Source organism: Miscanthus floridulus, chromosome 1 (genome assembly GCF_019320115.1).
Source record: "Miscanthus floridulus cultivar M001 chromosome 1, ASM1932011v1, whole genome shotgun sequence".
NCBI lineage: Eukaryota > Viridiplantae > Streptophyta > Magnoliopsida > Poales > Poaceae > Miscanthus > Miscanthus floridulus.
The window spans coordinates 168,183,255-168,254,203 of NC_089580.1; the positions used below are offsets into that span (position 1 = coordinate 168,183,255).

Genomic DNA, 70,949 nt, shown 5'->3' on the forward strand with positions numbered 1-70,949 from the left:
AAATCTGATGGTAGACTACTTAGGGTAGTACTGTGATATGGTAATTTTCTAAGATTTTTCTAAGCAATAAAAATAGATGTTGCTATTCAAACCTATTAGTAATTAGGGTTTAATCAAGTGTTGCTTTATGTGTGATTAAGAAATTAGTGAAGCTTTGGTGTATCTTTGAAGCATTTAATAAGATGTGTTGACTTAGCATATTAGTAGTAGAAGAGAATGCAATAGATGACATGTGCTTGTAGTATATGTTCTTGGATGATGTTGACTACCTTGCATTCAAGCATATCCATTGTATTCATCTCATCCGATGCACTGATTTCATAAGCACTCACGCACATTGCATCATATAGGATCGCAAACCAAGAACCCAGTCGTCATACCTGAGGAGCCCGAGGAGCAGCTCGAGGTGCAGCCGTAGGAAGTGCCCGAAGCCGACGAGGAGGACGTTGAGGAACTTTCGGAGTGCCCCGATCACCGCCCGAGCTCCTTCGAGAGAGGCAAGCCCCGGAGCATTTTCTCCCTGATTTGCAATTATTAATTAAATGCTTTACTTTAAATGATGCATTACGTTCAGGAGTTGTTTGCAACCGTTGCTGCATTATACCTTGCCTACCTTTGTTATACTATATCCTTGTTACCCTGGTATCCGCAGTCGAGTCAATGCTTAGCTGGCTTAGACCGGTAGAAGTCGGGTGATTTCCTGTCACCTGTGAGCTATAGGTGGTTACCTGGATCTACTTGGATGACTATGTAGTCATGGTATAACTAAGTGTTAAATGAAGTTGAGACCGGACGGAGACTTACAGAGTTTTGGACTGTAGTGCTTTCCGTCTGTGTCGATTAAGGACCGACCGTTGTTGAGTGACTTCATCGTAGTAATATTGATGGAACACTAGGACAGTTATAATGAATATGACAATATGGAAGTTGTTAATGATCATTGGTTATCATTATTGGCTTAATCACATGTTTGCTCTAGTGTAGGTGCAAATCTAGTCGATAGGTTATAATTAATTAATTTGGCAATAATGCTTTTAGAAAGGTTCTTGAAATACTAAAAATGCTTCTTTTTGCAAATAAGTCAGCTACCCTACTATAAAGCCCTTCATAATCCTTGGTGTCACTTATTTTCGGTTATGTCGGGTAAGTCTAGCTGAGTACCTTCTCGTACTCAGGGTTTTATTCCCACTTGTTGCAGACGGACAGATATATTACGGCTACTGTATCAACTACCTTTATCCTGCGATGGGTGATGCTTAGGACCATGGGCATGATCATTCCTTACGTCTCGTCTGATGTTTTTGTTGGAGATGATCATTAGCTGGCACTGTATTTGAACTCCGTGTGAGCGTGTGTGGTTTTGAACAAATGGCTTCCGCTACTTTTATTCGAACTCGTTTGTAATAACTATGTTTTAACTATGATGTATCTGTGATGCAAACTTTTATGTAATATGTGATGGTGACCGCTAAACTTATTATGATCTTGGCTGGGATATGAGTTGGTTTGAAATCCTTCGTGATTTCATGGACTACCGGGTTATACGGGCTTAAGTTTGCTAAATCAACTGCTTTGGCGGATGATTTTCTTACTTAATTTCGTATAATTGGTCGGTTCTGTTACAACTAGCAAGAACAAGTATAGCAAATACTGAATTACTAGATGTAGATCAAAGTTTCAAACTCAATCTCAATTAAGGTGGGGTTCCGAAGACAAGAAGACGGGCACCTGATCTAGCACGTGCGCTTACAAGCAAGTAGCGAGAGCTAAACTTGATCTAAACAAAACCCGACTATTCTTGGTGGTGGCTAAGGAGTATATGAAGGTGGAAGGACGACCAGGGGGTGTTGGGTTCGTTCTCCAACCCTAGGATGCGTCCCTAATGGACCTAACTTGATACACGGCCCATTGGACCAAACTAAGGTGACGCAGCACCTTTGGACAGACAAGCTCTCAGTAGTAATTCAGTCATTGCGGCCGCCTCAAAACAGATATGGACTTGATTCTAGATCCATATGAAAATAGACTTCATAAGGATTCCATGAAGTACTTGAACGCCCCAATCCGAGTCCGTATGCGACCATGGTGACCATCTCAAGTTGGAGCTGTCCTAGAGTCCGAATTCAGCCTCCGCGAATCCTTGTCCCTTTCGGTCCTCTCCCTGGTTCCTAACCAAAACAAGAGTGCACGCGTCTCCATGGTCTAAATATGATGGACAGGAACTGAAGAGTGAACTTACTTGATGATTAATGTGATGAACACGGGCGTGAGTAATAGGACCAGAAACTGGTACTCGTGTCGGCGTGGATGTACCGTTGGTGTTGATGTCCTGATCATAAAAGTTCCATCCTACACTTGCTTGATTTGAAATCAAAGGAAGAACTTCAATTCACCCATCATGGACATCTCAATTCTCTTGGTCATGATCCTACTAAATTCCTCATAAAAAGAGTGATTAGTACTACCAAATATTATGTCATCGACATATATTTGGCACATAAATATATTGTTGCTAACTTTGTGAGTGAAAAGGATAGGATTGGCTTTGCCTATTTCAAAGCCTTGTTTAAGCAAGAATTCCTTAAGACATTCATACCATGCTCTTCATGCTTGCTTAAGCCCATAGAGTGCCTTTTGGAGTTTGTAGACATGGTTGGGAAACTTGTGATCTTCAAAGCCCGGTGGTTGCTCAACATAGACAAGTTCTTGAATAGGATCATTGAGAAATGCACTCTTCACATCCATTTGATATAGCTTGAAGTTGTGATGAGCGGCATAGGCTAGAAGCATTCAAATTGCTTCAAGTCTTGCCACCAGTGCATATGTTTCTTCAAAGTCCAAGCCCTCTACTTAAGTGAAACCTTGAGCAACCAACCTTGCCTTGTTCCTTGTCACCACTCCATTCTCATCTTGCTTGTTGGGGAAGACTGAACTCCTTTTGAGCTCTTCTAACAAATATATTCACCTTCTCTTGAACTTGGCACTTGTCATGCAAGAAAAATACCCAAGTGAAATGAGAATAGTCATCAACAATAATAAGACCATATTTGTTACCCCCGATACTTAGATAGGCGACCGGTCCAAAGAGATCCATATGTATTAGCTCCAATGGTTGCTAGGTGGTCATGATGCTCTTTGGTGGGTGAGGTGCTCCAACTTGCTTTCTGGCTTGACAAGCGCTATAAATCCTATCTTTCTCAAAGTAAACATTTGTTAGTCCAAGAATGTGTTTATCTTTTAGAAGTTTGGCCAAGTCCCTCATCCCAACATGGGCTAGTCGGCGATGCCAAAGCCAATCCATGCTAGATTTTGCTACTAAACAAGTCTCAAGCTTAGCTTTACTTTTGTTGAAATCAACTAAGTAAAGTTTTTTCTTTAATTGACCCATAAAGACAACAAAGGAATCCTCCCTTCTAAAGACTTCTACACCCTTATCCAAAAAGACAATTATAGCCTATCTCACACAATTGAGAAACGGACAACAAATTGTAACTCAACGAATTAACATGTAATACATTTGTAATTGAATGCTCAAGGGTTATAGCAACTTTACCAAGACCAATCACATCCCCCTTTGAATTGTCTCTAAAGACTATTTTCATTTGAGTGCATCATCAGGGAATATGATGAGAGTATACTCCTTTCTCCGGTCATATGATTTGTACATCCACTATCAAGCACCCAACTTGATCCACCAGAGGAGTATGCGTACAAAACAAGTTTAGTTGCTAGATTTAGATCCCCAATTTGACTTGGGGCCTTGCATGTTAGTCACAAGAAACTTAGGAACCCAAATAGAAGTATTCCTATATATGTTGGTCTCCTTTCCAACATATTTGGCAACCACTTTTCCACTATTGTTGTTCTTCAAAACAAAGCATGATGTTAAGCTTTGTTGAGGTGCATAAGTCTTTGGTTGATAGGCATACTTGTTCTTGGTGGCCCACACTGATTCCTTAGGCTTCTAGAAAACATGTTTCTCCTGGTACATCTTCTTCTTGGGCTTAGTTTGATCAGGAGCAGAATTGGTAGCCTTCCCATTTTTGCGGGGCGCGGCACTGCTGCTCAGGGACGCTGCATTGTCGCGGTCTGTGTAGGCTGATCTGTACCAATTTTTCCCTTCCTCTCAAACTACACACACTCATAGCCATTCACTATCCTTCTTTCATTTGTCTTGGCTCCTTTTGTGTGTCCAAGCCCATGTTTGATTGAGGGTTGCCTTCCTTTCTTGAATTATGGCCCTTTTGATTCATCATTCTTCTTGTGATTGGATTGGGTCTCACCCATCCACCCTTTTCCAATGATTTCATTTAGCCTAGCAATCTCCTTTCTTATAGCCTCCATATTTGTAAGGTTAGTGGAATAGGCATTTAAATCAAGATTAAAACATTTTTTTTCACAACCTTGACTAGTAGAGGGAGTAGAGGTTTCCTTTGCATTAGTGCAATGTGAGTTGCTATCCCAAAGAATCCTATATTGCATCTCTAGTTTTTTGTGCTTTTCATCTAAGTCACAATACTTTTTCTTGAGAGCTTTATTTGTTTTTTTGTGATAGCATGGTCCTCTTGCTCTTTGACCAAGGCCTTGCATAAGGATTTCACCTCACTTCTCTCTAATGCAAGAGCTTCTTTGCTAGCACTATAGAGATCCTCTTGTTGGATAAGAGTCTCTTCTCTAGATTCTAGCTTGGCTTGGACACTTTCTACATCCTCCATTAACTTAGTGATGAATAATTTGGTTTTTCTATCCAAAATTTTATTTATCATATTTATTTCTTCATCACTAGAGCTATCACTAATATCACTACTAGAGATATCACTAGGAGGTGGAGATTTGGCCTTTGATTTGGATTTTACCTTCTCACACTTTGCCATAAGACAAATGTGAGAGGAGTAGTAGTCATCATCGGACATGTCGTTGAAGAGCCTTGGTGTAGGGGATGACTTGTGAATAGCAATAGTTGCAACCTTCTCATCCTCTTCACTTGTGCTCTCTTTAGTTGAGTCCCATTTATGCCCAATGTGAGCCTCTCCCATGTACTTCTTGCTCTTTCTACGATCGGCCTTCTCCTCTTTCTTATCCTTCTTGTATTTGTTGTCCTTAATCTCATATGAACACTTGGCAATGAAGTGATTGGTGCTTTCACAATTGTAGCATGTCCTCTTTTTCTTGTTTGGGAAGCTTCTCTTCACTACCTTGTAGCCTTGCTTCTTTAGCCCCTTGTGAAACCTCCTCATAAAGAGAGCAACATCATCAATCTTCTCTTATTAATCATCAACATTTTCACTTTTACTTGAAGATGATGTGGTTTTTACTCTTTCTTGGACTTGCTTGCTTGCATTGGGCTTGCTAGTTGAAGCTTGTTGGTTGATCTTGGATTTGCTTGTAGAGTCTTGCTTGCTTGATTTGTTGGCCTTGAGAGCTACATCTTGATCTTGATGCCCTCTAACTTTGCTTGCAATTCTCCAAGTTTCTTTCTCTCATTTGCTTCTTCTCTTTACATGTCAAAGATCAAGATCCTCCTAAGTACATCATTTGGTGCGAAGTACTCAAACTTCTTTTTGTCTCTAATTAGAGTAACTACGGTCTCATTTCTAGGTGAATAAGCCTCCAATATAATCTTGACAACTTTATGATCATCTAGCTCATCACAACCATAGCCTCTAATCTTGCCCACCATTGTCATCAACCTATCAACAATCTCTTGTAGCTCCTCTCCATCCAAGATTATAAACCGGTTGAGCTTTGACATCAACAGGTCAATTCTTGTCTTTCTCACTTTGTCAACCCCTTCATGTGCTAGATACAAAGTGTCCCATATTTGCTTAGCAACATCAACTCCAATCACTCTATTTGACTCATCACCATCCAAGGCACTAAGCAACACACTTGTGGCTTGACCATTGAGGTGAATGATTCTCATCTCTTCTAGTGTTGGGTTCTTGGGATCAAATGATGGCTCAAATCCATTGCAAACAATCTCTTAAATGCCAAGGTGAAGACCTATAAGATATGCTCTCATCAAGTGCTTCCACTTGGTAAAGTTAGTCCCTTTAAAATGAGATAACTTGCCTACGGGCACATTGATGAAAGACCTCCGATCATGGTTAGTCATAGGAATAGAAGAATAGTTAAAGAATACGGCGGCATATTTGTTATTGTCGGCCTTACCCTTTCTTTTCTTCTCCTTCTTGTTCTCCTTCGACACTTGGTATGACTCATCATCATCTTCATCTTCGGAACTACTTGATATGCTTGATGATGCACTTGTTGCCTTCTCTTCTTCTTCCTTCTTCTTCATAGGTTCTCTTATTTTTCTTCTTGCTTCTCTCGTGAGCCTTCTTTCTTCTTTCCTTTGCTTCTTCTCCTCTAACCGTCGCTCCTCCTTCTTCTCTCTTGATTCTCTTTTTAGCTTTCTTTCTTTTTTTCCTTCTTCTTCTCTCATTCTCATTGAGAGCTCCTTCGACATCGGTAGACTCAAGATGTGGTAGCGTGGTGTTGCTTGTTGTCGACGCGCTCAGCTCGCTGTTGTCCATGTCGACATCCACCCGCTTCACGCTACTAGTTTCTCCTCTAGGCTCCATACCTCACGCGGTGAAGCGTATATGAGGTAACCTGCTCTGATACCACTTGTATACGAACTTCTAAAGTTTTTTTAGTTATGAAATTGTATTTTTTCTAAAAGTACTTTGTATGTTTCCACTAAATTGGTAGTTTCCGATGCATGTTTTTCTGGCTTACAAAGTGCCAACTGCATGGTTATTAAACATTTCCTTTTACAGCAGGAGGGATAAATTATTTGGATTGCAATATAAGTTCTCCGCAACAAACTTTACAAAAGAGCATCCTAATCCTCGGTTTTTAGTAAGATGAGAAAAAACACATCTCTAACAACTCATAATCCATCCTCCTAATGTTTTAGAACTTGGAAAAAGTCACCCTGTTCAACATAAAGTAAGGTGCTTCCGAGTCACACGTATCTTCTATCCCGCGCGTGTTTGTCGGTCAATCTAAAGGTGGAAGGGCGTGGAAAGAATAAAGAGTAGTAAAGGGTTCCTGATGCAAATGTACAAGAGAGAAAGAAAAGAATATATAAAAGTGGTTAGGATAATTTTAAAATAGTATAGGATTCCTGATGTAAAATTGTCTTCTATATTTTAGGAGTGGATTATTAGAAACTCTTGGAGGTGGCCTTCTTTATTCCTTCCAATACTTTTTTAGGAGTTGTAAAACTTCGTGTTTTCAGGAAGAAAATATTAGGTACTCTTGGAGATGCTCTAACCACTGTTTTTGTGGTAGCGCTTAGGGCCTGTTTGGATCCACACCTCTAAACTTCAGAGCTAAAGCTCCAAACATGTGGTCTAAAATTAGCTCTAAACTTTAGCCTACCTCACATTAGAGTTTTATACCTCAAAGATGAGCTAAAGTGCTCTAAAGTTTTTAGAACTCTAAAGTTTAGAGGATATGATCCAAACATGCCCTTAGTTTTTTTTGAAACAGGTAGCGCTTAGTTGTTGTCGTAACTTAGTCTAACTTGTCAGTCAGTTTCCCTACTTTAATTTTGTCTATGAGGTTAGACATTTTGTTATCCGGTAATGCTGGGTATAAGGCGTCCGTCCGCCCGGACGGTGCCGATGCTAGGCCACGACATAGCCTAGTGATCGTTCATTCACTCGCCCTTGCCCCTAACTGTTCTAGAAAAAAGAAAAAGAAAAACTCAACTCACTGCAACACCACGACAGCTCTCCGCAACCGCACTCCGCCACGTCACCTTGGCGACCACGCTTCCTTCTTTACCACGCCTCCCTCTCTATCGCGCGTCCGCTCCGTCGACAGGTATATCCTCCGCGCAAGAGCACGACAACCTGTATTCCTCCCTCTCCATTGCGCCTCTAGCTCGCTGCAGCCTTTCCTACGGGACCTGCCGTGGCTTTCTCCACCGGAGTAGCGAGCTCCGCGCCACCAGCGAGCTCTATACCAGTGAACTCCACGCGCCGACGAGCCTCTATTCCCAAGCAACAAGAAGATATTACGCTGAAAACGTATGTTTAAAGTGTTTAAGATGTTTCAGAGATATTTTTTAAGTGTTTCTTATAGATGTTGAAAAAGTAGATCGGGATGTTGCATATGCTGCAAGTGTTTCAGGGACATATTGCAAGCGTTTGTTCAGAGTGTTTCATCTGTTTCAGACGTATGTTGCAAGCGTTTTTATCTGGATGTTACATATGTTTCACACATATGTTGCAAGAGTATGTTCCAAATATTTCAGTTGTTTTATTCTTATGTTGCAGTAAGTGTTTTCATGTTGCTAGTGTATGTTTTAAATATTTTATCTGCTTCAGACATATGTTGCATTTAAGTGTTTCATGTTGCAAGTGTTTCGTAATGTAGAGGTATGTGTTATGTTTAGAGAGTCATGGAGGCACGGTCGGACGCTAGGGCAAGGGGTGCGGCGAGCTGGGGCCGGCAGATGGGACGCACGACGCGCCTACGGGTCCTGTGGACGGGTCGTGCTTGTCCTCGTCCAAACTTCTGGGTCCCACCCACGCGGAGAGAGAGGAGGGGGGTAAGGGGTAAGGAGTGGCGGCCGCAGCCTGGGTGTGCGTGTGGGGCGGGACGAAGCGGACGGGGTAGCATACGCATGCGGGGCGTAGCGAGACGCGCCGGGGATGGGTGTGCGTGAGGCAGCGATACATCACAGCGGTAGGCGCAAGCGGGCGGGCTAATGCAGTAGCATGCACGAGGTGTCCGAACACGCTCATATGCTCTGGACGTCCCGGCACCGATAAGCCTAAAGCTAACTTTAGCAGCCTTATGTAAGTAAGTGTGGCAAATGCCAGATGGCCTAATTAAGAGCAGCTCCAGTGTGAAAAAATCAAACCGTCAAATTCATTCATAGATAGAACCGAGCACACTGCAAGCACCGAACGTTGCTGTAAAAAAAGCAAGTGGACCATCTGTTGAGTTCGGAACCATGCCAAACAATACAGTCCTGAATTCTTTTTAATGCTTATCTTCTTTTTATCGGCTTACACTGGAGCTAACGAACTTTGGAATCTACCGAATTTAAACTTGAAGTCTCGATTCGCACCAGTACTACTCTAACAAAATGAACCATAAACGTAAGCGACAAAAGCAGGTGATTTTATTTATTTTGCTAGAAAAACAGCTGAAATTGTTCGTCACAGGGCGAAGCTGACTTGACGATTGTTGTGAAAAAAAAGTTGCAATTATATCTAGCTCCTCACAAGAAGAGAGAAGCTGACAACGAGTGGAATCAGAACATGAGATTTCTTATTTGACGGTACACTCTTTAAACATGCAAAAACTACTCTTATTACACGATCCACAAGTTACAATTTACAAGTCTGTTTTATCCACAAGTACTTGTTGCCGAGTTCAGATTAAGCGACAGACCCTTCTGTCATTCTGTGGTTACATGGCAACTGATAAAATACAAACCAATCATGGATGCCGTGAACCAAAAGGAGTGAAGATCATGCAGCCTGAGGCCGAGACCAACAAACTCACTGTCAGATTGAGGTTATTAACAAGGGAGCCCATTGCAAAAGTACAGCTACGTTGTAAATCACAAACCCTCAGTTAGGGGGGGGGGGGGGGGGGGGGATCTGCAATAGGATGGACCATCACATAATTGTCCAGGATGCGACGACCGTGCAATAGTTTCGCTTCGATAGCCATCTAAAAAATAGGCTTCAATAACGATTCAGGCCCAAATCAGAATCCAGATTTGCACATCTTAGCTGCTACTCATTTGCAACGATTTCGCAAGACACAATGCAAAACATAGGACGGATCAGCAATACCGGTAAGAAAATAACAACACGTTTCAACTCTCAACAAACTAGGCATTTCTTGTAGCGCGAATCAAAGATACCTTGCTACAAGACCGGTTAATCTCCAAGCACATCCATTCCATCTACAACCTACACATCACAGGTAATACGACGCTTAACATCAGGTCATCCTCGACACTCTATGCCTTCTTGGTGGACTTGGCAGCCTTCTTGGGCGACTTGGGCTCCTTGCTCCCGCCGCCGGACGCCTTCTCCGCCGTCTTCTTGGGCAGCAGAACCGAGTGGATGTTGGGCAGCACGCCGCCGTGGGCGATGGTCACGCCGGCCAGCAGCTTCCCGAGCTCCTCGTCGTTGCGGATCGCAAGCAGCACGTGGCGGGGGATGATGCGCGTCTTCTTGTTGTCCCTAGCAGCGTTCCCGGCGAGCTCCAGAACCTGGTCACAAAAGGTAGCACAGCGAATCAGCACCTCAAAAACAATACGCCGTTGCCAGATCAGGTAGAAGCGAAACACACGGTTTAATTGCAGAACGCAAGGGATTTCGTTTACCTCAGCAGCGAGGTACTCGAGGACGGCGGCGAGGTAGACGGGGGCGCCAGTGCCGACGCGCTGCGCGTAGCGGCCCTTCTTGAGGTAGCGCCCAATGCGGCCGACGGGGAACTGGAGCCCGGCCTTCACGGACCTCGTCACCGACTTCTTCCTCGGCCCGCCGGCCTTGCGCCCGCCCGCTCCCGTCTTCACCTTCCCTCCCGCTCCGGCGCCGGTGGAGTCCATGGCCGCAGCTGCGCTTCGAGTGGCTTCGCGGGACAGAGGAGAAATGGCTCAGGAGATTGGAGGAATGCGAGATTGCGAGGTGATCGAAAAATGGCAGGCGACGCCAGGTATTTAAACAGCGCGGCGGCGGCGGTGGTGGGCCAGTCGATCCGCGTGCGAGGGCAACGGACGGTCGGATCTAGAGGGTCGCGGATGGCTGCGATGGTGCCAGCGGGGCACGATCCGTGGGAGGGCTAGCTCGGCCAATAAGGTGCGAGCAGATTCCGGGGAATGCCGAAATATTGCGCCTCCAGTCTCCCGCCCACGAGAAGAGGATTTTCGGCGGCACGCGCCACGGAGCAGGTGAATTGTTTTGGCGGTGGAAAGTGGGCAGCGGCCAACACTGCAGAAGAGGAGCCCGATAAATCTGAATTGAGGATCGCCAGATTTTTTGTTTTGCGAATATTAGAAGGAATTAATTTACTCCTAAATTCGAAGCACTAGAAGAGCTCTCAGACTCTTTTTTTAAAAAAAATAGCAAAAGTATGAAGAGAGTAAGGCAGAACAGAGAGATTTAACACAAGTTTTGAAGCAAGAAAATATTCATGAAAATTCAAACAAAATCAAGCAAGATTTGTAGAGAAATCTTTATAGGCTTTGTTATTTTTACTGACTACTTTTCTTTAGTGTTTATGAGTTTGTAGAGAAATCTTTATAGACTATTCACCCTCTCTAACCATCTAAATCCTTCCAAAAAGTGAGTTCTAAGCGGAGGGCTGAAAAGATAATGCATCTTTAAGGACTATCAGAGTTAGTCAACTTAAGTTGGTCGAACCACTCCGATCGTGGGAGCCTAAACTATAGTAGTCCTCCTCTAGTGACAACTGGACTTAAGTTGGTCGAACCACTCTTGACCTTTGGCGTTCACTCAAGGCCGCCTCAATGGAGACGAAGGTCTAAGTGGAGGATTTGAGCTTCGAGGAACAAATCATCGCGTCCTTGATTTGGTTTGCCACACATTGGCATTTCCATCATCTTTTTGTGCTTCCACTTGTGTCCACTTGATTGTACCTGCTTGTGCAGGGGCTTTGTGAACATGTCAAGGAACACCTAAATAAGTACCACACCAAGTTTGGTTCATGATATAAGAAGTGTGGGGGAGTTGTAACATTTGTGCAAGTTTTATGCGAAACAACCATGCGTGTTTAGTAGATATTTAATATATTGAAAACTAAGGGTGTGTTTGGTTGGGATCCTGAGCGAGGTAGCTATGGCCAGGCATCCATCTCAACCTCAGGCGTGAAAAATTCAACGTTTGGGAGTTGGGAGTGATGCCTGGACCAAGCAGCTCCAGCCAGTCCTCAACCAAACAAGCCCTACGCATCGGAGGCTGCAATGGAAAAACCAATACTTGAATGTTCTTTCTCCTATCCAAGCATTTGTTTTTTCAGACGTATGTTGCAAGTGTTGCATTTGAATGTTTCAAAAGTAGATCAAATGTTGCATCTTCCTCCTCGCCTTCTACTGCCCCGTCTCGGTGTCTCCTCCCAGTCCTCAACCAAGCAGCTCCACCGTCTCCTCCCTCTCTTCTCCATGCGGGTGACATACGAGGTGGCGCGGGCCTCATGTGGGCGTGCAAAATGGCTGCAAGCCCCATGTGGCATGTGAAACGGAATGGAAAAATAATTGCAGATGCGTGCTTCTGGACGCCCCGTCCGTCCAGACATCAGGGCGCTCGCAAGCCCAATTTTTTCCTTCACCTCCTCCGTCTGCTGAGTCCTCTTAGGAGTTAGGACGTTGAGCGTAGATGTACCGTACCCGTCCTTTATTTTCTTTTGGCTCCTCCGTCCTCACGTTTGAGTTCGTATACGGGGTTTCTTTTGAATTTTTCATAAATGTCAGAAATAAATAATAAATGTAATATTACGAACCTTTGAATCATTGATCCTACTATATATTAAACAAAACATTTCACTGCTAAATTGTTAATGTAGTTATGATTAGAAACCAAATTGTTTGTTAAAGCCTAGACCGTACGGGTAGTCCAACTAATCAAATCAAACAATTAGTATGAAAAATTGAAAAATAAAGGTATGGTATATTTATGAGTAAAAATATATGATTAGGAAAAAAATGTATAAAGGTCGTTTTTTAATTTGATAGTGTTTTAATAGGACATTATCAATATTATTAACAACATTAATTTATATAATAAATGTCATGATTATCATTACCATTGTTATTTTTTATCAACGTTTGATAGTTTTTTTCTCCTTTTGCAATGTACTGGCGTATTTGCTAGTATATTAATAAGCTCTCATAATATCATAAATTAAATAGGACATAAAAAACTACATAGGTCCATAATTTTCTAAAAAAATTACCAAAAAATTAAGATCAAATGAAAAAAGGGGTGTACCCAGTGCAGAGAGCTCCCGCTCTGTGCGGGGTCTGGGGAAGAGTGTCAGTGGCAAGCCTTACCCTTGCCTATGCAATGTAAGGAGACCGCGACTCAAACCCGGGACCTTCCGGTCACAGGCGGTAAGACTCTACCGCTTACACCAGGCCCGCCCTTCCAAAGATAAAGAAAACATACTAGAAAATGTTCATGAATCCAAATTGGAAAATGATCATGAATCCAAATTGGAAAATGAGATCTTATAATTTTTAATCATTATATAGACACATACATTCAAATATATGCACGAAACTCCAATTTTATTTATCTTAAGCTCAAGAAATCCTTCATTATGTTTTTCGCGCACTGGACATGAGTACATGAACATCTCATCCAATATACTATATATGCTATTTCAGAACTACTCCCTCCATTCAAATTATAAGTCCTACTTTTTTGATACATTTATTTTGCTATACATCTAGATATAATATATGTCTAAATACATAGAAAAATAGATGAACTAAAAAAGTCAAAGTGACTTATAATTTGGAACAGATGGAATACCTCATTGGACTTGTTGGGAAAATTGATCATTACTTATGCGGCAGAAGCGATGGGAACTAAGCCTAGTGTAGCTAGTTGAGTTGGAACCTAATCCAAGTTTAAAATCTCAATTTGACGTGAATGATCGCATTTTCTTGGATATATTTTAAGATTCAGTACTATTCTTTTAATGATAGACAACATACCCTTCAACAACGAGGCGCTCAGTTCGTTGGAAGTCCTTGTTGCGGCACAATCAGAAGTCCTCGTAGAGTTGTACCTAAGGAAGCGAGGCAATAGGCAACCAAATGCGAAGTGAGGAGTTAGGCTTTGCCACCTCTCGCATGCCGCACATAGACTTGGAGCATCTCCAATAGTTCCTAAAAAGTCAGTTGGTAAATCAATAAGTTTTTTCAAGTGGCTAAAAAATTAGGAGAATAATTGCTGGGTTTCTCTAACAGTTTTCAAAACCCAGCTCCTAATATATAGAAGTCAATTTTGTATCAGGAGTCATAGACTTTTTTCAAATCACACCAACCATTTTTATACTTACTTTTTCTTTTATACATTTGCATTGTAAACCTTGTCCTTCTCCTTATTCCTTCCCACATCCTTCAATCATTGGCGGACACATATGCGCGCGCATATTTGCGCATGATTGGGTCAATTTTCCAAGTGCGGAAAGATTAGGAGTTGAGGTAGGGAGTTGTCGGAGAGCATTTTATTTTCAATCTTACCAAAAAAAAATCAAGTTTGAGAGTGTTTTTTTTGAAAATTTTTGGAAATGCTCTTAGCAATACCAGTATAACAATGAGTCGCCACCTCCACCCCAGGAGGCTGGTCAAAAGTTTATATAAAGTTTATCTAAAATAACATATGAAGTATTGCAGACTGTTTACCGTAAGACCCAATACTTCACTGGATGCGCATGTATTTATCTCAATCCACATGTGTTGAAGTGAGTTGAGGTGAAATTGAATTAAATTCTATTATATTCCACTCTAATACATGTGGATTAAAATAAATATACATGCATCAAACACGGCCTAAAGATTCATAGAACCAAATCAACCAATGACGCACCGAAAAGATTTCAGCACGCACAGAATCCCCGAACAAATAAAATGAAAAGAATCGATGCCGGCCTGTGCCGCGCTATAGGTTTGAATTTAGGCCTCTAATTGGTTGTCGTGTTGATGTGCAACTCAACAGAAGACAGACAGGGCTGGATCAACAAACTGCCGCTGCCTTCCTTTCTTGGACTGTATGTATCTGGAGTACAAGTATTCAAGTAAATTAGCATTTGTTTCATTTGGGGACGCCGATAAAGGCATATTCGAACATTTATTTTCAACATTTTGTTTGGCATGGCAACGTTGCACTGCCGGCGTAAGATGCCGTAACTGCCGGAACATTGGGTTAAGCACTTTCTCTTTGATCATTGGGTTAAGCGATTGATTTTCCTTTAGGCCACGTTCGTTCGAAGGGGGAATGACCGCGGGGAAATATTAGCCGGATTCATTATGTAATTTGAATAAGCTTCGGTCAACAGAAATGGTTCCTAGCCCGAATTCAGTTGAACCGAAGAGTCCTTAAGCTTATCATTCGATTAACGGAATACTAAATATTTCAGCCTCTCTAGTCTCAAACGGGAGATAGGTACACATCGCCACAGTTATGCACTTGGTGGCATCCACATCATGGAGTATACTTGCAGTACAGACTGCAGAGGCAACCATCAGGATAAACACAGTTGGTGACGTAGTAATAATGTAGTATATATCCATTATGCTATAAATAAAAATAATAACCTCTCGAAGCGCGTGGGTAATTTTTATTTTTCCAAGTGAAATTGAGTTCTAACGCTGTAACTAAAGGCCTGATGACACCAACAGCAACCGGAGATGCCATGTCTGATGTCTGGTACTCCTACCGTCTACGAACTGAACCATGGCAGCATCCTCCGGCCGGTTACAGAGTGCCGAGGCAGCGCCAGTGATCCTCCGTGAAGGCCACGTCGCGGTGGCGGAGCACGGCCTCGGCTGACACAAGCTGAACGACGGCCGGGGACAGCGGCGCCACGCACAGGCCTCGCCGGCGCAGATCCGTCGCGCCGCCCTCTTCCTCGCCCGTATCCTGCCAACCACAGAACAGAAGCCAAGCTTTCAGTCTCAGCGCACGTCTCTCGTGTGAAGCACGTTGAAAATTTAGACAAAAGAACCAGTCGCTTTATGTGCTAGTATATGATCCCGTAATCGGGTACCTGCTGTGACGCTGAAGAAATAAATTCAGGGTATGAGGCGGTCAGAATCTGCAGGAAAAAAAGAAGGATGGTGAAAAGGGGACGGAGAGAAACCGTGAGTAGCGTGGTCCTCGTGTCCAAGTGTCGCATGAGTGCATGACCATTCAGTATTAAGCTGATGCAACATCTGCCCACCTGGATCTGCTCGTGGAGATGCTTGATGCAGGTGGCTGCCTCGTGGAGCACTGATGCCGTATCCGTCTGCACACGCGGGTAGATTTTATTCAGGTGTCAGAGACAAAAACGCTCTCTTCAGATTGGCGCATGCTAGGCATGCAGATCACAGATAGGAATACACACACAGCATGGGCAGCACAGGTCGACGAACTGCTGGAGCTTTACCTTGCCATACGGGGAGACTAGCTGCTGAAGTGCCGTGATCTTGTCCCCCAGCTTCTGGCTGCTCTTACATGGTGCCTGCACAAAGTATATAATAACAACCAAAAAAGAAAAAAAATAACATTCAGAATGCAGAACGTTCAGGTGATGTTGATGTCCGGGATCAGGCAGGCATCGAACCCTGCATGCTGTGCATAGAAACGGGTTTACATGCGAACAAAACAACCTTTGGTTACCTTCATAGACTGATCTCTTGTTGGTTTCGGATTGCAGCGCTGGCCGTGCTGTGGACCTTGTGCTGTCGCTGGCGTCGTTGTCTTGAGCCTCTTTGATCCCCTGAGACGGCTGCCGTCACCGGTCACCGTCTCCCCCGCTGCTGCCGTCCATTTCATCGAGTAGTGCTGATAGAAACAGGCATGTCCAAGACGCAAGCTTAATACTAGAACCATTAGCATGATACTAGTAGAAGCTTTCGACTTGAACAATGTGAAGAGAATTACAGCAGCAGCGGCAGTTGGCTGGGTGAAGCTGAGCTGCGAAAACGCAGGCCGGGCCTCGCTGCTGTAGATCGGATTCGCGCCTATTCCTAGTATAGTTCATTCATGCACGATCAGTGAGATTAAATAAACAAACGGAAAAAAGTACGAATTTGTTTTTCCATACAGACGACGTCGTTGAACACATCAACACGCACCCAAAAAAAAAAGGTAAAGTACCTAGGCAGTTCTCTGAACCGTGCATAACAAAAAGCGTTTGCGCCTGAAGGCCGTGAAGTGGTGGTGACAAGTTCAGAGAGTCGAACCGGCCATACTCCGCTGCCAGTCTGCTCAGTGCAGAAACAAATTCAGTTACTTATGAAAATGTCCAGGAAGAACACCAAGTCCCGAACGAAGCCTACAGCGACATGGAAGATAGAACTCACATCCTGTCCAGGCCCACGGATCCTGCCGATGAACTAGAGCTCTCGCACCTGGCTGCACGCATCGAAGAAAAACCACGATGACTAGTGCATTCCAGAGGCAAACGCGACGAAGAGGATTGTAGGACGGTAGAAGAACGTACCGTGGTTGTCGCCGTACTGCAGCAGGAGCGAGTGCGGCGCAGAGTAGTTCCACATTGTGCACAGATGAAAATCTGATTGGCCTCACCAGTCACCACCTACAAACCAAACGCCATGCCGTGGTCAGAGGAAAGGAATCCAAGAACATGATGGAAACAAGCTTTTATTTCGCTTGTGATCCGGCTGCTCGATCGGTTCAGCAACGGAACAGAGCGAAAGACTGAAGAGCAATTCAAGGAAGAGTCGAAGTAGCTAACACATCCCCAGCTTCTAGGCGCCCAGGCAGAAAAACCACAAGACGAATCAGAAACCACATGCCCCAACCCCAAAAGAGGCACGAGAGAAGATCATCTATAATAACAACATGCCAGCAACGGGAAGAAAACAAAGACAGAGCCAAGCAGAAGTTCATCTCTCGTGATACTGAATTCCCACTAGCTAGCATCTGCCCGGGATGATCTTCTCTCGTGCCTCTTTTGGCTAGCAATGCAAGAGAAGGCCGTGAAAGGGTGGAGCAGTACAGGATCCATTCTTACATGTACCGGCAGCGGCCCGGCAGGCAGGACGATGCAGCAGACGAGCGGAGAGGAACGGAGAAGCGAGCCCGGAGCGTCGGTTAAATACAGAGTGCTAGCTAGGAGTAGGACGTGCGCGCCGCCGTGATGATGAGCAGCGATCAATGCGTGGTATCTGCTTGGGCTTCGTCTCCTCGTCTGCTGCCGTTTCCACTCGGACGCCGCTGCCAATATTACTAGTAGATGGGCAGGCAGCCAGGCAGAGAAGAGAAGCACGCCGGGGCAACGGAAAAGGGAGGAGCCCACAGCTCAGTGGAATCCTTACCGGATCGATCGAAAGAAAGATAGAGAAGGCAGGGGGATTCATTAGCCCCATAAATAGCCATGCCCCTTGTTCTGTACTTAAATAAACAGAAACTCTAGCACTGATCCTGCCGTTTCAGGCTTTTGTTTTCTCCCTGTCCAGCTCCGAAAACCCCTTTGACTTCTTACACGATGATGATGATTAGATGACAGGCTCATCACTAATCCCGCTTGCTAATCACGAATGTAATTCGTTATTGTCACGTACCGGTATCCTTATTCGACAGCCGACTGCCGGGCACCTCGTTGTCAGGGTGGGCGAAAAAAAGATTGGAGTGACAGATTAGATTGTGGCCTAGGCTCTTGTCTCGCTCTGTCCCTTGCTCCTGTGCTGACGAGTGTCACGGCGTAGGGTCCAGTGTTGGAGAGCTCGGACAAGAGATTCCTGTCCTCTCGCCGGAGATGAGATCAAGCAGCCCGGTTAGGAGGCCGGCCAATTGTTTAAGGGACGCGTCGCATCAACGCTGCTCCTGCTCGATCGATCCACCCTCCGTCCGGCCGTGCTTTGTTTCCTCAAACGTCACAACTCTAATCTAGTATGGGAAATAGTAATTGCTTTGTTTTTTCCTCAAACGTCACAACTTCTAGTAGGGAAAATAGTAGAGTACCCCTCAAAAAAAAAGTAAACTTGCTTTGTACAAGTCAGGAGACGCCATGGATCACAACAGATTGGAGAGGGTTAGAGCTCTGTACTTGGCGTGGGCGCCTGGCAGAGTTCTCCATTTTAAGCTATAGTTCAATTTAGCTTTATCGCTCTATATCCAGAGTCAAAGAGTCAAACCTGATAAATTTGGTTTGCCTTTACAGCCAAGGAAGCCCTTGAGACAAACCAATATTTGTTGTCTAAAATCACCCAGGAATGCGTGTTAGGCGAGCAAAAAACTGTGTTGTCTACTTACTTATGACTAAATGAGCACTTTCTGCAAGATTCTGTGCGGACTCGAACCGCCGCGTATTATCCAAAACCGAGAAGATTGTCAGATGAGGAATTTCCTATCCCTCCCGTAGTCTCCGAATTCAGCAAAGCAACCTCAGATCATCAGATGCCCTTTCTCGTCCAGACTTCCGATTCAGAGTTTCCAGGATAAAAAATGGCGTGTACGAAGACATCACGCTGCTCTGAAGTCTGAAGTCGAAGCAAACACCAGCCGCAAGATTCTTCACGACACATTCTCATACGTATAAGCTCACGAAAACAGGGCAGCTTGCAAAGGATCAGAGGAAAAGATAAAAGGTGCCTGACATTTCGATACAGGACCCGGATACGCTAAAAACATACACTACTGGACTGGACTGTAGAGAGCTCAGACCTTCTCCAAGACGGCAAAGGATATTTGTTTCATATGACCATCACGTTCTGGTTTATTAGATGCTTCCTGCGGCCAGCATTGCACAGCAAACCTCTGTCACGGCCGCGCCTGCCTTCTCTGCCAATCTATAATACTAGTCGCACCTGCCGCCGACGAGTCTCGCAAGCAAGTCAGAACCTGTCGCTCCTCGCAGCTTCAGCAGCCAGCAGCAGCCTTATATTTACCTGCACACCAGGAAGCAGGAAGCAACTGTTTCGTCTCACAAAGTCATGGCAGTAGCAGCCAGTAGCACGAGATTAAAGAAATGCAAGGACAACTCTGACCCGGCGTGTTGATCATCAGTCATCACAAGGGCCGATTCATTACAGGACAGAGGAGTGCTGTATCAGCCTCAATAGTTTTTCTTCGAACCAGTGACCGGATAGGAGCTACATGACACAGGATGCGTGACCCACATTGACCGCAACTACTATTGTATCAACCCTTCCAGGCTTAAACTAGAGACCAAGGGAGTGTTTGGCTGCCCCCCTCCTAAATTTTAGTCGTTGTCCCATCGGATGTTTGGACACATGCATAGAGTATTAAATATAGACTAATTACATAGTTTGCGATTAATTTGCGAGACGAATCTTTTAAGCCTAATTAGTCTATGATTTGACAATGTTTTGCTATAGTAAACATGTGCTAATGACGGGTTAATTAGGCTTAAAAAATTCGTCTCGTCTCGTGGAGTACTGACGGATTATGTAATATATTTTTTTATTAGTATCCGAATACCCCCATACAACATCCTCCCGACATACCTCCTAAATTTTAGTCTCTGGATCTAAACACCCTCTAACTCTAGTTTATGCAGGTAAGGTGTGAGCAGGAAAGGGCAAATGAATGCCATGACATGATCCGAATCATGGATCTCTTGCCCAGAAAGCTTACATTTGGATGCTATCAGTCCACTACTAGAATCAAGAATCATCTATGTGGCAGGTAAACCCATACTCAATTCAACAGGAGCACACTTGGCCATGCTTTGATGCAACAGGTATTTCATTTTTTTTTCTTGCTTATGGAAGCAGACTAACAACATCTATAATCTGTACATATCATAATTCACCTGTTTACTAGGTGGCAGGAAAAATCAAACACTAGCAGGTAAATATGATAGCTTAAAGAGATGCAGGCTAGAAGGCAACCATGCTCAATGGCAATGCTAACCGTGCAAACTTCTTCAATTAACCTCACATTGAAAGTTGAATTATACAACTGAAACACATATTATATTAATACCAAGGTCACTATGGACGACAGTCGTTTGTATGCTTCTATTCAAATTGTACAGGTTGCATCTACTTAAAGGAAATCAGCCTAACCTCTTTCAAAAACAACCATGAATCAACATATCTAGGCCAAGATGAAATAGACAGGCTAGAAACCACAAGTTAAACAATAATATGGTAAGCAACCACAAATCCCGGAAGATATAAGATATCAAACTCAATCTACAAAGAAGGATTCTGTAGCTATCTTGGTTTAATGTGATAATATTGCAATAGCCAAGAAAACCTTCGACTTTGCGCAAGGGGATCCCTGTCCGTGACTTTTAGTATGTGAACAAAACTGAATGTTCAAATGATGGACCAGTTCAAATGTCTTAGTCAAGGGTAGTCTAAACAGGCCATGACCAATAATCATAATTACCAGAAATGCCAGAACCTTAGTAATCAGCATGGATTTATGAGAGTTTCAATAAAGAGGTGGTCGAAAATTATAGTCTGGTACGGTCCTTTGCAGGAGTTATGGCGTGTGAAAAACAATTTTCTTTTAACACGTTAGTAGGCAAAATAACAAAGATTTGGAGAGTAACATCTACAGCATATCATGTTAGATACTAATACCAAGTAAGAGTAAGAATGCTACTCTAAAAGATTTTGAACATTAGCAGCAGTAAATAGTAAGAACACCTTTAGTCCATTGGTAAATGTATAAAGACCTCTGAGAACATATATACTATGTGTTTACAAATAACCCTTTAACATCCCTGGTGAAACAGCTCTAAAGTTGATTCAATGAATTAAATAATCATCAGTATCATGTGTTCCTTCTAGCAACAAATTTTTGAAAGTGTAACAGAAAATCTATGGAGGTACAAGAATAGGGCTTGGTTACCAATCTTGCCACAGAAAAATGATTAATTGATACACAAGTCTAGAACCCTGGAAGGCCTGTACAATCATTCAGAGTAACAACACAACAGTGTTGTGGCCTTGGCTCCTGAGTCATGACTCATGAGCCTGAAAGTCCTAGGGGCTTAATGATCCATCAACAATGACAACTCAATTAGACTAATCATAATCTTCGAAAGAACAAAACAGTGGTTATTGAATGCAGACAATCAATGGTTTCAGGTATACAGAGCATAGATCTATCCAATTACACTCTTTATCCTATAGTGCTTTCTACGGAAACCACATGTGCAGTTACATGCGGTTGGATAATTCAAAGGCTGAATAGTAGCAGGCTAGCAGCAATAGTTGTTGGGATATATTGCACATTTCAATGGAATGTGTTCAACGTAGGCGAAAACAATGTTTTATCAATTGTGATGTTTTATTTACCTTTATTTATGACATTTCTTCCACAAATCATATATACTTCCAAGAAAAATCATTTTAATTAAACATGTAACAAACCACAGATACAATTGGCAGTGATACTGAATCGTTCAAAACACATAAAGCCACCCATGGCAGCAAGTTGCAATGTGTAGACAAGAGGATACAGAGCACTGGAAAAAAAATCAGCAAGTACCTAGCGTATCAATGCCTGATCTCTCAACTTTGTATCCCAAGAGGCAAAAATATGTTCACATGAGCAGCAAGAAATAAGAGGCACATTTAATTGAACAAACAGCATATTGTAGTGTTTAAGAGTCATGAGCCTGAAAGTTGTAAAGGCTTATTAATGATCCATCAACAATGACAACTCAACAAAACTAATTCTAATCTTTGAAAGAACAAAATAGCAACTAGCAACTGAATGCAGCCAATCGATAGTTTCAGGTCCACAGAGCATACAGTTATTCAATTAGGGCTTGTTTGGATGCACTCGTATCCACCTCAATCAACGTGTGTGGGAATGGATTGTGGTGGAAATTAAACAAAGTTCCACCCCAACACACATGGATTGAGGTGAATACAAGTGTATCCAAACAAGGCCTTTACCATATTCACCCTATTCTGCTTTCTATGGAAATCACCTGCGTGGTTATCCAAGTTGAATAGTAGTAGGAAGAGTTTTTGCGGGATATTTCTCACATGCCAATGGAATGTGTTCAAGGAAGGGCAAGGAAGGGCGGGCCTGGTGCAAGCGGTAGAGTCTTACTGTATGTGACCCGAAGGTCCCAGGTTCGAGTCGTGGTCTCCTCGCATTGCACAGGCGAGGGTAAGGCTTGCCACTAACACCCTTCCCCAGACCCCGCACAGAGCGGGAGCTCTTTGAACTGGGTACACCCCAATGGAATGTGTTCAAGGTTGTCGAACAATAATGTTTCTCACAAATCAGATATACTTCCAAGCAAAATCACCTTAAACATATCAGTAACCATGCTTCTGTTAGTGACACATACACCTTAAGCATATCAGCCATCCATAGCACATTGCAATGTGTAAACAAAAGGGTTCAGAGCACTGAAGCAAAAACATGATCACATGAGCACCAAGAGAAAAGAGGTACATTTAACTCAACAAACAACATATATGTAGAGTATTGAATAAAGATTCCATTTAAGAACCCAAGAGTTAAAGTGTATGTGTGATAACAGAAGCAAAGTATAGATGTGACTGATTTCTCATCAGAATACAAGAGACAGCTTAAACAGCCATCGGTGAGAAAAGGACAACAAAATCTTTATTTGCTTTTGTCACACGGATTGATGCACTGCTTCTTCCACCAAGCTCACTGCAAGCTCTAGAAAGCCATTACCTAGCAGGCGTGGGAGGGGCATTGACGACATTCCTGCGCACTACCCTGGGCCCTCCATTGCTGCGGTTCTCTTTGGAGAGATTGCCATTGCCACCGTCGTCAGTGTCCAAGACCAAATCCCGAAGCCCCATGCTCAAGTCCTTCTCTCTCATCTCCTTCTCCTTCTTCTTGGCCCTGGCTGTGGCAGCAGCGAGCGGCTCGAAGTGGTTGCCATAAATGTACTCTGCGGAGTATCCGTCCTCGTCGTCGAACAGCATGACGTGGCCATGCCATTCCCAGATGCGATACTCCCCGCTGGCGTCGTCGTGGAAGCCGACGCAGAGGTGGTGGTCGCCGACGGCCACGGACTGGCCCGAATTGGGCTTGAGCTTGTCCTCGGCCTCCCCGGCCAGCACCATCCGCACGATCTCCTTCTCCAGCTTCGCCTCCTCCCTCGCCAGCATCCGCCGCCGCCTCGCCTCCCCGGAGCCCTCCTCGCCAGCGAGCCCGCCGTCCTCATCCTCCTCGTCTTCGTCATCATCCGACGCCCCTGCGGCGGCGGATAGCGCGGCGAACTCGTTGAGGAGGAAGTCGTCAAGGTCCTGGGTGAGGAATGAGTTGGTGTCGAGGAAGGGCGGGCGGAGCTGGACGCGGCTCATGAGGTTCTGGAGGAAGAGCGCGTCCACCGGCGAAGCGGAGGTGGCGTGACCATTGCCCGCCGCAGCTGCGGTTGCTGCGGAGGTGGGGTGCGGCACAGGAGACGGCGGCGGCGAGGCCATGGGCGTCGTGGTAGGGTTTTGGGTTTGGGGGGTGCGTTGGCTGGTTGCGGAAGCGGGACGGCAGGTTGGGGATTGGAGATGGAGAATGACCACGCCAACTCGGGGCTGGACGGCGACGATGGCAGAAGCGATGAGATATTTTTCCTTTGGAGGAGTGAAGTGTTTGAACATGGGCCTCTTGCATGGGCTGGGATTGAGATGCTTTGACCTTAGACTTTTGGTAAGCATAGTAGTGGCCCATTTCAAAGTAAAAGAATGACTGGAACTGACAAAGTGACACCACCACCACCAGAAGCTGTAGGGTTTTCTTTTTTTTTTAATAAAAAATCCTTCTCAAATAAAGTGTGCTTTATAAAAAATATTTTTATTTTCTAATTTGTATGTACTATACGAAGTTGTACTGGAATTAGTAAATAGAGTAGATAGATTCAACATACAACGATGTATCACGTGCAGTGGCCACAAAATTGACTTGTTTTTTTGCTAAATTTCGCACCATTTCTCCGGCCCCATATATCCTTCCATATTTTTACTCAAATCTAGAGACAAATTAGAGCCTATTTAACCACCTATGAATTATTATAATCTATATAGTGAATGAGATTATAAGAATATGAATCTATAGGATAATAATTTGGGTTGTTTAGGTGCCTCATCTACTAAGCGCACAGGACTTGATGGATTATGGATATAGGCATGTGATGTGAGTAGATTAATTTAGACATGATGATAACCGAACAGGAAACATAATCAGTGATTGTCAGGGGTGATCCATATGTAATCTATCATGGTGCTATATAAGGCTTGGTGGGGAGCCCTTGATGACCATTCCCTACACGACACCAAACCCTGACATTCGACGCACAAGCAATACAACATCAACATATGCTAAACTAGTATAAACTTCTATGTCCCAAGTAAATGCTACTCCTCTCATCTACTCTAAACTAGTATAAACTTCTATGTCCCAAGTGCTGCTCCTCTCATCTACACTCTATGCATGATACACTGAATTCATTGCAGTGGAAAAAAAACTAACATCATAGATAAGCCATGAGAAGTCTAGATCAACTAGTTGGGGGGTAGAATGTGTGATTGTATACCCAACCACTCAAGTTTGTGTCTAGGTTCATAGTTTCTTTTTAATAATGAAAAGCTTCCCAATTCCTCCTAGATTGAATCTCTCTTTTAAAAAACATTAGACATTCAAATCCTCCTAGATTGATTCTATCTTTTTTGACAGAAAACATTAGGCATGACACTAAATTCGTAATAAGTGAACTAGATGTGGGCAATACAGATCAAGAGACACATACCTATATATCGGAGAAGTTTCCGGGTGGAAATGACGATGAGAGAAAAGAGATGTATATATATATATTATAAGCACTTGAAGAGCTTTGTTGCTGTGCTCGGTCGGAACTGGCCGGTTCCTACCGCTGGGATTAATTTTAACCGTTGACTTAAAAAATGCCGATTCCATTGTTAGTAAGGATACTTTAGTATTTTGAGACCACCTAATTTTTACTGAGACCCAAAACGAAATCCCAAGGCTGGCTTAACCATAATGCATCGAGGAAATGTCGATGCCTTGAACGCAAGCAGGCGACGGTCAGTCGCCGCTGTGGATCCTCGTCGAGCTAGGATTGCGGTCTATGGCTTTGCGTCGTGTGGCTCGGCTGGTAGGTTCCGTTCCCACCATCGGCTCTTCAGATCGACAACGCTGGCGCGTTGGCAGCAAGCACTCAACGCCGAGGGAGTCGCCGCCATGGATCCTCGCTGGTAAGGGCGTCGGTCAGGGATTGACGGCCAGGTGCCTCTGCCTAAGGCCTCCCAGGAGTTCTTTGATCTGCCGGCCTTTGAAAAGGGGGCCGAAACGCTACATGCAAAGACCAAAATATCCTTTTTTAACGGAGTTCCTAGCTAACTAATTTAGTTCCAGGTAACAAGTTCTTGGTTCCTTCTAATGGGTTCCTCCCACTTTTAAACCAGTAGATCTGGACCCATCAACCGTTCTGAAAAAATTCCAAGCACTGGAAAAATCCACTTGAAATATATATGAATATAAAAAAACAAAACGCCGTAGAAAGTCAAACCATACTATATGAGCCGCCCCCCTAGAGCATTAGAAGTATCCTCATACATTTCTGAGAAAAAAAAACCATGTACTCTGGAATTTCTAATGTTTCGAGGTTGACCTCTGGGGTGGCTTAATGTGTGTAGTAATAATGTAATAATAATAATTCAAAAATGGAACCGAGAAGATCAATCTATTCCGAAAAAAATGCAAAAATAACACTCGAAAGATTGACTCCTATTATGATGACACTCGGATGAATGACAGATGGGTACATGTATATGTATGAATATTAATCCACTATCAAATCTGTAAACGACCGATGTTTCGAGTTCCAAATCGCCTATTCCACGTTCTTTCTAACGTAAGAAGTCAACTACTGCTACGGGGAATTCGATGGAGAGCCCCAGCTTGGCGCGATCCTGCTCCTCCTCCAGCTCCGGCACGGCGTTAAGGTCCAGCACCAGCTCGGCCGGCGGCGCGGCCTTCTTGCCGCTGTCGTCTTTCGGGGCGAGTAGCCCGCTCCCGAGGCTGAGGCCAAGCCCGAGGCCGGGCGGGCTGCCGGCGTCCTCCTGATCGGCAGCCCGGTGGCGGCGCATGTGGCCGCCGAGCGCCTGGCCGATGGCGAACTCGAGCCCGCAGATGGAGCAGCCGTGCACCTTAGGCTTGGGCGGCTCGGCCGCCGCGGCGTCGACGCCGCCGTCCGCGAGGCGGGGCTTCTTGTGGCTGGCCCGGTGGCCGCCGAGCGCCTGGAAGGACGGGAACTGCCGGTTGCAGGTCTTGCACTCGAACACCCGCTCGGGCGCCGAGGAGGCCGCGTCTGTGGACGCCACGCCGGCGCCGTGGTAGTAGTGCTGGTGGTGGCCCGAGAAGAGCATCAGGAAGCGCGCGACGTCGGCGCCGTCGGGCAGCCAGACCATCTCCTCGGCCTTCTGGCGTGACCTCTTGCCATAGGCCATAGATCGTTGCGCACGAATTGATCGTCAAAACGAACAGAGATCGATCGTCGAAGCTAGCTAGCTGCTAGCAGCAAAGACGAGAGGAGGGGAGGCTGGATGTGGTGAGCCCGATCGATCGATCGAGTGCTTTGCTTTCTCGGAAGCGTTAGTTTGAATGCACAAAAGATGAGGAACCTGCGTATTTATAGCTAGCTAGCTACTGAGAGTACCTACTGAGATAAGTCTACACATGTACATGCTCCGCGCGACTTGCAGCATCGTTAATAAACTTGTTTGACTTGTGGAGCTAGCTACTAAAGGAGAAAAATTCACCCGTGGTCCTCTGACTTGGCAGCAGGTGTCACTTAAGTCGCCGTTCTTTAAAAATGCAACTTTCGGGTCCCAGAACTCGTCCCGCGCGCCACCAGGGGTCCAAACAGGCCACGACCCGATCTGCTTGCGTCCGTGGTGTTCCAGCGTGGCGTAGACGTGGATCCAGACCCAAAATCAGATGCACGCAGTCGGCCCCCTTTCCCCTGCTCGCTCTCCTTTAGACTCGCCTACTCTGCTTCTTCTCGGTGGCCACGGTGGGTCACCGAGGCGTAGCTGGACGCCGGCTTCTCGGTGAAGGAGATCGAAGGAGAAGGGATTGGGTGGGTGTAGTAGGCGGCGGCAGGAAAGTAGGTGGCTGGCGCAGAGGCTACGGCGATGGGTCCGAAGCTGCGAGCAAAGGGGGAGCCTACGCCTTGTTATGGTAAGTTCTGGGTTGACAAAAGTCTCCAATTTTGGGTGCCCGAACTGATGGTTTCGAAGTAATCGTGGTTGTTTGATTTGTAAAGTTTCGATTTTGGGGTCTAGGGTTTGACATTTAGGGTGCGATTCGATGAAAGTTGGGGTTTTGTTCATGGGGTAGGGTTAAGATGGGTGCTGTGAAATACACTGATGTCGTGTAAATTTACCTGATGTAGTGTAGTGAAATATTGACCATGGCGTAGTACTGATGTAGTGTATTTGCACAATTGTTTAACGGTAGGTAGCAACAATGAGTTCACTGTTGAAGTTCATCATGGTGGATTTTTCGTTGGTTCGGAAAATTTGAAGTCCTATGTGGATGAGAGGATAAGCTGGTTTGATTACTGTGATGTTGATACTTGGTCCACTTTGTGGTTTGATGACATTGCTCAACAACTTGGCTATGAGAACAACACTGCCTTGAAGGTGCATTGGTTGCTGCCAGGAAAGGAAATGCAAGATGGCTTGAGGCTTATGCTTACTGATGCAGATACAAATGATATGTGTTCAGTGGTTGATAGGGTGAAGACATTGGTTCTGTATTTTGACCAAGACGACATTGGTGGATTTTCATGGGATGATGTGGTGCTTAACCCAGTGACAGAGCTTCCCAAAGTGATCATCTCTGTGAAGGTGCAACACATGGAGAAGAGACCAGAGAAATTGCCTACATTTTACAGTGATTCGAGGAAGGAGACAACCCCAGGTGCAGATAATGTCAGTGGAAGCGAAGATGATAGTGATGATTCAAACTATTTTGTGGACAGTGACAATGAGCTGGATGAAGGAGATGATGACTTATATGAGGAATACGTAGATGATGATGTGGATAAGGCTATGCAGATTACAAAGGCAAAGAAGACCAAGGAAGCAGGTTAAAGGAGGACAAAGCGAAAACACCAACTGATGATCTAAGTGACCTATCCAGTGAAGGTGAAGAGCTTCAACTACCAGCTGATGAAAGAGAGGTCCAAGTCAATATGAGATTCAGTAGTTTCAGAAATGAAGACTTGAATAATCCAATGTTTAAAGTGGGCATGGTATTTGATTCAGTGGAAATGGCTAGAGCTGCAATCAATGAGTACAGCATGAAGAACAGGGTGGAAATTAAGATGCCGAGGAATGATAAGAGGAGAATCAAGGCACATTGTGCTGAAGGTTGCCCTTGCCTTTGGGAAATAGTTAGTCTATGACTGTAGCATCTATGTCTGAGAAAGATGCTTGTACAGGTAGCACCATAACATTGTAGAATGGCACCAAAACATAGGTACCAGTGCCACAGTTGCAACTCTGCAATGGCAAACTAAATGGTCTTTTATGGCTATGTGTTTTATGCCTCACTCTTACATATATGTGGTTAATTGCAACACATGTTTCATATCACTAGCTAATATATGTTTTATGGCCGTAGCTCATGGCTGCCTATATATGTTGAAGAGAAAACCAGAAAATATTAAGACATTCTCTTGGGCTGTAGAAAAAATTGTATGGAGACCCAATGAGCCTTACCACAGAAATTTGCATGGTAATAGAAGTACAGGCAAAATGGGCAAATACTTCATACTTCAAGCAAGTATATCCTGGAATAGCTCAAACACACAATAGAGGCCCTATACATGCATTTCAGTATATGTTCAGATTGAGCTAACCGAATGCTGGCAACCATCACAGAAAAATATAGATGTAGATACAAGCAAGCATCAATAGGCAATTTCATTGCACATAAGACAGTTCTACAATGCTGGCAACCATCTCATTACATTTCAAGTGTCCCTGAACATTTCAGAAGCATAACTATATCCATACAAGAGATCTCTCCATACAAATAGCCAACAGAGGCCTGAAATTTTCATATCTTCTTTCTTTCAATCAGATATGATGCTGGCTCTTCTCTGCATTTTCTTTCACTGCTCCATGATCCTTCCTCTTCTCTGCTAGCTCTTCTCTACATTACCTTGTCGAACACTGGCTGATATGGAGGGGCATGGCCTTCCTCACGAGGTCGCGTAGCCGATGCCGGAGCCCACGACCACGCCGGCGCTTTCCTTGCACATCGCTCTGGAGCCGACCACCTACATCGCTCTGGAGCCGACGGCGAGCACGGCGGACGCGAGGGCCTTCCTGTCGGCGGCGAGCCCGACGGACGTGAGGGCCTTCTTGGCAACGGCGAGCCTCCGCGTCCTCCCCGGCCGTCGCGCCCGCCCCCAGCGTGGCCGTGCCTGCCTCCAGAGGCCGCGAGGCTGCCACCAGCCCGCCCAAGTGGAGAAGCTGAGAAGCGGGTGGATCCCTCTCGCCGTCGATGTGGCCCTCGCAGAGAAGCTGCGGCTCTGGGCGGCGGACACGGCTGGATGCGGCCGGCACCGCTGCTCCCGGCGACGAACACGATTGGGGAACTGTTCCGCCTCCGCGTCGTGACTGAAGGAAAGGGGGCCGGCCGCGTGAGTTTGTTTTTGGGCCGGAATCCACGTCCGCGCCACGCTGGAACGCCACGGAGGCAAGCAGGACCACGGGTGAATTTTTCTCTAATAAAAATGTCTAAGTCAGATTTGCCCTTTGCCTAGCTTGGCTAGCCTTTGATCCGTTAGTTGGTTTCTGATGACGTGTGACGACGACTGACGACCGACGATACGCGCGGCGGCCGATGGAGGAAAGAGCTGAGCTGCTGCGGGAGCGGTGGCGCAATGAAGCCGTTTTTGGTCGCGCATTGTGATCACCAGAAGCCGTTCGAGGAGATTGTCTTGACCTGGCCGTGTCCATATGCATGGTTGCGAAGTATAACTTAGATCCTACGTCCTGCTAGTTACCAGTGTGTACGACTACTACAATAAATATGGTGACGCTTTCATTATCTTTCTTTCGATCGAGTTCCAACTGAGCTAACCACAGTAGCTAGCCTTTGTTTAATAGCTAACTGGCATGGCCGTTGGCAACCTTTGCAGGTAACCAACCGGCTGGGACGACTGGGACTCTCGAAGCCCTCTGAAGAGTAAGGACTCTGAACTCCTATTCAGATCAGTCTGATGATCCTACCTTCAGGCTTGCAGGTTCCTTCCTGTTTCTTCAGTCCATATGTCATGCACTTGTCATCGCTGCGAGCAGGGACTAAGCCAGAAAAAAATTTAGGAGGGGCTGAACAAAAGAATAGAGGCTTTTTTATCTTCTCTTAACCTTAGCTCCTTCTACCTAATACATATATGCATAAAATTTTAAGAGAGAACTTAGGGGGGCTCCACGTGCCTAGGATCGGTAGAGGGGTGGGGGTGGGGCTGGGGGCTAGAGCCCCCAGCCCCACCGCTGGCTGCGAGCATTGGGAGTGGCAAGTACAATGTGTCCTTTGAGTAATCCATGTTCCATAACCCTGCAGCTAACCATGCTTCGATCGACTTAGCTAGATCAGACGCCTTCAGTCTTTTGGCGTTGAAAGGGCAGCTCTGAACTGAAGTCTCTCTGATAATGGGACTGCATGCGAAACACCGGTCCTTGGAAGCTGTTAGCAACCATAGGCTCCCGAAAACTTCAACGGCACATGCTTGCAATCAGAAATTCCCTGTTCCATGCATTTCCCCAACCAAACACAATTCTTCCGCGACGTGGTATGCCATCTATGCATGATTATTCATTAACAATTGTGCAGCATGAACTCATGATTCATGCGTGTACCACGTACTCTGTCTCGCACATGGACAGCGCCACCACCTTCTGTTTCAGCGATAATAATGAGGTTGGAGCTGACCCGAGAAAGACGAGCACGCCAGAGGTGCTCCGGTGTCCGTCGATGTCCCCCATCATGTCTACATCGCTGATCACAGTGAGCTGTAGCCCACTTTCGCTGGTCTTGGGGAAGACGATCCCCTGATCCACTGTCCCCTTGACGTAGCGCACCAGCCGCTTCACCGTGGCCCAGTGATCCTCTCGGGGATCGTCCATGAAGCGACTGACATAGCCCACGGCGAACGCAATGTCCGGCCTCGTGTGGACTAGGTAGCGCAGACCGCCGACAATGCTCCGATAGAGTGTTGCATCTACCTTGGCCGCGGTATTGGCCTTCGTCAGTCAGCCGCTCCACCATCGGAGTCACGCACGGCTTGCACTCAGCCATGCTGCTCCGCTCCAACAGCTTCGAGGTGTACGCACTTTGACCGAGCGTGAGCATCTCCTTCCCTTATCTCACCTCGATGCCGAGGTAGTAGGAGAGTGCGCCAAGATCGCTCATTCGAAAATGAGCCACCATCTCATGCTTGAAGCTGTCGATGTCCTCCGCACATACGCCGTTTGAAGCTGTCGATGCCATCTATGCATGATTATTCATTAGCAATTGTGCAGCATGAACTCATGATTCATGCGTGTACCAGATCAGGAGGAAGTTGAATCTCTCTAGACACGAGAGGGGGGAGGGAGATTGTTTATAGCATTATTAGTACATATAATGCGATCATTGATAAGACATGGAATAAAATCATAATATATAGGGCCCTAATATATAAAGCTGCACCAAGCCTTCATCAACTTCGCTTCCAATTGAAACAACATGGTCACAACTTACTACTCAAAGGAGTAGAATATTGAGACCGAGCTTCAGCTCGGATGGCAAAGGCTTGCTATGGGCAGCCTGCCCACCACGGTTCAAACTCTGGTGCTCACCAGAATTTATTCTAAAAAATCTGTAGTCTCTCTCGCGTTCTCTCTCGTGTGGAGCTACAAAGGGATTACGACGCGCCCGTCGCCTACAAAATCAGTGTATTTTGGTGATCTCAAGAATGACGCGGTCTTTAGATCTGAGTGTAGTTGTAGGTTTGTTTGTACACGGATGGTGTGAGTAGCATGCGTGTGTTGATTGGACGTGCGTGTGTACGAACACCCAGATGAGAGGCACAAAAAAAGAGTAGAATATAAATATAAGCTATTTATTATTTCAGTTGTTAAAAGCGAAAAGGAAAGTGCTTACATCCTAGCCTGTTGACATTGTTTGCAAGAATACTGTACCTGCTACACACACCAAAGGTCAAGCAATACATAATACTCTACTCGCCATGTATGTGTTGGTCCCAATATCTCCCGCACGGGTGAGCCGATTGCTCACCATCGTTGTCGATCACACACTACGTCTGGAGGTAGAAAAGGGAGGAAGAACAGAGCGCACACACACAACACAAGCGCCAGCGTTAACCGAAGCTCTACAGAGGAGATGGCAAAACTGAACTCTCTCACTTTACTAAGTTATAGTGGTAAGCTATATATACAACTCTACCCATCTAATTCTAGTGCACAGACATGTCAGGCTACCATGCTACTACAGGCCCCCTTCGGCTTACCCAGAAACTAGCTTGTTCGGCTTGTTTTTTTAGCCAGAATAGTGTTTTATCTCACAACAATTCAGTCAGAATAGTGTTTTCAGCCAGTTTCAGCCAAGTTTCAGCAAACCGAAAGGGGTCACAGTGACTAGATGTGACAGCAGGGCTGACTTTGGCGCCTGCCCCTGCTATGGCTACAGTATGGCAGGGGAGCCTTTCAGCGTCTGCCCCTACCGCGGCTACAACGCCTACCCTTGCTGCGCGCACAAATATGGGAGAGCAGCAGATTATTTTACAATTCTTCCCTTAATCCTACTGCTAACCCTAGAACCTCCACCATGCCGATCATCTTCGTGAACCAAAGATGGCCGAGCGGTGTGGTGAGGACGTCTGTGAGTTGCCGACCAGTTTTGACGAACTCAATGACGATCTATCCTCCATCGACATAGCCCATGAGGAAGTAGAACTTGACGTCGATGTGCTTGCTCCGGTCATGGAGAACCAAATTCTTCGCGAGGGCGATGGTGGGCTGGTTGTTCACCATCAGTGCTGGTGGGTGAGCTTCCACACCGGTCAGCTTGTTCAGCAGCCGATGTAGCCACACAGCTTGGCACGCCACTGTGGCCACTGCCACGTACTCTACCTCGCACGTGGATAGCGCCACCACCTTCTGTTTTAGCGACAGCCATGAGATTAGAGCTGACCCAAGGAAGACGAGCACGTTAGAGGTGCTCCACCATCTGTCGATGTCCCCCGCCATGTCTGCATCGCTGAACACAATGAAATGCAGCCCACTTTCACTGGTCTTGGGGAAGACGATCCCCTAATCCACCGTCCTCTTGACATAGCGCGCTAGCCATTTCACCGTGGCCCGGTGATCCTCTCGGGGATCCTCTATGAAGCGGCTGATGTAGCCCACGGCGAACGTAATGTCCGACCTCGTGTGGACTAGGTAGCGTAGACCGCCGATGATGCTCTGGTAGAGTGTTGCATCTACCTTGGCCGCGGTACTAGCCTTCGTCAGCTTCAGCCGCTCCTCCATCGGAGTCACGCATGGCTTGCACTCAGCCATGCTGCTCTGCTCTAACAGCTTCAAGGCGTACGTGCTCTGACCGAGCATGAGCGCCTCCTCCGCCTTTCTCATCTCGATGTCGAGGTAGTAGGAGAGCGTGCCAAGATCCCTCATTCAAAAATGAGCCACCATCTCGCGATTGAAGCTGTCGATGTTCTCCGCACGCGTGCTGGTGATGATCAAGTCTTCCACATACACGCCGACGACGAGCTCATCCTTTCCCTGTCATCGCATGTAGAGCGCGTGCTCGGTTGCGCACCACGTGAACCTAAGCTCGCCCAGCGTGGCATCAAGCTTAGCGTTCCATGCTCGCGGGGCCTACCGCAGCCCGTAGGGTGCCTTACGTAGTCGGAGCACCCTGTGCTCCGCTCCCTTGACGGTGAAACCCGGAGGTTGTCTAACGAAGACCGTGTCCGCCTGCTCACCATTGAGGAAGGCTGATTTTACATCTAGGTGATGGATGCACCAGTCCTTTGGTGCTGCCAAAGCCAGCAGCAGTTGGATAGACTCCATGTGCGCTACCGGCGCAAAGGCTTTCTCGAAGTTGATGCCCTCACGCTGGACAAAGCCTTGGGCGATGAGGCGTGCCTTGTGCTTGATAATGGCACCATGCTGGTCCCGCTTGACCTTGTACACCTACTTTAGGCCAATCAGACGACATCCTAGAGGTGGATCGATGAGCTCCTAAGTCTCGTTTTCCTCGATTGCCTTCATCTCCTCTAGCATCGCCCATCGCCAATTTGCATCACGCTCGACCAGCGTTAACATGGGTGGTTCCTCTACACTGATGAGAAGTAGCTCTAGGTCATTGAGCAGTCGACCCACCAGGCCTGAGGACCCTGTGCCACCGATGATGTCATCCAGCCTATGGAATCGCACCTCCTCACCATCATGGAAGGCATCCATGAACTCAGTGAGGTCGCTTGCACATGAGGCAAACTCGATCGGCATCGATGGAGTCTCCTGTTCCACCGGAGTGGTCGGTACAACACCTGGATTGATCGACACCCTGGTTGCAGTGCTCGGCACTACTCCTGGATCGCTCGTCACCACTTCTGGAGTGGTTGGCACCACTGCAGGAGTGCTTAGCACCATTCTTGGAGTGGTCGACACCACTGCAAGACCTCTTGGCTCCACTATGTGAACGTTTGGCACCAGTCCTAGAGTGGTCGGCACCACTGTAGGATCGCTTGGCATCACTCCTAGAGTTCTCAGCACCCCTCCTAGAGTGCTCAGCACCATCCTAGGAGTGCTCGGCTCTGTTACTAGAATGGTCGGCACCTCCTGTCCAGCATCTTCACCACCGTGGATAACCAAGTGCTCGACAACAAATGTGCTAGTGAAGCCGCCAGCCTCCCCTGTGCCCGGACTATCCCAGTCCTAGGCCACCTTCTGGTCGAACATGACGTCGCGTGAGACAACTACCTTGCCTCCATGTGGGTCATAGAGCCAGTATGCCTTGGTACCTTCCTCGTAGCCTAGGAGCACCATCGGTGTGCTCTTGTCCTCTAGCTTGATGAGGACCAGCTTCGTCTTCCTAATGTGGCTGATGCAGCCGAGCTTTGTCTTCCTGATGTGGCCGATGTTTTGTCTTTCAAAGAAAGGACACGCTCGGCTTGTGCTCATACCAAGCTTCGAATGGTGTCACACCCTTCAGAGCCTTTATGGGCGTGCGGTTGAGGATGAACACCACCATGGTCACCGCCTCACCCTAGAACCTTGCCGGCATGCTCTTCGCCTTCATCATGGATCGAGCCATGCCAACCACTGTCTAGTTCTGCCGCTTCACCATGCCATTTTGCTGTGTCGAGTACGCGCGTGGTGTGGTGTCGCACCACACCCTGATCCGTGCACTACTCAGCGAACTTCGCTGAAGTGAATTCACCACCGTGATCAGTCTACAACATGCGTAGCTTCTTACCGCTCTCCGCCTCCGCGCGTGCCTTGAACTTCTTGATCGCCTCCACCGCCTCGTTCTTGCTCGTCAGGAGTTGCAACCACATATAGCGACTGCAATCGTCCACGAGTAGGAGGAACTACCGTCGACCACCGTTTGTGGCTAGCATGACTAGCCCACAGAGATCGCAGTGGATGAGCTCGAGAGCATTCGCTGCATGATACCGTCGGTATTTCGAACAAACACCGGCTCGTAAATTTATAATTGTTGCGCGTTAGACTCGGATGGTATACTAAATGACACAAGATTTATACTGGTTTAGGCAGAATGTCCCTACATCTAGTTTGCTGTTGCTCGTGTTATTAGTACCGAAAAAGGTTCGTAGTAGGGGGTACAAACGGTCGAGAGAGGGACGAGTCCCAAGTCTCTGATGGAAAGGTCGAAAGGACGCCAAGAGCTCGGTTGCTGCTTGGCTATGTGTTATGTTGAATGGATCCGTCAAAAGTTGGTCCCCTTAGTGGGGTGCCCCGCCCTCCCTTTTATTGACCAAGGGGGAGCAGGGGTTATAGATGGGAGAAAGAGAAAAAAAACAAATGTAGAGAAGGTCCTTTGGAGGAGCCGGGTCTTCCTTTTCCCATGTGCCTACCCTGCTAACATGGCAGACCGTGTTAGGGATGGCATGTTCGCTAATCCTTATAGGGTCATGCCCTGGCTTCTGTCAGCAAGTGGGTGCGTCCCATCCTACATTAGCGGATGGTGCGGCGTGTCAGAGGGCCAAGCTGCGACCCTTCGGGGAGTAGATGGAGAAGTGACCCTACGTCTGTCACTGTAGGTGATGTGAATTCTGTTTTGGATCTTAGTGGTTGTCGCATGCTTGTGTTAGTATCCATGTCCGAGGACTGATGGCGGCGCCTACAACACTGTGGGATAAAAGTCAGCGCCTACAACACTGTTCAGGCACTATTAGGTCAGAAAGGGCTCAAAGCGCTTGTCCCATCGTATCCTGGCGGTGGCTTCCTGTAGGTGTACAGGGCATGGCCCTCGATACTATGGTTGACTCGAATGTCCCGTCGTACCCTATGCTCGTCTTTATGAAGGATCAGGGTGCAGTCTTCGTGCGAGGCGAAGCTAGCCCTCAGTCGTCGAGCGAGGCAGAGCCTGTCCTCGAGCATCGAGCGAGGTAGAGTCTAGTCTTTAGCCATCGGGCGAGGCGGAGCCTGCCCTCAAACGTTGGGTGAGGCGGAGCCTGCCCTGAGCCATCGGGTGAGGTAGAGCCTAGCCCTCAGGGGTTGGGGAAGGCGGAGTCTAGCCCTTAGCCATCAGGTGAGGTGGAGCCCACCCTCGGACGTCGGGCAAGGTGGAGCCTAGCCCTCGGTGGTCGTGCAAGGTAGAACCAATCTTCCGTCGTTCGGGCAAGAAGCGCGGTAGTGTTATTGTCTAACCGGAAGTGTCAACGTTCGATGGTTATTAGTTCCACCTCATTAGGTAGCCCGGTACTAGGTCCCCAATAGTAGCCCCCGAGCCCCTAGGTGATTCGAACAGAGTCGCACGGGGGTGTTTTGACTTGCCAGAGGGTGCGCGCGAGCGCACCCAATTGGTGTAGCCCCCGAGCCCCTAGGTGATTCGGGCAGAATTGCCTGGGGGGTATTTTGATTCGCCTGAGGGTGCACGCGAGCGCACCCGTCGGGTGTAGCCCTCGAGCCCCTAGGTGATTTGGGCTGAGTCACCCGGGGGGTAATTTCGGACCCTTCGCGGGTAGGGCTGTGAGATTTGGTTTTTGTTAACTGGATAGTTTTAAGGGAACCCTAGTATCCTGTTCATGGGGATTTCATCTAGGGTCAGCCTGGCTGGGGCATGATTATGGATCGAGGCCCCACTAATGCTCGTGTACCTAAGTCCTAGTTGCTCGTGGGCCCATCCCTCATTGGGACAACCGTCGAGACTGTTGGGTTGTCCCTTGGACTCCTAGGCCCAGGCGGGCCGGGAAAGAAGCTTTTTGACCCATATCCCTTCTGTGGGAAAAGAGTCCGGTCCGCTTGGGAAGGCGAACCGTCCGGCGTAATTTTGGTGGGAAAAGATAGGGATCACGGGCACGTATCCCGTGACGTGACGTGGCGGTGTGTCATGGCAGGCTCGGAGATCGAGGCATATGGTTGCTCTTCTCGCATTCGTCACCCCTATAAAACCACGGGGTTCGCCCCTAGGGTTCCATACTTTGCCTCTTCGCCTTCATATCTACAACTTCCGCCACCAATTGCTTGGGCCTCCCGCACCCATATTGCTACCATCGTCAAGCTCACATCTGTATTGCAGCCGCCATCGAGCTCGCATCCACCCCCTTTTCCATTGTTTCAATGGAGCTGTGGTGTAGATCCAACATTACCCCTCAGTGCCTAGAAGGCCTCGTCCGCCATGGCCTTCTTCGCCTGTTGTCCACCATCGAGGAGTGGCGGCTGCCTAGTGATGAGGAAAGCCATCGCCACCCAAAGGGTATGTCATGTCCTTTGCTTTGTTCCACGAGCGGGGATTTGTCGTACCTGCTCATAAGTTCCTTTGGGGGCTATTGGAGTACTACCAGGTGGAGTTGTAGCACCTTAATCCTAATGGGGTCCCGCATATTGCGACGTTCGTCGCCCTATGTGAGGGGTTCCTGGGGATTAGTCCCCACTTCGATCTATGGCGGTATTTCTTTGCTGTCAACCTATCGAAGAAGCGGGTTGGGAAGCAGGAGCTGAGCATGCCGATGGGATGTGCCAGCATTCATCTACACAACAATCGGGTGAACGACTACCCGTTGATGCGTCTGTCGACCTCCAACAAGGGGTGGCATTCATAGTAGTTTTATATCAAGGACGACATGGCCACCCCCTTGCCGGTGTACTCCGGGCGCCTCATCGAAGAGGTCCCAGGGTCGTGGAAGTGGGGTGTCCTAGACAAAGACAAGAAGAGGATCAAGGACCATCTCACCGCCCTCCAAATTGTGAAGGGATCGGGGATGTTCGAGGACCTGTTGGCTAGGGTGAAGTAGGACGAGGAGGCGTCCGCCTAGGTCCGAAAGGAGCGGGATGAGCTGCTCTAGAAGGACGCCGAGGCCAATCAATGAGCTGTTGAGCTCCTGGCGGAGCTAGAGATGGAGCGGGATCTCAAGTTGAAAGTCAAGGGCAGGTCCACGGCACTGCAGTGGAGGGTGGATCAGGATGCTGAGGCGATTGCCCGGCTACGTAGGGAGCGAGACGAGCTGCTCTAGACTGTAGAAACGCTCCGCTCGGAGCACGTCATGGTCCACGAGGAGCGCGATCGGGCCATTCGAGAGCGTGATGAGACATGTCAGGTGGTCAACTCCCTCCGGGCAGATCTTGGAGTCGTGGTGACCCGAAGGTTGGAGGCCGAGAGCATCTCTGCCGGGCTAGGCAAGGAGCTCGCTGATGTGCGGGAGATTCTTTAGGCCGAGAGTGATGAGCACGATCTTCTGTGCATCATCGTCGGGGTGGTCTTTGATAACCTAGGGGTGGCGTAGCCAGAGGAAACTAGCTCACTTATGGCTCATGCCACGGGTATCACGGCGCGGGTGGGCCAGCTTGAGGAGGATGCCTTTCACGCTAGGATCACCCAAACCTTCACTGTTACCCGCTCTCATTATGACCGGGAGATCAACTTGGAGGTAATGAGCCTCGGCTTCGTGCCTAGCTATGAAGACTCTGAGCTAGATGAGATTGAGAAGGCGGTGACTCCCAATGCATGGAACCTGGTGAACAGGCTGAAAGACATGGTTCTCCCTTCAAGGAAGTAGTTAGTTGAATAAGTTTGATAAACATTTATCTGTAATATGTGGACAAGTGTCGGTACTTTCATGTCTAAAAACAGATCCATGATTTCGTTTTGCAATTTTGTTTCGTTCATTTGAGCTTACTTTTCCCCCTTTTGCATTTGAAAAAAGGTTTATGATCCGATCTTTCCGTTCGTTAAGACTATAGGGCCTGAGGTGTTTAGGGGGAAATTTTGATTATGCTAGTGAGAAAAATTACCATGGCCGTCTAGGCGTGAGCTTTTTGCAGTCTTACATATCTATTCCCCTAAACCTTGCCGCTAGTCTTGACGCAAGGAAAAGGTCTAATGTAATGACTATTTCGAAAAAAGAAAGGAGGTATTCATACCTTTATTAGCCCCTGAGTGAGATCCAACCCCTTGCGGTCGCTGGAGCTAGATGTTATTGGAGACCGAAGCGAGGGTAGCGAACTTACTCTTGCATTTGCACGTACCCCTTACTTAGGATTTTGGCGATCGCTGCATGACCATGCGTTTGGTCTCATTGCTGGCTGACCTTCCTCGAGCCCCCACGAGTGGCGGGGGTTCGGTCAAGGGTTGGCTTGTTTCGTGATTGTCGCCCCATCCACGGTTTTGGCAACTGGAGGGGTTAAGGCGACACCGCTTGCCTCGATGGCTCAAGTGACGTGCTTTATGAGCTCGCTAACGGGGATGTTCGGATGAAATCTGATCCCATTGCTTTGCGATAGGGTTGTCAAAGCCCCCGGGTGGCGTACCATTGCTCCTTGACCCACCTTCCAATAGATTCCCCCTTAATGGAGATTCTATGGGCTTGGCTAGAGGCTGGATTGAACTAGAAGGTTGAGATGACCCTATCCGCCTCAATGCGGGTTAGGCAAAGGCCACTGAGGCTCATCTGTGTTTTTTTCCTAGCTCTTGTTTGACGTGAGGCGGCCCTGGACCCTTCGTGGGTTAGCCTTCGAACCTCGGTCTCTCGATCTTAGATCGAGCAGCTCGATCCCCTGATCCCCTTAGGGTCTAATAGGGGTCGGTCGTGTTTCGTGTGGCAGAACCGCCTGAAATAGCATGCTTACGGAGGTGCTTGTCTTCCACCAGACACTAAGCACCCCGAAAGCAAGCTACAGCGGGCGGTATCCGTCGAGCACACCCCAAGGAAGAACCCGAGAGATCCACATTTTTCCCAAGGATCCAATAATGAGAACGAGTTACAATACTTGTCCATTTCATACATCAAAGTTTCTTAAAAGTACATTATTACAACACCAAATGTCAAAGTGCGGAATGATAAACAGCAGAATTTAAAATAAATATCTAGCGATAAGAACGAGGATCCTTCTGAGCCCACCAGAAGAATCCTCCAAACAAGGGTACTTTTCATGCATCACCTACAACAGGGGTAAATAAACCCTGAGTACACAATGTACTCGCAAGACTTATCCGACTAATGGGAATAATTTAATAAACCCTGAGTACACAATGTACTCGCAAGACTTATCCGACTAATGGGAATAATTTTCCGACTCCAAGGAATATGATAAGCTTTATGGTTTGCTGGTTTCTTTTAGCAGAACACAATACTAAAAGTGGGTCCTTATTTATGTTATTATTATCAGCCATATTAAGTTATTATCTATCTAGTCTATATAAGCACCTGTTCTACTTTCAAGCAATAGTTGAGTAATCAGTTCCATTTCTTCTCCTTTCAACTTTTAGTTCTTACTATGGTGCTAAACACGAGACAAGCCATACCGGATCGCCTGGTGATTCGCGAATTAATGTGCCCAGCTGGGTGCCCCCAAAACACACGCCCCGCTTGTACCCTAGGCACAAGCAGGACTAACCCATTGCCCTCTTGTCCTGGGTGTTCATGTCCCCATCCAATTGGACTCCAAGCCCCCACTCCTGAGTCCCGGACTCAGTGCGGTACAAGGACCTCCACCATCCTACCTCCCATCAGTCGATCCGGAAAGAGCTGGATCCATGACAAGAGAGCAACAAGTCTTCCCTACGCCCATACCCAAGTATGCGCTCAGGACAATAAATCTATGACTTGCCCACGATGTCGTATGCAACGACCGGTCCTTAATCGACTCAGACAGGAAAAAAGTATAACCGAGCCATGCCCTGTTGGCCGCAGGACACAACACTTTACACCCACCAATACCCAAACCATATCCCTACCCAGTCACCATTTACCTTTACCATTTTATCATGAGTGATCATGTTTATCACCTACTTGTGAGTAATGGCAGGTTACTCACGCTACCGATTTCCTGAGCATAGCAGCTACTCGACCTATACTAGTAGGACTCATAGGTAGATATATTTATGCATGTAGTTTCCATAAGATGCCTGTAACATAAATGCACATCATAGATATATATTCAATGATCATTTAAAATAGGGGTTATGCACCAGGGCTTGCCTTGGGCAGGCGACGGGTCAGCAATGTCAGCACCAACAGGCTCTGGGGCTCCATCCTGCACGAGGATCTCCTCCTCATACTCCTCGATCACCTCGTCGTACTCTAGTTCATCGACGGGCACGAACTCAACCAACTCGTGATCTACATGCATGACATGATGATGCAATACTTAGTAATATAGCAACAATAGCTCTTAAAACAAAAGTACATCTGTCTACTACTAAGCTAGTGCTACCGACCATGGTATTAAGCTATCTCTTGTTACCGACAACAAGTTTGAAGTATGACATTCGTTATTATTATAGCAACTACATGTATTCTTACTCCTAATGCTGATTTCTGCTATATATGATAAAGCAAGGATAATGGCTACTCTATTTATCATCTTACTCTAGGGCTACAAAATTTACAGCAAGTACATAATAATCTAGTGAGCCTACTGTAAAATTTTCATAGCCATATCTCTCACCAATCTACCACAAAAATTCCTACAATTATTAATCTACATAATACTAAGCTCTCTAGTTTGGATTTATGAGCCCATTATCATCATAGTTAACTGTAAACTAACTACACTAATAGATAGATGGCATTTTTGTGAACCTAACAAACTTGGTTTCACTATTTTTGGACATCTACAAGATTTAATACAATTTATCAAAGTTCAGCTAGAAACTATATTGAATAAACATTTATAATCTACTAGAAATTGGAAAACACAATTCACAGCGCGGCCCAACCTGCACGTCGCTCGGCCTAGCAAGGCAGGGCGCACGCGCGAGCGGGGGCGTGCGTGAGCAGCCCAGCAAGCGGCGAGCGCAGACGCGAGCGCGGCCCAGCGCGGCAGCGGACCGAGCGCTACGCGGGCAGGCTGGCCCACGGTGGGGGCAAGGGCGCTAGCGTGAGCTGGCCCAACAAGCGAGGGCATGGACGTGGCTGGCCCAGGCGGAAGCGCGGGTCGCGTGTGTATTTCTAATGTATTCACGGATTTATTTTTCTACAAGAAAACGACCCTATAACATGTGTGACGTAGGGATAACACAGAGATGACGTCAACAAGCTAAGAGCAACAGTACGCACCGTCGGCTGCTTTGCTTGCTCTGCTCGCCTGCTCGAGTGAGGTTCCGCTTCATGCCAACCACCGAGAGGACGTCCCCGATGATCTACAGCACCGTCAGCGGAGCCACTGCACGGACGAGGAAAATGAGTCAAGGAGAGGCAACCGTCGTGCCCGATTGAAACAAACGAGCAAGGAGCAGTGCCCCGGCTGAGAACTCTATCTCGTCGGCCACGGTAGCCCACTGAGGGGAAATTCTCCCCATTACCTCACCGTAGGAAGTAAACCCATCATGATGACTCCAATAGGAAGCTAACCACTCTAGCTATTTAGGCGAACGGTGAATTGGAAAGGGATGGACTACACCTCGGCCAATTTGGTGAGCGATGATGTTTGGCTAAATGGATTCGACGGTGGGGAAAACTCCAACTGAGGCCGTCAACAGTGTATGACTACAATAGCAGCAGGCTTGGCATGACGCAGGACATCATCGCGACCCTTAGACGTGCGTACGAGTTTGGCATTCCGGCGCGCGACCGAAGCTCCATGACACGGCGACTGTGAAACAGGGAAGTTAGGCTCGGCGCTGAGCGTGGCAGCGGACACGATCGTGAAGGCACAGTGAGGCAGTCATCCCACACGTGTGCAGCTATGCTACATTAATGGGAGCATTGAAGTCCATGCAGGCGATGCGCGTGAGCGCTCAGGAGAGTGGACATTGGTTCGGACGAGCCAAACACGCAAGCAGACACGACAGCGGTAGTGACGCAGACGGATGTGACGGAGGAGGCAGCATCCAGGTTCGATGGACCCTAGTGCGTGCGTGTGTGCACGCGAGTCGAAAGCTTGGCGCGCAACAGCGGAGCAGACCGAGCGGCAGTAATCGCTAGACGGCCAGCGAGCGTAGTGGCGGAGCATGGAGCCAAACAAAGCAGGGGCTAGTCAAGCTACAAGCGTACAACTTTGAGAGTATTAGCTTACATCTAGCATAACCGACTGATGTAGGCTTAGATGTTTTATAGTGGATGCATGTTAACTTTCCTACTTCTAGGCGTTAGTCACAGAGCTAATTCAGAGTTGCAGTGGCCAAAGTGGGAATGAATGGGGGGCTAGTGCCCAGCTTCGCCTCCACTGGCCTCCGCCGGTGAGCGAGCGGCGACGTCAGGTGGGTAGTGTGTCTGGATGCGTGCAGCGTGCGTGAGCGCGTACCATGGCACAGCAGTGGGGACGTGGCCGGCTGAAAGGTCCTAATATGGCTAGAGGGGGGTGAATAGCCTATTTAAAAAAACTACAAATCAACTAGAGCAATTTGATTAGTATGACAAATAGAGAAATGCAAACTTGCTCTAGCTCTACAAGGGTTGCAAGCCACCTATCCAATAATTCTAGTTGCAATGATAGCTAGACACACAATTTGCTATGGTACTACTCACTAAGAGCTCTCAATCTTTCTACTCTAAAGAGCTCCACTAAGCAAACTTAAATAGCAAAGCAAGCTCTCAAATCTAATTACACTAAAAAGCTTGCTACAACTAATTTGCAAGAATGTAAATGAGTGAGTAGGATGGTTATACCGCCGTGTAGAGGAATGAATCAATCACAAGATGTATATGAAACCAATCACCGGGAGAATATCAAATGGCAAGAGACAACTGATTTTTCTCCTGAGGTTCATGTGCTTGCCAACACGCTAGTCCCCATTGTGTCGACCAACACTTAGTGGTTCGGCAGCTAAGAGGTATTTTACAAACCTCGTCCACACGATTGGACACCGCAAGAACCTACCCACAAGTGAGGTAACTCAATGACACAAGCAATTTACTAGAGTTACCTTTTGGCACTCCATCGGGGAAGGTACAACTCCCCTCACAATCACCAGAGACGGCCACGAACAATCACCAACTCATGCCGATCCTCCACCGCTGCACCGAGCCATCTAGGTGGTGGCAACCACCAAGAGTAACAAGTAAAATCCATAGCGCAACACGAATACCAAGTGCCTCTAGATGCAATCACTCAAGCAATGCACTTGGATTCTCTCCCAATCTCACAAAGATGATGGATCAATGATGGAGATGAGTGGGAGGGCTTTGCCTAAGCTCACAAGGTTGCTATGTCAATAAAAATGTGCAAGAGAGTGAGCTTGAGCCGGCCATGGGGCTTAAATAGAAGCCCCATGAAATAGAGTTGTTGGGCTCCTTACTGCACTGAACACGGGCCGACCGGACATCCCGGTCAGATTGACCGGACGCTGGACCTCAGCGTCCGGTCGTGCGATGTGCGCCATGTGTCATCGGCTTCAAGTGCCGATCACCCGATTTTAATGGTCAAGTGATGATCGGACGCGTCAGTTAGAAAGTGACCGGACGCTGGACCTCAGCGTCCGGTCGTTTCCAGAAAGGTTCCAAACATGAATTTTCACGATCTGACGCGTCCGGTCATGCCCGATTGGACTTACCCAGCGTCCGGTCATTCAATGTCTCCTCTATGCACCTCACGTCAGCGTACGTCAGCACTGATCGGACGCATCTTGCCAGCGTCTAGTCGTATAGCTACCCAGCGTCCGATCGTTTGACCGATGCCAGCATCTTCGCTGATACATCTCACCGGATGTGCTGGTCTAATCGTGGCCAACGTCCGATCACTCCTAGTGACCTCTATCTTTTCTGTCTAGGGCGTCGATGGCACCGTCGAACTGTCCGCACTCTACAGCCGGACACTCCTCCGGTGGAGTTTCTTACCCTTGCTCCCAAACTTCACCACCCTTGATCAAATGTGCCAACCACCAAGTGTATCACCTTGTGCACATGTGTTAGCATATTTTCACAAACATTTTCAAGGGTGTTAGCACTCCACTAGATCCTAAATGCATATGCAATGAGTTAGAGCATCTAGTGGCACTTTGATAACCGTATTTTGATATGAGTTTCACCCCTCTTAATAGTATGGCTATCAATCCTAAATGTGATCACACTCTCTAAGTGTCTTGATCACTAAAACAAAATAGCTCCTATGGTTTATACCTTTGCCTTGAGCTTTTTGTTTTTCTCTTTCTTCTTTCCAAGTCTAAGAACTTGATCATCATCATGGTATCATCATCATCATGCTATGATCTTCATTTGCTTCATCACTTGGAGTGTGCTATCTATCTCATGATCACTTGATAAACTGGTTAGCACTTAGGGTTTCATCAATTCACCAAAACCAAACTAGAGCTTTCAATCTCCCCCTTTTTGGTAATTGATGATAACCCTTTTACAAAGATATGAATTGAAATTCAATTGAATCCATGTTGCTTGCCCAAGCATATTTACCATGTGTAAAAGGATATGGACAAGTTTCATGAACCCCAAATGGTAGCAATTGCTACCCTTACATATGTGCTAAGAGTTTAGATTGTAGCTTGCACATATGCTTGGATAGGAAATATAGGAGTCAATGTCTACCAAATGATGCTAAGGTATAAAAGATAGACCTTTGAAGTGTGATACCTATCGGAGTGCACCATTATACCATCCTTAGCATCATGGTTGGCTTGATACCACTTGGAAACAACACTTGAAAGGAAATCACTAGATAACCTATGCATGCTAGTTTTTCATTTCATCATTCAAACCTACAACTAGCATACACCACACAAGCATGGATATTGAAATTTACAACTTGTGCCATGCAAGCAAACATATGAAATGCACATTCAAATGCACCATACAAGTTCATGAGCTTGCTCCCCCTACTTGTGTGCTCAAAATTTTAATTGATTCCTTTCCTTTGTCATATCTCTCCCCCTATGTCAAATTCTCCCTTTTGGTGTCTATTTACTATCTTTGTATACTATTTCTCCTCCTTTGTCATCAATGACCACAACGGTTTAGAAAATAGATAGGTTAGGATTATCAATGTCAATCAATGGGGTGAGGATCATTTTCTCAAATTTGGTTCAATCTAGATCATTTACGAAAGATATTTAACTCGGTTTGATCCAAGGACAAGCTTCTTCACACCTCCAAATAAGGGTTATCTTATACCATGTTGAGTTAAACACTTAGAGCTCATTTTCTAGATCAAACACTAGGTTTACAAGCCCACAAACATGTCATATGCTACCACTAGATCAAAATAAACATAGAAGCAATAGTGGTACCATACAATCATCAAATTTATTTGATTTTCATGAATGAGCCTAAAAAATAGAGAGATGACTAGATGCACTAAACATGTCCTTAGCAAGGATGTATGCCATGCCAATCAACTTTTACCTTGGATTGCTTGAAGGAGAGGCATGTCATATGAGTGGGGGTGCATCAACACATATTTGAGAAATCCAATATGTTCAACTCATTTCTTAGCTTGCAAAACCTTTTCTCATCCAATGGCTTGGTGAATATATCGGCAAGTTGATCTTCGGTGCCTACACTCTCAATGCAAATGTCCCCTTTTTGTTGGTGATTTCTTATGAAATGGTGGCGGACATCAATGTGCTTTGTTCTTGCATGTTGAACTAGATTATTGGTTAACTTGATTGCACTCTCATTGTCACATAGCAATGTCATTTTCTTGAACTTAATTCCAAAGTCACTCAAAGTGGCCTTCATCCAAAGTATTTGTGCACAACAACTACCAGCGGATATGTATTCGACTTCGGCGGTTGATAATGCAACATTATTTTGCTTCTTTGATGACCAAGACACAAGTGATCTTCCCAATAGTTGACATGTGCCCGATGTGCTCTTTCTCTCAACTTTGCATCCCGCATAATCGGAGTCCGAATATCCAATCAACTCAAATCTTGCTCCTTTGGGATACCACAATCCAACATTTTGTGTATGCTTCAAGTATCTCAATATTCTCTTTGTTGCTTTTAAATGACTTTCTCTTGGTGAGGCTTGGAATCTAGCACACATGCATACACTAAACATCACATCCGGCCTTGATGCGGTCACATAGAGTAGGCTTCCAATCATAGACCGATATATCTTTTGATCCACCATGTTGCCACTAGCATCACTATCAAAGCTTCCACTTGTCCCCATTGGTGTACTAATAGCTTTACTATCATCCATTCCAAACTTCTTGAGTATGTCCTTGATATACTTGCCTTGACTCACAAATGTGCAATTCTTCATTTGCTTGATTTGAAGACCAAGGAAGTAGCTAAGCTCTCCAATCATGGACATCTCAAACTCACTTGCCATCATCTTGTCAAACTCCTTACAAAAATCTTGATTTGTTGACCCAAATATGATATCATCAACATAGATTTGCATTATAAACAAGTCATTTCTAGGCTTCTTGGTGAAGAGAGTAGTGTCAACCTTTCCCATCTTGAATCCCTTAGAGAGTAGGAAATCTCTCAATCTCTCATACTATGCTCTAGGTGCTTGTTTCAATCCATACAAAGCCTTTCTCAACTTGTAAACATGGTTGTGTTTCTTTTCATCTTCAAAACTAGGAGGTTGTTCAACATAAACAAGCTCATTGATGTACCCATTAAGAAATGCACTCTTCACATCTATTTGGTACAACTTGATGTTGTGGGCACAAGCATAGGCTAACAAGATCCTAATTGCTTCCAATCTTGCAACCGGGGCATATGTTGCTCCAAAGTCAAGACCTTCAACTTGAGTGTAACCTTGAGCTACTAATCTTGCTTTATTCCTTATTACTATCCCATCTTGATCTAGCTTGTTCTGAAAGACCCACTTGGTTCCAATCATATTATGATCCTTAGGTCTCTCAACTAACTCCCATACTTAATTTCTTGTGAAGTTGTTTAGCTCTTCATGCATAGCATTGACCCAATCAACATTCTTCAAAGCTTCATCTATCTTCTTAGGTTTAATGGATGACACAAAAGAGAAATGCTCACAAAATAAGGTCAATCTTGATCTAGTTTACACACCTCTTGAAATATCACCAATTATAGTGTCTAATGGATGATCTCTTACAACATTGGTTGGTTGGAGCACTTGCACTTGATTGCTTGCATTAGATTGATCACTTGGTTGAGATAATGAACTAGCCACTTGTTGTTGATCTTGCATTTTGTCATCACTAGTTCTTGCTTGAACTTGATCATGAGAACCACTAGCTTACACATTTGAGTTAGAGGGCACTTGATTCTTGTCATCTTCAACATCAATCACCTCTCTAGGCCTTATATCACCAATGTCCATGTTCTTTATTGCATTGATCAATTGAGTGCCTTTTACATCATCTAGATTCTCATCTTCCTCTTGGGAACCATTTGTTTCATTAAATTCCACATCATGAACCTCCTCAAGAGTACCACTAGCCAAATTCCAAACTCTATAAGCCTTGCTAGTAGTGGAGTAACCAAGCAAGAAACCTTCATCACATTTCTTTTCAAACTTGCTTAATCTAGTGCCTTTCTTCAATATGTAGCATTTGCAACTAAAAACCCAAAAGTATGCTATGTTGGGCTTTTTTCCATTCAATAGCTCATAAGGTGTCTTTTCCATCATGGGGTGACAATAGAGTCGGTTGCTATAATAGCAAGCCATGTTGATTGCTTCGGCCCAAAATGAATGACTTACATTGTACTCACTCAACATTGATCTTGCCATGTCAATCAAAGTTCTATTCTTCCTTTCAACTAAGCCATTTGATTGTGGAGTGTACTTGGCCAAGAATTGATGTCTAATTCTAAATTCATCACATAATTCATCAATTCTTGTGTTCTTGAACTCACTATCATTGTCACTTGTTACTTTCTTCATGGTTGTTTCAAACTCATTGTGAATGCCTTTGATAAATGATTTGAATGTTGCAAACACATCACTCTTGTCCACTAGAAAGAATACCCATGTATATCTAGTGAAATCATCCACAATCACAAATCCATATTTGTTTCCACCAATGCTAGTGTATGTGGTTGGTCTAAACAAGTCCATGTGCATCAACTCAAATGCCTTAGATGTGCTCATCATGCTCTTCTTAGGATGTGTGTTACCAACTTGGTTTCTGGCTTGACATGCACTACATAGCTTATCCTTCTCAAATGTGACATCTTTCAAGCCTCTAACTAAGTCATGCTTAATCAACTTGTTCAATTGTTTCATTTCAACATGACCAAGTCTTCTATGCCATAACCAACCCATGCTAGACTTAGTGATCAAACATACTATCAATTGAGCTTATCTAGCATTGAAATCAACTAAGTATAAATTCTCATATCTAAATCCTTTGAATATCAAGTTAGAGCCATCTACACTTATGATCTCTACATCATCCACACCAAATATGCACTTGAAACCAAGATCACATAATCGAGCTACCGACAATAAGTTGAAGTTCAAGCTCTCTACTAGTAGCACGTTGGAAATGCTCAAGTCACTGGATATTGCAATCTTACCAAGCCCTTTGACCTTGCCTTTACCATTGTCACCAAATATGATACTATCAATCCCATTGCTCTTGTTTTCATTGATTGAATTGAACATTCTTGGATCACCGATCATGTGTTGTGTGCACCCACTATCAAGCACACAATGCATACCTCCGACTTTATAATTGACCTATAAAAGAAGATCAATTCTTTTTAGGTACCCAAACTTGCTTGGGTCCTTGTAGGTTAGTTACCAAGGTCTTTGGTACCCAAATGGCCTTCTTCTTTGGGCCCACAATTGGTGTAACAATGAACTTAGCCTTCACACCATTAGCACCCTTAAAAAGCATGTAAAAAGAATCAAATTTAATTGAGGATACATTAGGTAGCTTGTTCTTGTTAATCTTGTAATATTGCTCTATATGCCCAACTTGCTTGCATCTATTGCAAAACCGACCATTGCCCTTCACAAAGCTAGCTTTGGAAGTGACAAAGGCCGCCTTGCCTTTCTTGGGGGTATAGCCTAATCCCTTTTTGTTGAGAGAAAACCTTTGGCTACCCAAGCACTTGAGCAAGCGGGCATCTCCACCATAGGCATTGCCTAAGGCACGAGTGAGCTCATTCACCTCCTTCTTGAGGGTCTCATTTTCTACTTTTAGTGAGTTTTCACAAGTGAGACCATCACTCAAGGGTGAAGTGGAAGTGGTAGTGCTACAAGAAGTGTTAGTGAGAGCAACAAAAATAGATTCATTAATAAGATCACATGTTAGTCCCACATCACATGATATGATCACTTGCTCCTTCTTGGCTTCCTCCACTTTGACTTGCTCAATGAGAGAGGAGTGAGCCTTTTCAAGCTTAGAGTGAGCTTTGCCAAGCTTCTCATGGGCTTCCATTAGCCTCTCATGAGTAGCATTGAGCTCATCAAAGGATTGCTCAAGAAATTTTACTTTCTTGCGCAATTCTTTGCACTCCTTTCTCTTCATCTCATTGCAAGCGTGCACTTGCTCACACATGTCCAAGAGCTCCTCCTTGGTGTACTCCTCATCGTCATCATCATCATCATTATCATTCCTACAAGAGTCACTTTCACATTCATCATTATCACTCTTATCATATTTTACCTTGGTAGGCTTTACCATGAGACATGTCGATGGAGTGTTGAAGATGGAGAGCTTCTTGTTGATGGTGATGCTTGCTAGTGCTCTCTTGATAGATTTCTTGTCATCATCACTAGAGCTATCACCATCCGAGGAACCATCACTATCCCAAGTGACTACATAGCCTCCACCCTTCTTCTTCTTTTGGAAGGTCATTCTCTTCCCCTTCTTCTCCTCCTTTTCATTCTTATCTTTCTTGTGCTTCTTCTTCTCATCTTCATCATTATCATTATTATAGGGACAATTTGCTACAACATGATCAGGGCTCTTGTAATTGTAGCATCTTCTCACATACTCTTTGCTCTTGGTGTGATCTCTTCTCTTTCTTGCACCATAGCCCTTCTTCATGAATTTTCCCATCTTACGGACAAAGAGGGCCATAGCTTCATCATCAATATCACTAAGATCATCATCATCGCTTGATTCTTTCTTGGACTTGCCCTTGTTCTTGGATGATGATGAGCTAGCCTTGAATGCTATACTCTTCTTCTTGTTGTCTTCTTCTTCCTTCTTGTCATCCTTGTCATCCCCCTCTCTTTCCACACGGTATGTCTCTTGGGTCATGACATCACCTAGTACTTGGTTGGGGGTAATCTCCTTCAATCCTCCTCTTATGATGAGCAATCTCAACATCTCAAATCTTGGAGGTAGGCACATTAAGAACCGATGAGAGACATCATCATCCTTGATCTTCTCTCCCAATGCCTTCAAATCATTGACAATTACTTGCAATCGATGGAACATCTCTGGAATGCTCTCATTTTCCTTCATCTTGAAGCTTGTCAATTTATCCTTAAGGTATATAACTTGGCACTCTTCACCGCCAGTGTGCCCTCATAAGTTTCTTCTAATATTTTCCACACTTTATTTGCTCTTTCACAATCCTTGATTTGCTCAAACACCTTGGAATCAATGGCATTGTATATGGTGTTGAGAGCTATTGTATTGCATTGCTTGTTGATCTTATCTTGGTTGGTGGGATCATTGGGATCGATGATAGCATAGTCATTCTCGGTCACTTTCCACACTTGATCATTGATTGAACCAAGATACATCCTCATCTTTCTCTTTCAATAATCATAGCATGTGCCATCAAAGAACGGTGGTTTGCCCCCCACATGGTTGAATACAACTTGAGCCATAATTTGACACCGAGGTTGTTAAGCCTTCAATCAAACGGTGACCACGGCTCTGATACCACTTGAAAGGTCCTAATATGGCTAGAGGGGGGGGGGTGAATAGCCTATTTAAAAAACTACAAATCAACTAGAGCAATTTGATTAGTATGACAAATAGCGAAATACAAACTTGCTCTAGCTCTACAAGGGTTGCAAGCCACCTATCCAACAATTCTAGTTGCAATGATAGCTAGACACACAATTTGCTATGATACTAATCACTAAGAGCTCTCAATCTTTCTACTCTAAAGAGCTCCACTAAGCAAACTTAAATAGCAAAGCAAGCTCTCAAATCTAATTACACTAAAGAGCTTGCTACAACTAATTTGTAAGAATGTAAACGAGTGAGTAGGATGGTTGTACCGCGGTATAGAGGAATGAATCAATCACAAGATGTATATGAAACCAATCACCGGGAGAATATCAAATGGCAAGAGACAACTGATTTTTCTCTTAAGGTTCATGTGCTTGCCAACACGCTAGTCCCTGTTGTGTCGACCAACGCTTGGTGGTTCGGCGGCTAAGAGGTATTTCACAAACCTCGTCCACATGATTGGACACCGCAAGAACCAACCCACAAGTGAGGTAACTCAATGACACGAGCAATTTACTAGAGTTACCTTTCGGCACTCCGCCAAGGAAGGAACAACTCCCCTCACAATCATCGGAGACGGCCACGAACAATCACCAACTCATGCCGATCCTCCACCGCAGCACCGAGCCATCTAGGTGGTGGCAACCACCAAGAGTAACAAGTGAAATCCGTAGTGCAACACGAATACCAAGTGCCTCTAGATGCAATCACTCAAGCAATGCACTTGGATTCTCTCCCAATCTCACAAAGATGATGGATCAATGATGGAGATGAGTGGGAGGGCTTTGGCTAAGCTCACAAGGTTGCTATGTCAATGAAAATGTGCAAGAGAGTGAGCTTGAGCCAGCTATGGGGCTTAAATAGAAGCCCCCATGAAATAGAGCCGTTGGGTTCCTTACTGCAATGAACACGGGCTGATCGGACGCTCCGGTCAGATTGACCGGACGCTAGACCTCAGCGTCCGGTCGTGCGATGTGCGCCATGTGTCATTGGCTTCAAATGTTGATCACCTAATTTCAACGGTCAAGTGATGACCGGACGCGTCAGTTAGAAAGTGACCGGACGCTGGACCTCAGCATCCGGTCGTTTCCAGTAAGGTTGCAAACACAAATTTTCACGACCAGACGCGTCCGGTCATGCCCGATCAAACCTACCCAGTGTCCGGTCATTCAATGTCTCCTCTATGCGCCTTACGTCAGCGTACGTCAGCACTAACCGGACGCATCCTGCCAGCGTCCAATCGCATAGCTACCCAGCGTCTAGTCGTTTGACCGACGCCAGCATCTTCGCTGATACATCTCACTGGACGCGCCGGTCTAACCGTGGCCAACATCCGGTCACTCCCAGTGACCTCTGTCTTTTCTATCTAGGGCGTCGGTGGCACCATTGGACTGTCCGCACTCTACAGCCGGACACTCCGCTGGTGGAGTTTCTTACCCTTGCTCCCAAACTTTACCACCCTTGATCAAATGTGCCAACCACCAAGTGTATCACCTTGTGCACATGTGTTAGCATATTTTCACAAACATTTTCAAGGGTGTGAGCACTCCACTAGATCCTAAATGCATATGCAATGAGTTAGAGCATCTAGTGGCACTTTGATAACCACATTCTGATACAAGTTTCACCCCTCTTAATAGTATGGCTATCAATCATAAATGTGATCACACTCTCTAAGTGTCTTGATCACTAAAACAAAATAGCTCCTATGGTTTATACCTTTGCCTTGAGCTTTTTGTTTTTCTCTTTCTTCTTTCCAAGTCCAAGCACTTGATCATCATCATGCTATCATCATCATCATGCTATGATCTTCATTTGCTTCATCACTTGGAGTGTGCTACCTATCTTATGATCACTTGATAGACTAGGTTAGCACTTAGGGTTTTATCAATTCACCAAAACCAAACTAGAGCTTTCACCGGCACAGCAACGCACGCTGGGTAGGCCAGCAGTGGTGCTAGGCCGAGCAGAGGTGGTGACCGCGCCTAGAGATGGACAATGTGCTGTGCACGCTTTTTAAAGTGGCTAAAAAACTCGAACCCGATGCTCCAAACGCCAAATTAGTTGTTCTATGCTCCAGAGGGTATATAGGGCTATCAAACTAATCTAAAACACCTCGCCACTTCTTAAGTTGATCCTCTCCTAAAAATGTCCGAACTATGCCTCGTCGACACACCCTCCGACTTAAGAAACGACTAAGTCCTTTGTTCAGATTCACGTCACTTTCGGTTTCCAAGCTGCCCACTAAGCTAGCTAGTGACTCTCGATCCCGACCGCGAGTAATTCCCCGTCTAAGCGATACAACGTGACCTACCATGTAACATTCAGTTCATGTTTCAAATAAACATTTCAATTTTCAAAAATTGATTTATACCCTAGATCACACACATTCACATACAAGTAAGATGCTCATGCAGTGTTTTAGTAAAATAAGTACAATGTAACACCGAGGGTGTTACATTTCGCGTGTCACCCCATCCTCGGTTTTTGCAACCGGAGGGGCTGAGTTGATGACACTTGCCTTGACGGCTCGAGTGTCACGCTCAATGAGCTCGCTAACGGGTATGTTCGTGTGAAATCTGGGTCCATCTTTCACTGACGGAGTCGGCAGAGCCCTCATGTGGCATTTCACTACTTCTTAACCCACCTCCCGGTAGATGCCCAAGCCGTTCGATAGGCTCAGGTGGCCCGTTGGCCTCTCCTCGATGGATATTCTATGGGTTTGGCTTGAAGCTAGAATCGAATGAGAAAGGTCGAGATGTCCCTGTCTGCTTCTGAGCGGGGTCAGGCAAGGCCGCTGGGGTTCATCTCAGTTTTTTCTCCCCTGGCTCTGTTTGAGGCAAGGCAGCCTCGAGCCCTTCACGGGCCGACCTTCGAACCTTGGTCATTTGCCGCTCGTATTGAATGAGGCAACTGTTGCTTCATGACGCACATAAAGCATTGAGATGCAGCGATTGCATAGGTTTAATGTATGATTTAATTGAAACAAAAGCAGGGGCCAATAACGTTACCTTGGTGGTATGAGCAACGGGAAGCTCTTATCGGATGTTCGTGCGGGGTTCGAGTCTGACGTTCGCGATGGGGCCGGTGTAACCTGCACAAACGTCGCAATTTTTCATTTCCATCTTTTGGTGGCAATCCAAGCCGTTCGATTGACTTTAAGTGACCTGACAGCATCTCCTTGAAGGGGATTCTAAAGGAGGACCTCCTCTGAACCCTTCTTGAGAAGGCAGATGGTAAACCTTGGGGTGCGGGGGACTATGAATTTGATTATGCCGGTGAACAAAGACACCGTAGCCGCCAGGGCATAGGGTCTAGCGGTTCGTCCAGTTTTACTCAGTTTTACACCCGCGCCCCATGTCTCTAGTTTTTAATATAAGGAGGGGTCGGGTGAACAGGATGTCTAAACAAGTAGACACTCTCGGTAGCACCCGAGCGATGTCTGTGCCCTTGCCGTTGCTGGGGTCAGAAGCTCGGTAATGAAATTAACACGCAAAGTAAGTGAACAGAGTTGCTTATATTTCAGTGGTCGTTCGCTCATCGTTTTATCTAGGCCGTCCAATCGACCCAGGAGGCCCATTGGCCCCCCCAAGATGGGGGTTCTATCGTCGGGTCGTTCCATGGTCCTGCCTGGGGAAGCGGAGAGTCGCCTACATGCGGGTGCACCCTGATTCTTGCGCCCAGCGCGTGGTAGTGGTGGGCCATGCCCAGGCAACATCCTAGTTGACCAGGTAACGTCTCGTCGACCAGAGCATGCCTCGTCGGTCTAGGCGCGTCCCCTCGGATTCCCGTCAGCATTGATTTCCCATCTGCATTGATTTGGGGAAGGGAGAGAGTTTTTCATCCCAACCTTTCGCCTTTCCTCAGCTGCTATGCCTCTTCCTTAAATAGAAAGGGGGAGGGGAGTTCTCGTCCCATTCCTTTGCCTGCTTCTGAGCCGCTACCTCTTCTCCTTCCTTTTCACCGAATGCGTTCGTGCGTCGCCGCGGTTCTTAAGTGAGAGAGGGCAATGCCAGGGAGAGAAAACTCACAGATCCACTTGTGAATCTAGAGTGCGATGTCGAGCTAGAGGTCATCCAATGTAGATGAGATGGTGTCCGCTGCCTTTGCCGAGAAGGGGCCACCTTCGTCGAAGGAGGAGGCACACTAGAGGGTGCTGAGCGTCGTCAGTTTTACCATCGTCCGCAGCAGCCTTTCTTCGGAGGGAAACGCCCTCTGCCCAGATGCCATTGTCAGGGTTGCAGCTGATGATGATGGTGTAGTCCCTGGACGCCCTGACGGAGGTGCTGTTGTCAGGGCTACGACTGATGATGACGGCGTAGTCCCTAGATGCCCCAGTAAGGGCACCACGGTCGTCGACATGGTGCTCGATGCTGTAGATGATGGCACCCTCAGGGATCCTGTGGAGCGGTAGGTCGTCGCCAATGGAGAGCGTGGCACAACGACCGTAGTAGTGCTCATAGTAGAATGGATCAGAAACTATAATCAAATAAGTTTGTGGGGGGAGCCCCCGAGTGAACAGCCTTCTGTATTGATGAATATATCAGTCCTTTTCATGATGAAATTACTTTGTAAGCGATGAATTTGTGCAAAACATGAACAAGTTCTTTAATTTTGTTACGACAAACAACTTTTCAGCTCTTCTCCCTATTTTTGGCAAAGAGGTCAGGTGCCTTCCGACCCTTCCTATAGTTAAGGTCACAAAAAACTCAGAGCGCGGGTGAGCCAATCCTGATCACGCTGGTGAGCAAAGAGGCCATAGCCGCTGGGGCGTAGGTTTCCCATAGTCCTACCAGTTATACTCAGATTTTGTTCCCAAAATCCTAATCCTCGGGACTTGCTATGTAAAAAGGGGGAAACTCAGAGAATGTTTGCAAAGATAACACTGAGAGTTTTTGTAAGATAAACGTACTTATATCAGCCCCCGAGTGAGGTCCGACCCCTAGCACTTTGCAGGGGTCGGATGTCACTAAAGATCAGGGATTTTTTGAAGACAAGAACTGATAAGAAAAAGGTATTCATTTATTTAAGGGTAAAAATGACATAGCTGCTTAATGTTCTAGGCGTTGGTGAAGACCTCGCCATCCATGGTTTTCAACTTGTAGGCGCCTGGTTGGAGTACTTCCGCAATGACGTATGGTACTTCCTAGGGCGGGGAGAGCTTGTGATGATCCTTGTTGCTCTGCACGAGGTGGAGAACCAGGTCCCCGATGTTGAAGGCTCGGTCCCACACCCGTCAGTTGTGGTGTCGACATAGCACCTACTGGTACTTGGCTTAACAGAGGAGGGCGATGTCGTGAGCTTTGTCTAGCTAGTCCATGGCATCTTGGTGGGATGCCTCGGCTCCCTGTTCGTTGTATGCTCTGATCCTTGGCGCTCCATAGTCGAGGTCGGTTGGGAGGACGGCCTTGGAACCGTAGACCATGAAAAAAGGCGTGTAGCCGATGGCCTGGCTGGGAGTTGTCCTCGGGCTCCAGAGCACCGTGGGGAGCTCGATGACCTAGCGTGCACTGAACTTGTTCAACCAGTTGAAGATCCTAGGCTTGAGGCCCTGTAGGAGCATGCTATTTGCGCGCTCGATGTGACCGTTCATTCGGGGGTGCGCGACGGTAGCCCAATCGACCCAGATGTGTTGTTCATCGCAGAATCAAATGAATTTCTTGCCGGTGAATTGTGTGTCGTTGTCCATGATGATGGAGTTCGGTACTCCAAAGCGATGGATGATGTCGAGAAAGAATAGCACAGCCTGCTTGGACTTGATTGCAGAGATTGGCCGAGCTTCGATCCATTTTGTGAACTTGTCTACGGTGACAAGCAGGTGGGTGTAGCCCCCGGGTGCCTTTTTGAGAGGTCCAACTAGATCGAGCCCCCAGACCACGAAGGGCCACATGATGGGGATCATCTAGAGTGCCTAGACTGGGAGGTGAGTTTATCGAGCGTAGTACTAGCACCCTTCGCAGGTGCGTATGATTTGGTTGGAGTCGGCTACTGTAGTGGGCCAGTAGAAGCCCTGTCGGAATGTGTTCCCAACCAAGGTTCTAGGCATAGCGTGGTCACCGTAGACCCCACCATGAATGTCGCCCAGCAGAAGCTTCCCCTATTCGATGGGGATACAGAGCTGCAAGATCCCGGTGTGGCTCTGTTTGTAGAGTTCGCCTTCTACAAGAATGAAGGACTTGACATGACGTGCGAGCCATCGAGCCTCCGTCTTGTCCATTGGCAGCATGTCATAGAGGAGGTAGTCAAGGTAGAGTGTTCTCTAGTCGTCCAGAGGGTCAGGCTCTATCGCTGGATCCTCTTCAAGCTCCATGACATCGGGGTCAGGTGGAGCCGTCGGTTGGTTAGCCCCAAGGGGCTGGATCAGATGGGCCATCGTTGGCCCACTCTAACCCTTCGTAGCGCACCGAGGGTTTGTGTTGGTCACTGGTGAAGACACCGGTTGGCACCGGTTCTTGACCAGACGCTGCCTTTGCAAGTGCGTCGACCACCTCATTGAGGTGCCTTGGGATGTGATTGAGTTCGAGGCTGTCGAATCTATCCTCTAGCCATCGGACCTCTTGGTAGTACGAAGCCATCTTGGCGTCATGGTAGCTCGACTCCTTCATGACTTAGTTGACGATCAGCTAGGAGTCGCCCCGGATGTCGAGGCATCGAATGCCTAACTCGATGGCGATTCATAGGCCGTTAATGAGCGCTTCATACTCGGCCATATTATTTGATGAGGGGAAATAGAGACAAATCATGTACCTCATGCGGACTCCGAGGGGTGATATGAAGACCGGCCCGGCACCGGCGCCCTTCTTCATCAGCGACCGGTCGAAGTACATCATCTAGTACTCTTGATCGACGACCACTGGTGGTGTCTAAACCTCAGTCCATTCCGTGATGAAGTCAGCCAACACTTGGGACTTGATCGCCGTTCAGGAGGCATATGTGATGCCTTGGTCCATTAGCTCGAGTGCCCACTTTGTGGTTCTTCCTGTGGCGTCCTGGCTCTGGACGACCTCGCTGAGGGGGAACGACGTCACAACCGTCATGGGGTGTGACTCAAAGTAGTGACGTAGCTTCCTCTTGGTGATGAGGATGGCATATAGGAGCTTCTAGATCTGGGAGTAACGGGTCTTAGAGTCAGATAGTACCTCACTGATGAAGTACAAAAGGTGATGCACCTTGAGTGCGTGCCCCTCTTCCTACCGGTCCACTACTAGGGTGGCGCTGACTACTTGCATGGTGGCCGCTATGTATAGCAGGAGTGGTTCTCTATTGCTTGGAGGAACTAGGATCGTAGGCCTTGTCAGAAGTAGTTTGACCATGTCAAGTGCCTCCTGGGCCTTCAAGAGTCAATAAATGGGGAGACCTCGTTCACCAAGGCATGAGATGAATAGGCTGAGGGCCGTGAGGCACCCCATGATTTGCTGAACCCCATTTATGTTCTGAATTGGGCCCATCCTAGTGATGGCCGAAATCTTCTCCAGGTTGGCTTCGATGCTGCATTCAGAGACAATGAAGCCGAGCAGCATGCCCTTTGGGACCCGAAAACACATTTTTTGAGGTTGAGTTTGTTGCCATTTGCTCAGAGTTTCGCAAAGGTTTGCTTAAGATCAATGATGAGGTGATCAACCCATTTGGACTTAACTACGATGTCGTCGACGTAGGCCTCAACGATCCGCCCGATGAGGTCCTCGAAGCATCTAAGCATACAGCGCTGGTACATAGCCCCAACGTTCTTCAGACCGAATGACATTGAGACATAGCAGTACAATACGAAGGGGGTGATGAAAGATGTCATGAGCTGGTCAGACTCTTTCATCGCAATTTAATGGTAGCCGGAGTACGCATCAAGGAAGCAGAGGGTTTCGCACCCCGAGGTAGAGTCGACTATTTGGTCTATGCAGGGTAAAGGAAATGGATCCTTTAGGCATGCTTTGTTGAGACCCGCATAGTCAACACACATCCTCCATTTCCCGCTCTTCTTTTGTACAAGAATAGGATTAGCTAACCACTCTAGGTGGTGTACTTCCCTGATGAATCTGGTGGCCGATAGTTTTGCTATCTCTTCACCGATGGCCCTGTGCTTTTCCTCGTCAAAGCGACATAGGCGTTGCTTCACCAGCTTGGAGCCTGGATGGATTTTCAAGGTATGCTCGACGACCTCCCTCGGAATGCCTAGCATATCCGAGGGTTTCCACGCAAAGATGTCTTTGTTATCACGGAGAGCATGGTACCAATGCGTACCATTTTACCCTCAGAGCTATTAGGATTTATGAGGACCTCCTTGGAGCCCTCTGTCAATTTGAACGACCTGGTCGACTTCTTCACGTCGGGCGCTTCTTTGGCTACCTCCTTCCTGAGGGCAGCGAGTTCCCCGGAGGCGACGATTGCCGTGGCGTGGCCACAACACTCGACCTCACACTCGTAGGCGCGCTGGAAGGAGGTGTCGATGGTGATGACCGCATGGGGGCCTAGATTCTTTAGCTCAAGGTACATATAGTTGGGGATGGCCATGAACTTCATGTAGCATGGACGTCCTAGGATGGCGTGGAAGGTTCCGGGGAACCCAACCACCTTGAAGGTGAGGGTCTTAGTCCTATAATTGAACTGATCCCCAAAGATAATGGGCAGATCGATCTGCCCAAGTGGCATGGCCTGCTTCCTAGGCACGACACCGTGAAAAGGCACTCAGATTGGGCAGAGGTGCGTCCGGTTGATGCCCATCAAGTCGAGTGTCTTTGCGTACATGATGTTGAGGTCACTGCCTCCGTCCATAAGTACTTTGGTGAGGTGCTTTGGGCCGACGATCAGGTCGACCACAAGTAGATATCTTTTTGGGTGCGGGACGACATCCAGATGGTCGGTTCGATCAAAGGTTATAGCGGACTCTGACCACTAGAGGAAGGGAGGTGTGGTCGGTTGGATCGTGTAGACTTGGCGGCATGTGACCTTCTGACGACGTTTGGAGTCGTAGGCCGTTGATCCTCCAAAGATCACGAGGTAGCCGTCTCGCGTCGGAAAGCTGTCGTCCTTCTCCTCTGCGTCATCCATAGTGGGGGCAGGTTCCTTCCCCTGCTCCCCTCTATTGGAGCTTCCAGACAAGAACTTCCGCATGAGGCTGCAGTCCTTGAGCGGATGCTTTATGGGAAAGGTGTGGTTTAGGCATGGCCCCTCGAGCATTTTTTCAAACTAGTTCAGAGTGTCGTCCACAAGCTTCCGACCACCCATGCGGTCAGCAGTAGCCACGAGCGAGTCCTCGTGCCATTGCTTCTTATTCTTTCTTTTGGCAGAACGATTGGAGGTGCCTTCGCTAGCACCCTTGTCTCGCCTTGCCTTGCCCTCGAGGTGATCGAAGATCACTCTGACCGCCTCTTCTCCTAAGGCATGGATGGTGGCGATGTCTAGGAGCTCCTTGGTGGTTCGTGGGCCCTTGCGTCCTAGCTTATGAACCAAGGACTCATAGGTCATCCTGGACAGGAAGGCTCCTATCATGTCGGCCTCAACGATATTAGGGAGCTCATTGCACTGCCGGGAGAAGCGCCGGATGTACCCGCAGAGGGTCTCACCGGCCTTCTGACGGTAGTTCTTGAGGTCTCATGGGTTCCTAGGGCATTTGTACATGCCTTAGAAGTTTCCCACAAAGATCTCCTTCAGATTCGTCCAACTCTGGATTGCATTGGACGGCAGGTGTTCTAACCACGCCCGGGCCAAATCGGCCAAGAACAGTGGAAGGTTGCGGATAATGAAGTTATCATTATTCACACCACCGGTTTGACAGGCAAGCCAATAGTCTTCAAGCCAAAGTCTGGGGTTTGTCTCCCCAGAGTATTTAGGGATATTGGTAGGTGGTCGATACCTTGGCGGGAATGCAGCGTTGAGGATGTGTCGGCTAAAGGCCTGAGGCCCTAGGAGGCCAGGGCTCGAGCTTCGATCCTCACCGTTGTCGTAGCATCCACCGCATCGCGGATGATTACCGTGGTAGGCTCCTTCCCTTGGGTCGCTGCAGGCGCATCTATGGGCGTCGATGGTGCTGCTTGCGTCGCGATTGTGGCCGAGACGTAGATGTTTGGGATCGCAGCGTGCTTCTTGCCACCTTGTGGTCCTTGGTGGACTGATGTGTCCTTAGCGGGATGCATTGAGGGCATACATTGGCTGGTGTTGAGTTCGCGTCGCTAAGAGAACAAGCTTTCTGCCTGTTGCGCTGCCGCACACTCAAGTAGCGTGCGAATTTCATGGTGGGCCCGATGATCCTTGGGCGTTACGGTTTCTGGAAGGCCATGGAGCAAAGCCATTGTAGCGGCAATGTTCTGGCTTGTCCGAGTGAAGTGAGGAAGGGTTTCATCGTTGGTGATGATCCTTCGGTTCATGTCACGGGCCACGGCGCGTGCGCACCCACCGTCTCCACGGCGCTCGATCTCTGGATTGACCTCCGCGTACTCCCGAACAAGCTGTTGTTCGGCTTCGTCTATCTCCCGCTTTTAGGATCTCAGCTGCTCCACCCCTACGTGAGGTGGTGCCGCTATCCCCCCTTAGGTTCCATTGCTAAGGTTGCCTATCGGGGTAGTGTCATCCATGGAGACGCTCTCGACGTGTCCCTTAGGAGTACCACCATGAAACATTCCCGAGAGGGGTGATGGCTCTCCCTGCTGGAGTCAGAGCCAGAGTCTAACCCTGGTCCCTCCATGAGGAGGTCATGGAGGGATTCTGTGATGCTTTCGATCATCCCCACAAACTCGTTGTTCGTGGGGGATAGGATCGTGCGCTGTGCCACAAGGTGGCTAACGGTTGCCGTGGCGTTGCGGAGACCGAATGGAAGCACCGTCGAGGCGCTTCGTGCTGAGTGTTCCGGAGAGGGGGTGAGGCGACATGGGTCCTCCCTGGACAGCTGGGGTCTAGGGGAGACATTAGGCTGGCACTCAAGCTTCTCGTAGTTGAAGCTGACGGAGGGGAGAGACTAGATGGCGGCGTGGGCCAACGCCAACTCTTCTCCCACCGTGACGATGAAGTCCAGGTCACCAAAATGCACGTGTGTGCCTGGGACCCAGTTGATTGCGTGGCTAGCCATCCGAGGCTTGATTTGGAATGCGCAAAGGCCCCTACCTGGCGCGCCAACTGTCGGTGTTTTGAACAAACACCGGCTAGTAAATTTATAATTGTTGCGCGTTAGACTCGGATGGTGTACTAAAGGACACAAGGTTTATACTAGTTTGGGTAGAATGTCCCTATGTCTAGTTTGCTGCTGCTCGTGTTATTAGTACCGAAAAAAGGTTCGTAGTAGGGGGTATAAACAGTCGAGAGAGGGATGGGTCCTAAGTCTATGATGGAAAGGTCAAAATGACACCGAGAGCTCGGTTGCTGCTTGGCTGTGTGTTATGTTGAATTGATCCATCAAAAGTTGGTTCCCTTAGTGGGGTGCCCCGCCCTCCCTTTTATAGACCAAGGGGGAGCAGGGGTTACAGATGGGAGAAAGAGAAAAAAACAAAGGTAGAGAAGGTCCTTCGGAGGAGCCAGGTCTTCCTTTTTCCCGTGTGCCTGCCCTGCTAACATGGCAGACCGTGTCAGGGATGGCGTGTTCGCTGATCCTTATAGGGCCGTGCCTTGGCTTCTGTTAGCAAGTGGGTGCGTCCCATCCTACACCGGAGGATGGTGCGGCGTGTCAGAGGGCCAAGCTGTGACCCTTTGGGGAGTAGACGAGGAAGTGACCCTACGTCTGCCACTGTAGGTGATGTGAATTCTATCTTGGATCATAGTGGTTGTCGTATGCTTGTGTTAGTATCCGCGTCCGAGGGCTGATGGGGGTGCCTACAACACTGTGGGACAAAAGTTGACACCTACAACACTATTCGGGCACTATTAGGTCGGAAAGGGCTTAAAGCACCCGTCCCATCGTATCCTGGCGGTGCCTTCCTGCAGGCGTACAGGGCATGGCCCTCGATACTATGGTTGACTCAAATGTCCCATCATACCCTGTGCTCGTCTTTATAAAGGATCAGGGTGCAGTCTTCGGGCGAGGCGGAGCTAGCCCTCAGTCATCGAACGAGGCAGAGCCCGCCCTCGAGCGTCGAGCAAGGCGGAGTCTAGTCTTTAGCCGTCAGGCGAGGTGGAGCCCGCCCTCAGACGTTGGGCGAGACAGAGCCCACCCTGAGCCATCTGGCGAGGCAGAGCCTAGCCCTTGGGGGTTGGGTGAGGCGGAGCCCGCCCTCGGACGTCGAGCGAGGCAGAGCCCGCCCTTAGCCATCGGGCGAGGTGGAGCCTAGCCCTTTGTGGTCGGGCAAGGCGGAACCAATCTTCCATCGTTCAGGCAAGAAGCGCAATAGTGTTCTTGTCTGACCGGAAGTGTCAACGTTCGATGGTTATTAGGTCCACCTTATTGGGTACCCTGGTACTAGGTCCCCGACAATACCTGGCCACATTTGGGAACGGCAGCCTCCTCTACTTCCTGGCCAGGCAGCTATCACACAGCTCGCCTACGTGCTTGATGTGAGGTAGCCCTCGGGCCATCTTCTCTAGCCGACCGAGTGCGTCGAAGCTGAGATGGGCGAACCGAACTTGCCACAGCCATGGCTCCTCGGTGTGTCATGCTGCCAGGCACACTGGCTGCTCCACCTTCAAGTCGAGCAGGTACAGCTGATTCCGGAACCTCTTTACCTTAGCAAGAAGCCTTTGTTCCCAATCCCTAATCCTGAGGACACCATCCTTGATCAGTACCTCGCTACCGCGTTCATCCAGCTGGCCAATGCTGATGATGCTCGAATGTAACTACAGGATGTAGTACACATCTGTCACCGCGCGGTGCTCACCGTTCTGGCACCTGAAGATGATGGTACCACACCCTCGGATCGCCACCCTTGAGCCGTCACCGAACTTCACCGTGCCGATCATGTTACCGTCGAGCTCGGAGAAGGCTTTCTTGGAGCCCGTCATGTGGTTGCTGGCGCTGGAGTCCAGGTATCACTGCTGCTCCTGTTCGTCGTCCACACATCCAAGGTAGACTTGGGCGCATGGTTCGTCAAGGTTGACAGCCTTCAGAGCCTTGCCGTGCCCTTCCACCGCCATCACCTCTCCCTTCTCCTTGGCCTCAATGTCGTGCAGTGCACAGAACGTCGTCACCAGGAGAGTGGCCTCATCATCCTAGTCAACCTGCGTTAAATGAGCCTCAGCCTTCTTCTCCTGCTTGAGATTTGGGCACTCCTTTGCCCAATGGCCTATCTTCCCATAGCGTCAGCAGGCGTAGGGATTGACCTTCTTCTTCTTCTTCTTCTCCAAAGAAGCCTTGCCGCGACGCTTGCCATCACCACCGTGGCTAAAGGAGGCTTCCCCAGACTTCTTCATTCGGGCAGCCCACTCCTCCTCTGTCAGCAGCAGCTTGCCGCTGTCCGTCGTTGCTGTGGTCTGCTCCATACGCTCGTCCACCATCCACAGACGGCCTGTCACATCCTCAATTGTGAGGGTGGATAAATCTAGCATCGTCTCTATGGAGAGAGCGATGTTGATGTACTTCATCGGCATGGAGTGGAGGTACTTGGAGACCGTCTCTTCTTCGTCGATGGTGACGCCGTGGCTCCTCAGTGTACTGATGAGCGATTCTAGGCGGAGGGAGAAGTCCTGTACCGACTCACCATTCTTGGACTTTGAGGGTGTCGTACTCCTACTTCAGCAGCTGAGCCGTTATCTTCTTTGTGCGGTCGGAGCCAACGCGTATCGCTGCAATGGCCTCTCATGCCTCCTTAGCAGAGTTCTTCGTCCCCAACGGCTCTCTGTACTCCGCTAGCACAGCAGCGAGGATGGCCTCCAACGCCGACATATCGTCTTCTTCGTTGTCGGTGCCCTTATCAATGGCATTCCAGAGACGTCGGACTCTGAGCTTGACCTTCATGGTCATCGCCCACTCGTCATAGTTGGTGCGAGTCAGCGTCGACCAACTGGTGTCGCTGACCTCCCGTCCCGCGCGCACGACGACCTCCTGTCGTGGCTGGGCAGCCATAGTAGCGCCGCTGCTATCGTCCATCTTCAAATCGTCCGTCATCGCCAGCGGTTAGTCCGGCGACGACGCTTGTACAACGTTGATACCAGTTGTTGGTCCCAAGATCTTCCACACGGGTGAGCCGACCGCTCACCGTTGTTGCCGACCACACACACTACGGCTGAAGGTAGAAGAGGAAGGAAGAACAGAGCGCCCACACACACATGACAAGTACCAGCGTTGGTCGGAGCTCTACAGAGGAGATGGCAAAACTGAACTCTCTCACTTTATTGAGTTATAGTGGGAAGCTATATATAGAACTCTACCCATCTAATCGTAGTGCACAGACATGCCAGGCTACCATGCTTCTATAATGACTAGATGTGATAGCAGAACTGACTTTGGCGTCTGCTCCTGACGTGGCTACAGTGTGGCAATGGAGTTTTTCGACGTCTGGTCCTACCGAGGCTACAGTGTAGCAGCAGAGGATTACCGTGCGTACAGAGACAAGAGAGCAGCAGATTATTTTATAGTATGTACATAGCTGCATGCGCGGTGCTCATCCACACCACGCATACGCGTATTCTCTGTACGAGAGGTATAATAAAATTATTGATAGAAGCTGAAGGCTAAAGCTAGATTCAGTCCTCGACTGCAACAGCATGCATTCAGAACAACCACTTGATGAGGGTATAGATTCAGACGACTTTCTACAGAAGTACTGAATGCGGCGTGTGGACAGCGATAACAGCATTGTAAGATAGAGCAAGTCTTGAGTACGCACGCGGCACGCCATGACGCGTTTCTAACAGATGCCTCTAACTCTTCTGTGTGCTAAGGCCGAGCTGCTGACCTGACCGAGAAGGCAGTTGGGATTAGAGGAATACTAGAAACACGGGCGCGGGCGCAGGCGCCTTCTCTTTCGATTAGGCCAGTGGCAATAAGAATATAGGTATAGTAATGAGAAACTCAGTAATTTTTTGTTTATTTTATGATTTTTATGTATTTTCAAGACTTTATCATCATGAAGGTATAATTTTATTTGCCTCTTAAAAACATAGGTAAAAATTTATATGAAAAAATCCTTACTAAAATATGTGATATTATGGATGCACTGCATAGTTCTACTCGTTAGGATTTTATATCAATTTGATTTTCTAATTTACAATTTTTTTGTGATTTACTATGTAATTTTAAAGTTTCAGCTAATTTATTTTTTGAAAAAAAAGAGATATAATCAAAGGTTGCTTGTATTTTGATTTGAGAAAAATCTGAGGAGGTTTTCGCAAAAATTGTTGAGAGTGTCTCTGGAGCGCAGGTTGATTTTCGATGAAGTGAAGGTCTTTTTTGCAAAAAACCCGGATCCCATCCGTTCTAGACTGCGGGTTGATTTGAAAATAATCTAAGGTGTTTTTTGTAAAATATTCTGAGAGGGCCTCCGGAGCGCGGGTTGATTTTCGAAAAATAGAAGAGTTTTTTCGTAAAATGATCGTGGATCACCCGATCTGGGCCGTCCGTGCGCCCGATCGAACGGCCGCGAAAAGCCCATGACGTGGCACGCCGGCTAGCCACGGTTTGGGTGCAGGTTTCATATGTAAAAGATGCCAAAAATGACTCTAGTGTTTGACAAATTTCTTTTGAATAAAACCCCCACATCCTGTGCATTTCAAATAAACCCTCTTATACATGCATGATTGATTTTCATGCATGCAATGCTCTCTGGCTAAAATGATATCGACATATATCTCTAGGTCCGAGAAAGCTAGTACACCATCGAAACAGATAGATGTCCGCGAAAGACAAAGGTATGATAATGAGAACCACATATATTTTCTTTTTCTTGCGAGTGTGGTAATAGATTGGTGTAAAACGTTTTACTTCTGACTTCTGAGAGTGCGAAAGCGAAACAATCCATTTGATGAGGATTGAGACAAACGTAGGGGTCGCACTAGCAGCTTCTGCTTGTAACTACGCAGACCTGCTGGCCCTGTTGACTTAAACTTATCAGCTGACTTATCTACAGTATTTTTCTCTTACAGTAAAACAGCTGTCGATTTATGTATCAGCCACCCCGTTGGCTCTTGCTGCATGACCAGTTGACCACATGCACTGAACCCAGCGCTACGCCCGCGCGCAGCCGTGATCGAGCTCGTCGTGCTGCGGTCTGCACACGCTCAAAACCTCCTCCAACGGCACAAGCTTGCTTGGACCAAGAGACTTCTGACTTCTGACTGGATTATTGGATGGCGAATTCTTTCTTTCTAAATGATCAAATTCACACAATAGATGGATCTATCGTCACCAGCTGGATTGTTGGGAGGACAGAACTACAGAAGGATCTATGCGGTTTCCATAGGGGCTCGCGATCAAACCGCACATCTACGGAACAAGAGGCTGCTAATGGCGGATTCATGCATCCATGCCGAGATCGACAACTAATTAACGACGACGACGGTTTCACTGCGGCTCTGGGTCATCCATCTGAACATCTCTGAACCTCTCGCTTGCTTGCAGGATCAGGAATTCATCAGGATGTAAAGTAGTGACGGACCGACGGCACGTACGCTACTACGGGCGGTGCTGACGATACGAAGCGACGGGCGGCGGCTGCGGTTAGCTTTTTCGTGACTGCTTCGTAATCATAGCAGCCAGACGACGCCGTACAGCTGCGGGCTGCGGGCTGCGGCTGCCGTTAAGCCGTTCATTTTCACCACGGCTGGTCGGTGCTGGACGCAGGAAAGGATGGTCGCCTTAGCTTTCGCCAAAAGCTGCAGCAGCCTGAGAGACGTTGTTGATTGATGAGGAGAGTCTCTATCTGACAGTCATTGAACTGAATGATATCTCTTCGTTTTCATCTCACGAGTTCTGAATATATTCATTCCATGATCGACGTGTCTCACCGATCTAGCTACCATTTTCCAAGTCAGGTCAGCTTGCTAACTGCTACGCCAATCTGAAGCTATCTCACCATCTAACAGAATTCTTGCGCTTTTATTTTTTAGGCAACATTTTTCATCATGACGCATGCAGGACGTCAGAACAACTTATATATGTTTATTATTAAATCTTCATTATCATCAGTCCCCCCTCTGTCATCGGTTAACTGGGCCTTGAGGAACACAAGACAATATTCCTGTTGACCTTCTAGACCCAAGCTACATCGAAGTCAGCTGATCCAGCCGAGTAAACAACTGCTGCTTCCCAAGTCAAACATGCTCCCTTCCCCTAGAACGAAGTAGAGAGTGCATATAACAAGCCTAATTAAAAGAAATGCAACTGACATCAACTACTCCAGGTGTAGCTAAGCTTCATTTGGTTGGACCTAGTAGCACCGCAATCCAGTAGGAGGCTAGTTTAAGCGGCATTATTCAGAACCAACGTGCTGTGCAAAGTCAACAATGCTAGTTTGTGCGAGTTCAAACTGCAAGCAGCATCAGCACGTATCATAGAATTGTCTGGTTCATCGACAGCGACTGAAGCAGTAGAAGCGGGTGTCGAGACGCATGCGCGCATGCCCATCTCTGCTGGCAAGTGAAATCGTGCTGTCGTTGACATTTCGATAGTTCCGAAAAAAAAAAATACTTGCAAACCACTGTTTTTTTGTTACCAATTGCAAACTCTCCGTGTTGGGCTGTTGATAATTTATCTTGCCATTGATAAAGTCCGTTTTGACATGATCGTACCTTTTTGCAATCATGACAAGTTAAACCACTTTTTTATATATAAGAAGAGAAAGGAATA

General features: G+C 47.1%; 5 protein-coding genes across 5 annotated transcripts; all 5 read right to left on the bottom strand.

Annotated features, from left to right (window-relative positions):
• Positions 1-9,695: 9,695 nt before the first annotated feature.
• LOC136501386 (histone H2A-like) lies at positions 9,696-10,667 on the bottom strand. The gene is made up of 2 exons (XM_066496900.1): positions 10,367-10,667; positions 9,696-10,252 (listed from the first exon to the last, which is right to left on the bottom strand). The coding sequence occupies exons 1-2, from the start codon at positions 10,589-10,591 to the stop codon at positions 9,998-10,000; spliced, it is 480 nt and encodes a 159-aa protein (XP_066352997.1). The 5' UTR covers positions 10,592-10,667; the 3' UTR covers positions 9,696-9,997.
• A 4,688-nt stretch (positions 10,668-15,355) lies between these two features.
• LOC136501393 (uncharacterized) lies at positions 15,356-17,785 on the bottom strand. The gene is made up of 10 exons (XM_066496912.1): positions 17,752-17,785; positions 17,218-17,313; positions 17,078-17,129; positions 16,872-16,978; positions 16,656-16,741; positions 16,392-16,556; positions 16,159-16,233; positions 15,952-16,017; positions 15,778-15,825; positions 15,356-15,650 (listed from the first exon to the last, which is right to left on the bottom strand). The coding sequence occupies exons 2-10, from the start codon at positions 17,270-17,272 to the stop codon at positions 15,486-15,488; spliced, it is 819 nt and encodes a 272-aa protein (XP_066353009.1). The 5' UTR covers positions 17,273-17,313; positions 17,752-17,785; the 3' UTR covers positions 15,356-15,485.
• Positions 17,786-23,058: 5,273 nt separating this feature from the next.
• Positions 23,059-24,164, bottom strand: LOC136501402 (uncharacterized). The gene has a single exon (XM_066496921.1). The coding sequence runs from the start codon at positions 24,137-24,139 to the stop codon at positions 23,378-23,380; it is 762 nt and encodes a 253-aa protein (XP_066353018.1). The 5' UTR covers positions 24,140-24,164; the 3' UTR covers positions 23,059-23,377.
• Positions 24,165-26,404: 2,240 nt separating this feature from the next.
• Positions 26,405-27,303, bottom strand: LOC136501409 (zinc finger protein ZAT7-like). Its single transcript, XM_066496929.1, has one exon. It carries the CDS (start codon positions 27,173-27,175, stop codon positions 26,576-26,578), a length of 600 nt encoding a protein of 199 aa, XP_066353026.1. The 5' UTR covers positions 27,176-27,303; the 3' UTR covers positions 26,405-26,575.
• Positions 27,304-34,060: 6,757 nt separating this feature from the next.
• Positions 34,061-34,423, bottom strand: LOC136466916 (uncharacterized mitochondrial protein AtMg00810-like). Its single transcript, XM_066465438.1, has one exon. The coding sequence runs from the start codon at positions 34,421-34,423 to the stop codon at positions 34,061-34,063; it is 363 nt and encodes a 120-aa protein (XP_066321535.1).
• Positions 34,424-70,949: the final 36,526 nt, after the last annotated feature.

Bases quoted from the DNA above. Each gene is read 5' to 3' on its own strand.
- LOC136501386 (XM_066496900.1), bottom strand. From the start codon at position 10,591: ATGGACTCCACCGGCGCCGGAGCGGGAGGGAAGGTGAAGACGGGAGCG. The intron at 10,253-10,366 runs GTAAACGAAATC...TTTTGTGACCAG, and splicing joins TCGAGTACCTCGCTGCTGAG to GTTCTGGAGCTCGCCGGGAA.
- LOC136501393 (XM_066496912.1), bottom strand. From the start codon at position 17,272: ATGTGGAACTACTCTGCGCCGCACTCGCTCCTGCTGCAGTACGGCGAC. The intron at 16,742-16,871 runs GTACTTTACCTT...GAACTATACTAG, and splicing joins CGGTTCAGAGAACTGCCTAG to GAATAGGCGCGAATCCGATC. The intron at 16,557-16,655 runs GTAATTCTCTTC...TGTTTCTATCAG, and splicing joins AGCCAACTGCCGCTGCTGCT to CACTACTCGATGAAATGGAC.
- LOC136501402 (XM_066496921.1), bottom strand. From the start codon at position 24,139: ATGGCCTCGCCGCCGCCGTCTCCTGTGCCGCACCCCACCTCCGCAGCA.
- LOC136501409 (XM_066496929.1), bottom strand. From the start codon at position 27,175: ATGGCCTATGGCAAGAGGTCACGCCAGAAGGCCGAGGAGATGGTCTGG.
- LOC136466916 (XM_066465438.1), bottom strand. From the start codon at position 34,423: ATGAGGGATCTTGGCACGCTCTCCTACTACCTCGACATCGAGATGAGA.